The 72,089-nt window shown below is 33.9% G+C and overlaps 2 protein-coding genes and 1 long non-coding RNA gene across 3 annotated transcripts; all 3 read right to left on the bottom strand.

Moving 5' to 3' along the window:
• Positions 1-18,662: 18,662 nt before the first annotated feature.
• On the bottom strand, positions 18,663-19,259 carry LOC141666239 (secreted RxLR effector protein 161-like). The gene has a single exon (XM_074472233.1). The coding sequence runs from the start codon at positions 19,257-19,259 to the stop codon at positions 18,663-18,665; it is 597 nt and encodes a 198-aa protein (XP_074328334.1).
• Positions 19,260-50,034: 30,775 nt separating this feature from the next.
• On the bottom strand, positions 50,035-51,297 carry LOC141665696 (uncharacterized). The gene is made up of 5 exons (XR_012552107.1): positions 51,142-51,297; positions 50,784-50,835; positions 50,623-50,700; positions 50,447-50,515; positions 50,035-50,145 (listed from the first exon to the last, which is right to left on the bottom strand). It is a non-coding gene; the product is annotated as an uncharacterized LOC141665696 (long non-coding RNA).
• An 8,118-nt stretch (positions 51,298-59,415) lies between these two features.
• On the bottom strand, positions 59,416-60,003 carry LOC141666238 (secreted RxLR effector protein 161-like). The gene has a single exon (XM_074472231.1). It carries the CDS (start codon positions 60,001-60,003, stop codon positions 59,416-59,418), a length of 588 nt encoding a protein of 195 aa, XP_074328332.1.
• Positions 60,004-72,089: the final 12,086 nt, after the last annotated feature.

Below are 72,089 nucleotides of genomic sequence, written 5' to 3'. Positions count from 1 at the left end.
TGAAGAATCTAATGATGGTAAAGAAACTCATATATCTAATGCTATGTTAGATCTTGAGAATGATCTTTTCTTTCCTGAAGATATGCCTATGCATGTTCGACAACAGAAAATGAGAGAGTTAGATGCCATGAAGAAGTAGGATTATTCTGATAATCTCTGGAATGCTTTTTGGAAAGGTTCTACATATCCTATTTCCAGAACTCGAACAGTTGAACATCTAGAAACAACAGAACAGACGATTACATATCTTGATGTGCTGAATCACTTGAAAGCATCTACTTTGGTTGTCAGATCCTTACACACAGCTCATGAAACAACAACTCAATACTAGAAAATGTAGAATAAACATCGCCTATTAGACATCGGTTGCTTCTGGAGCCGATATAAAAGGTATTTTCTACATCAGTTTTAACCAACCGATGTCTTTTGTTAATATACACAACGGTGTTTTAGCCCAACCGATGTTGTAAGTATATTTTAAAATTACCGGAGCGCCCCTTCCCCATTTTCCCCCTTAACCAAAATTTCGATTCCCTCTTTCAACTTCTCGATTTTTGCCTTAGACTTTTTTTTCATTTCTCCCTCTTTTCAACTTTATGCTTAAAAACATAAATTAAAAATATAATAACATACTGTATCAATTACTACATGCGGATCCAATAAAACATTAATCATAGAATCAAAGAAACAATTTTCTTTCTACTCTCTCTCGAGACGGAACACTGATGAACAAGAACAGTGTACTCATTGCTGATGAAGATCTACAATCTTCGATTTCAACAAGCATATCTCTCCTAACTCTGCCTTCTACAAGCTTCGATGTCAAATACCAAACCTTCAAGGTCAAAGCTTCGATTTCAATTTGGGGGTTTCCTGTCAAGAGGTTGAAATTTGGCGTTGGAGGTTTAAAGAGGCGAGAACCTCAAGAATGAGGCTAACTTGAACTAGGTAAGCTTTTAGCACCATGTTTCAAATTTTCAAATTGGGTGTTTCAATTTAAAATCCTAATTTTTGTAATTAGTTGAGGATATGTTAATAACTCTGTAATAAACTAAGTTTCGACATTTGTCCATAAATTTTTAGTCTCAATAACAATATAGTTTCAATATATAGTCTCATTATCGATTTATGTTTGTGCGGAGTGGAATTACGGGTAATCATATATCATATATTCTTGGTTAATTAGAGCTCGATGCATAGTGTTTATCTCAACCAAACAAGTTATGAAATGATAATAGTAAAGTAGTCAAGGTATGATTGAGAATGAGATTGTGCAGTGTGCTATATTGATTTTATATATTTTTGTGAACAACACCAAATTTATCTCAACCGCATATTTATATACATATATATACCAGCATGCACAATACACGGTGGCCTCAAAGATACTCTGTCTAAATTTAGGCTTCCTAGATTTGGGGTGGTCATCTCAGGCTCCCTTTTGATCAATCTATAAGTAACATTACATTATCCTATTTAAAAAATCTAATCCCAATCTGCTTGCTGAAAACATATGGAGATGATTACATTAAAGCCTATTCAAGCATTTTTATGTTTCCTAATCTGGATGTCAATAATTTCAAAAAGCCAAGGTCAATCAGTTTTTGATGCAAAACAGAATCGAGCAAAAGGTGATGGTGTCACAGATAATATTAAGGTGACATTTTTATTATTGTATTGAAAATTTTAGTTTGTGAAATTAAATTTTGTTGCATATTTGATTTTTCTGCAGGCTCTTACAAGTGCTTGGCAAAAAGCATGTTCATCGCCAACTCCGAGTAAGCTAGTGGTTCCACAAGGAGAATATGCTTCTGGGTCGATGATATTCCTCGGCCCCTCTAATGCTCCCATTACAGTTGAATTTCAAGGAAATGTGAAGGCTCCTACAAACCTCAACTAGCTCAAATCACAAGACGGATGGATCGTTTTCCATCAAATCGATGCCTTGACGGTGAATGGTGGTGTCGTTGATGGTCGAGGCCAAGTTGCTTGGTCTGATAATAATTGTGCCCAAACTGGCAAATGCAGCAATTTACCCATAGTATGTATATAGTAATTGTTAATCCTTGTTAGATTATTTAGGTTGTCAGATTAGAAACTCGAAAATTGACTATATGCATGCTTTTTTATCAGTTATTCTTAGAAAATATGGTTCAACAAGGTGACCAATTCATTGGTGCAAGGCATAACTTCAGTGGACAGCAAATTGCTCCACATTAACATACTACAATTCCAGAACATGACTCTTAGCCATATAATCATACATACGCCAGTAGAGAGCCTCAACACTGATGGCATTCATATTGGTCGATCAACAGGGATAAAAATCTCGGATTCCGACATTAAAAAAGGAAATTATTGTTCTTATTTTATGTTCTGATGTATATTTGTTTGTGTGCGTAGTCTGATCTAGGCCATTTGTGTCGTGTTATTATATTCATACCAAGTGCTATTTGTCGTTGCCGTTGTCGAATACATCGATGACCTTCATGCCCACTACAAGAAAGCTGAGGTATCAAACCTTTTCAAGAATTGTGGGTAATGAGATAATAATGAAGATTTTGGGTAATAGATATCGACTTGTTTAGTTATAGTGATTGGGGGTGCTTTTATGCCATTGGAATCTTAAATGTAGCTTAGAAATTTTTTTTATTTTTTAAGATTATATGATATTTGCTGTGTTTATATTGAATGCTTTAGAAAGTCCTACAATGGGCTCATTTTTCGTGATACTTACCGCTGCTAACTTAAGGCATTATAGTTCTTGAAATGGCTAGTGTATGTTGTTGTCATGACCATAGAAACATAGACCCCGCTTCCTGTTGTATTTGTAGTTAGTTTGTCATGTGAATAAGTTTTCAGATGTGAACTAATGGTAGGGAGTAGTTCTGGGGATATTGTAGAAGAGAAGGTTGTAAAACATCTGTTATGTTGGGCAATAGGAAAGTCTTCAGCTCTGATTATTGTAAAATTCCTCAATAGTCCAGTTTGTTTAAACATTTGTAATCTGTGATTGTTGTCTTGCCTTTGTTGGTTCATAAGACTGAAAATTTAAGCATCGAATAATAAGTGTAAATATTATAAAGTAGAAAGTAATAGAAAGTCTTTTATAATGCAGGCGTGATGGATCAATTTGATGCTGCAAGTAAAATAATGGGTATTCGTAAAGAAAACTCTTTAGAGGTACAGGGTATAGAATTTGAGGAAGCAGCGAATCACAACCCTGATTCAGTACATTCTCCTCAATATTCTCAGAAGTATTTTGATAGTGACAATGATGAACCTGAAATGGATTCAGAGGATGAACCCGAAGAAGATATAGAGGAAGAGCCTGAAGACGATCTTGAGGAGGAGGAGCTTGAGTGTGTGTTTGAGCCAGATTTTAAGAGTGATGCGGATAAAGTTTATCAAAATTTGTCAGATGGTAAACAGAGGATAGTAGTTAGCGCACCAGTCAGGCCTTTTCTACCATAAAATTTTTTTCTGGAAAAGAATTGCGAGCATGATGAAGCTTCTAAACAAGAACTTAAGATCAAGTATGCTGCTGTAGATCAACATTGTGTCCCAGGAGAGGTTGAGGGGGCTGTTGTTTATAATGAAAATTCTGTAAAAGAGGGGAGTCCTGGGAAAAGGAGGTGTAGTAAACGGGACCAAAATTCTGGAGGGTATAAACAAGCAGTTATAGAAGATAGAAAATGAAAAAAAGGTAAAATAATGTGTGATCCAGATTTAAGGTTGAGCAGTCATGAGAAAGAAGGATATGGATTGTCATGGAGCCCATTTCAAGAGGTGTTCCTCTTCAGTGGTTCTAACGACTGTAAAATTTGTATGTGGGATATTTCTGCAATACCTCAAGACAAAGTGCTAAATGCATGCATTTTTTCTAAGGTATATTCGATACTTATCATCTTTCCTAAACTTTTGATGATGTAAAGTGTTTCTCACTGTGGATATTTACCTTAACTAATAATTTACTCTCTAATATCACATAGGATCATAAAAGTTTGGTTAATGATGTGTCATGACACTCAAAGAATAAAAGTTTGTTCGGCTCTGTTGGAGATGACAGCTAGTTAATGATTTGGGATCTGCGAGCAACCACACTACAACAATCTGTTGCTGTTCATGAGAAAGAGGTTTGACAAATTTCAAGAGTTTTCCGTATGTGTGTAATAATCTTTTTATGCTACTTGCTTAACCACATGTTATTTGTAGTTAATCCTTAGGTCTGTCAAAAACTTATTATCATCATACAGGACCAGAGGCTACAGGAGCTTTACTAAGAAGTGGGAAGATGCAGAAGAAACAACTTGAGTACAATTTAGTTTAACTCCATAGTTAACCCTAAAATTATATCATGTTTGAAACAAATGTCATTTATATTTTGATTATTGATCAAGAATTTTAATGATGCGGATTATATAATATATTGTGTGCTTCGATGTGATAATGTTACAGAGTATACTGTGTGCATCTTTAACAATTTATAAATATGTTGTGTAGCCTTATATCATAGATGTTATGTGTCACATTGCTAAAGTATAAATTTGAAAAAGATAAAATAATATTTTGAGCTGTTTTGAGCGGTTGTATGGTAGTTGCTTATTGATCTTCGCAACTTATTCTTTCAAACTATCAGGTTTTATGTAAGATGAAGTAATTAGAATGGAGTTCGGAGATCTTAAGTTTAGAGTAGAGTGATTTTGGATCATCAATTTTAGATGCGTTTTTGTAACGCCCTTCTGTAATATTTATCTTTGTAACAGACTTTTGACTTGATAAATTTATTAGATAAAGAAGATTTTGAAATCAAAATCGCCAACAAAAATTTCCTTGTTCGTGCTAGTGATGGTATATATTCCTCTTTATCCAAGAGATAAATACTAGCTTTAACGTGAAATGGGAATTAGATCAATCTATATCTTGAAAAGCCTGACCAAAATTGGAAGAAGATTAGCTAGATGTGTTTCGGTCGAAAAAACATGCAAAGTTAGCCAACTATTATGTTATTCTCTCATTGGATTGCCAAAATTGTTCATGGGTAAACAGTCAAGATCTCTCCAGTTTCAACATACAACAATGATATTTAGAAAAAAAACATAGAGAAATGAGGTTATGCATGTTATTTTTGTTTTATACTAATGGTTTAGAAAATAATTTCAAAACTGAAATCAATAGTCTTTTTTAATTTGGTTTAGTTTATTATTACTTAAAATAGCTTAGTGTAAGAAATAAATCAAAATCACGACATCAATTTCAGCTTTGGTATATAAAAAATGGGAGCGTGTACACCGATAAAAACTTACCGAGATGCGTGTCTAAAAAATATATTCACAAAATGTCACTAAGTGCTATGAACTTTGTAACAAAGAGTTTAAGATTTACATAGAGGCGACTCTTATTTTCTTCTAATGAAAGTTGACACTTTTTGAATTTAAAATTTAAGTTTAAAAATAATCTATTTATATTTGGCGTACCTTTATAAATTCTCAAACTTCACATGAGTGATGATTATGAGAGTATTGATTTTCTTCATATATGTTGCATGAATTTTATACATTACACAATGCAAATTTAAACTGTACTATTTTAAAATATGCTAAATTTGTAGAACATCATTTTGCATGTAAAGGAGAAGAAGTTCAAAGGTCATATTAAGACCACCATTATAACAAGTCAAGCAATGATAGAAAGATTTTGTTAATGAAATAATATGTATGAAACAAAAACATGTATTAAAGCTTACAAAGTAAGAAAAAAATGATCATTAACAAAATTATAGTAAATTAAAGTAAATTACAAATAGGACTACTTAATTGCATAGATACGAATTCAGTCGATCAAATGTTCCATTAACCAATAAATTCAATTCCATTTATAACTATTAACCCTATAAGAGAATTCACCAATAAAAAAGTTTAGAAAAATTATTGTAACAAATATAGTAATTTTTTATTTGAATATAGTAAGTCAATTATCAATCACTTTTACAGCTTGAATATGACGATACCGTTAAGTTATTGACAAGGTTTTTCGAAGGACAGTTGGAGATGCAAGCATTATGCCACACTTCTATACATTTTGGTTTCCAACCGGGAGAAAGCGTTTACCGCGATATTGTGAAAATTTATTGGTAAAGTTTGTTGAAGAACAGTTGGAGATGTAAAAGTAGTGTACCAAAGATTCTCAAGACATCAACAAGGTACAAAAGCAAGTTGGAGATGTAGTTATGAAGATAAACAAAAGCATGAGTTTGCTTAAATTTAAAAAACTATAGAATCACAACAAAAAGTTCTAGTATGTGACTAATTGATTAGGTGAAGATATTATGTATTATAATTTAAAGACATACTTGATGTTTTAAGAGAAGAATCTGATTGTCTCTATGAAAACATATCCTTAATTTGATTAAACTTGTAGATTCAGTACCAGTTCTTGGATCCTTAAACTTGAATACACCAAACTTGCAGCTACAATCATTATCAAAAATACCCTTTCTTACATGCATGAGGATTTTTAAGAATTTGGAGATAGAGCTCCTAATATTATAACTCAAAATATATGGTGAATAAAAAAACTATTTCTTTTTATATACTTACTCCAATCTGAAAGAAAGTAAACTGTTCCACCATCATTCTTCTGTAAGCTGGAGATCCAAAATCAATTACCCTTGAACTAACATTCATTTCCACATAACCTGGTATTGGTATTCCAAAAAGAACTTAATCTAACATACATCAATCATAATTGAATAGTAGACAACATAACATAGATGATTCTAAATGAGCTTTAGTGAAAACTGTTTGGTCAGATTTTCCCCAAGTAGCCTAATGAATGGAACTTATCCAAGTAAAATGTACCTACCATAAATGCCAAAATTTTCCATTAATTTTTTCAACACTATAGAATGCAATTATTGAGCCTTTGGTTGATAAGTACTCAAGGGAGACCGAAGGAAAACCACAAAATAATTAGAAGTCTCGCACAGGGAAAACTGGTAGTAGTGAAGGAGAATTTTCAACAAATGTCATATTTGAAAGCAGTGGTGTTAGAGAGTCTATGAGTTCACCCGCCAGGACACTTTGTGTTGCCACATTCTATGACTTAAGAATTAAATTGAATGGGTATGTAATACCCAAGGGTGTGATAATTAATTTTATGGTGGCGGAGATGGGCAGGGATCAGAATGTGTGGGATGATCTAATAGAATTTATACCTGAGAGATTCTTGAATGAAAATGGAGATGCTTTTTTATATACGTGGGAGTAGGGAAATCAGGATGATGCCTTTTGGTGTCGGGAGAAGGATATGCTCTGTCTTGAACTTGGCATTGCTCCATTTGAAGTATTTTGTGGCTAATTTGGTTTGGTCTTTAAAATGGAATGCTCCTGATGATATCCGAGTGGATATATCCGAGAAGGTAGATTTCACCGTTGTCATGGAAAATCTCTACTTGCTCATATTTCTCCTAGGGCATAATTTGAAAGGCTGGTTATTATACCTTGATAAATAATGCATCTTAGTGTTTGGAATATGTTTAGTTATGGTTGTTGTTGTTTGTATCAAGGCATGTTCTATATGTTCGCCTCTTCCCTTTTCTTCTTCTAGTGACTCTGAATTTCAAAAAAAAATAAGTTTTTAAAGGGAAAAAAATCACATCTCCATTTATTCCAAACGGGGAAGGTTGTTTAGGGTTGAAACTCAGCCATATAAGTACAAATGCTCATTTGAATCTGAACTAAGATTTTTAATCATTTGCTCAAATTCAGCTCACGACTGTACGCCAATACTTTTATTCGGTTTACCTCTACTGAGATGAGTATCGACTAGCGAGCTATTCAATTTGAGCTTTTTTAGAGTACTTTATGTAACCGAGACTGCTAAGTTTTATTATATAAAATTTAAATTTGCTAATTATGTATGCGGTGTATTGCTCTAATGTAATTGAGCCTAGATTAATCCAATCAATCTTTCCGTGAAAAGAATACAACTGGGATTGTTATGAACCAGGTTGCTGGAGTTGCTCAAACAATCTTTCAATGAAAAGAATGTTGATAGCATCTCTAATAACATACAAACTTAATTTTTTTATCCATCTTATTCTTGGGTGGTCATCCTCTGAATTGTCTTTTTCCTGCATCTGTTTTTCGGTTATGATATTCAGAGATCTAATGAATCACTCATTAGAGATCAATATTTATAACTTTTCTCAAATTCACCTGGCGCCCTAATTCAATACACCTCTTTGGTTTACTTCTACTCATATGAGTCACAAGCTATTAATTTTGAGCTTATTTAGAGTACTTTATGTAATTGAGAGTGCTAGATAATTATAATTATAATTGAAATTTTCTCATTACATATACGATGTATTGTTCTAATACAATTGAGCCTAGATTAATGCGAACAAATTCTAGTTATTTGCATCTTATGGACTGTATGGAGGGAAAAATAATTTTCAGCAGTTTTACGGTAAATGTAATACTTTACCAAAACGGACAGGTGCTCTCTATGAAATTCTCTCTCAGCTTATTTTGTAGTAGGTATGTGGAATCAATCTTTTCGTGAAAGGAATGTTATAAGGATCTCTAGTAGTAGACACAGTTATACGTACATAACAATAAATTTATTGATCCATCTTATTTTTTGGTAGCCATCCTCAGAATTCTCTCTTTTCTGCATCTGCATTGTCTAGTACAATATTATCAAATGTTATAAACTTAACTTTAAAGATCAATCTTAATATGTTTTACCAGGAACAAAATGATTTCTCGGTGTGTTTTATCAGTGGTTGAACAGGTCACTAAGACGTACACACATTTGTTAGAATCACACATCAAAAGTCTCTGAATGATTCAAAAACCTTTTAAAAATCTATTTTGATTCAACCTGGTAAGTAATCGGGTCGTCTAAAACCTTAAAGTTGTAGATTAAGGTCATAACATGATCTTATACTCTTCAACATCCCCCCTCAATCGTACGATACTTTTCATACCGGTTGACCCGATAACATACATAACCATTACCAATACAAATAATTAAATAAAATAAATAGGGATTGGAGGACTCGAACCGAAGTCCCTCCTAAACCGAGCTCTGATATCATGTTAAGTAATCAGTCCATCTAAAACATTAAGATTGTAGAAGAAGGCACCAACAGGATCTTATACTCTTCAGTATCACCAACCATATTAACAATAATTATGTTTTAATGAAGAGATCAATCACACTAAAAAATCTAATTACAGTACATTCTTATGTGGATTCTTTCCCTCAGTAGGCGATCTTACAAGATTAAAATATATAAAAAACAAGAAATGGAGAACTAATTGAAATTGAAAACAAACACCATTAGAAAACTTGCAATAGGTCTACTTTGTACTGGCATAGAGATATTAATAGTCAAAATAAATCGCTTGTCAACAGCAAGCTAAAGCAAATAAATTTCTTCCATGTTGCACCCAGAACCAGAATTAAACATTACACATAACGAAATCAAGAAGATAGATCTCTTGCAAATAGTTGAACTTATAATGCATGATCTAATTTATAGAATTGATACTTAAACTAAATTTGCATCATATAGCGCACCTTAATATGTGTAAATAGCCTGTGCGCTCAAATATCTCATTTGTCTTTTTCTAGAAGGGTACATGACAAGGGCAAGTTTTTTGGTGATCATCCGAGTAAAGTTATTACATATGAGTTTTTATAATGTTCCGTGTTTGTTAAAAATGTTGAAGCCCTACCTTGATTCTTTCTCCTCATCCTTTATACTAACTTAAAGTCCAAAATTTAACAAGTTTGTATCATCAGAAGAACCTTTCTGTAGTCAGGTAGCCTATATTATCATTTTCAAAAGTTGAAAATATAATGTCTCCAGTAATTTTATAATTTCTCTATTTCTATTTTCTTGATATTATTGCAGTTTTAGAGGCATTTCTAGTATAATATTATAGCAAAACAACCTGGTAAACACTGAAATCTTAAAAGAAGAAATAATCTAAACACATATATATTACAACAAATCTTTTTATTGAAAATTAAATACTTTCAAAAGTCACTGGAGAGCATCTCAAATTAGTAGTAATAAGTGATTTGTAAATTATATCGCTATTTAGCCACTCTTGTGAATTTATCTTCTTCAAGTAAGATTTTCTATATAATTGTAATACCAAATTGAAATTTAGGTTTTGTCATATTTTTATATTTTATATTTTAAGCAAATAGTGATTACGTCGATAAAGTCAGGAGAAAAATGTCATAACACATAAAATACGATGACATAACATAACCCTTAAGCCTTTAGTATGTCAAATTCATACCCAAATTACATACATATATAACTTAACATAAACATTTTAGAACCAAATCACAAACTTGCCTAATATATTTAACATTCCCCTCAAATTATGTCCTCGATCAGCTTTTTTCAAATTATAAGAATTACTTTTTTTTCAAAAGTCACTTCTCATTTCTAAATTTTAATTCTTCTAAAAAAAGTTTATACTAAAAATTTTTCGTTTTAATAAAAGAATGAGTTGTTTTATATGACAATTGTAAAGCAAGTAGTAAACATAGTGTTGAAAAAAATATTTTTTTAGTTTTTGATCAATTTTAAAAATATGTAATATAAATATTTTTAATATCAACTTTTGCCATTATATTATTTCTGGTGTAATTATTTTTTTATACGATTTTCGGAAAGAGATAATTAAAAAAGAACGAGTTAATGTTGTGGAGATGGTTATAAAGTTTTTATTAACAAGAAAAACAATGTATCTTTTAGGCTTATTGTGTTGTGCAAGACATGTTTGTATTATAACAAGACTAAGTCACATTGACAACTAAAAGTCTTAATATGTATTTTGTATTATATTACTTGAGTCTGTAAAAATGTCAAAGATCAGACTGGCTTATAGAGAAGTCCCATAGATATCGACTAGTCAAATGAAGATATGAAGATTAGAGATATCGACAAGTCAATTTCTCATTAGAGATTTCAGACATCGACAAGTCAAAATGCTTATAGAGATCTCAGAGATATTGACAAGTCATTTATGCATATCGAGAACTCAGAGATATCTACAAGTCAACACGAAGATATGAAGATTGGAGATATCAACAAGTCATTTATACATGCAGAGTTTTGGAGACCTCGACAAGCCAAGTTCACTTATAGAGAACTCAGAGATCTCGACAAGCCAAATTCACTTGTAGAGAACTCAGAGACCTCCACAAGTCAAACCACTTATAGAGAACTCAGATATCTCGATAAGCTATTATAGTTATCGAGATGTCAGTTTTCTATACAAAAAACTGGAGATCTCGATATGAATCTCAAGTACAGAATGCAGACAAGTTAAAGATTCAAGATTATCAATCAACAAATGATCTAATCACTTAGATTGAAAAGTCTACAAAAGCAGCTTAAAGAGTGCAAGATCAAGGGTCAAGATTAACTGACAAAGGGAGGTCACAGACCCACAAGATTTACAAGGATTCACTAAGCCAGAAATGGAAAGCTATATAGATAACTTAAAGTAGGATTAAGTACATCTTATTGCATGCTGTGTAAACCCGTGTTTACTAATCTATAAAGCACTGGTCCTTTGTTTTAGTTGGTAAAAAACAGATCTAGATTTTCTTGTACTCTCTCAAGAAAGAATCTAAGTTCTTTACTTACAAGGAACCCAGAAATTTGTAGCAAGACATACTTAATTTTAATACAAGTTAAGTGAGTTTTGAAAATATTGTGTTTGTTGTGTATGCTTTATTAATTCTGTTAAATACAATATCTCTACGAATTAGATTGCTTTGTTCACTATATCCAAATAGTTCGAAAAAGCCTAAAAATAAAGAAAATAAATTCACCCCCCCCTTGTGTTGTACTCAATATCTAACAAGTGGTATCAAAGAAAAATCTGAAAGAAAACAGATAAATATCTTGGAAGTATGAGTGCACAGAAGATTAACAGTATTAAGACACCACCCTTTGACAAAATCAACTATACACTCTGAAAAAAAATGATGTTGTTCATAAGGATAGCCAATCCATTATATATCCAGATTCTCAGGAATGGTCCTTTCACCCCTCTCCCCCCCAATGGAAAGGGTAGATGAATCTACAGATGGAGATACGGTGATCCCATCTCATTTTGCATCTAAGGATCCTTCAAAATACACTGAATCTGAGAAGGAGAAAGTCTCTCCAGATAATGGCCTGCAATTAATTCTGATACAGTCATTTAACAATGTCATGTACAACAGCATTGTCAATTATGACACAGCTCAACAGATCTGGGAGAAAATAGAGATTCTGTATGAAGGTACAGAGGAAGTTAGATCCAACCAAAGACACTTTGGAAAAAAATGATGTTGATCATAAGGATGGTCAATCCATTATATATCCAGATTCTCAAGAATGGTCCTTCCCCCCCACCCATGGAAAGGATAGATGAATCTACAGATGGAGATATGGTCATCCTAATTTATTTTGCACCTAAGGATCCTTCAAAATACACTAAATCTGAGAAGGAAAAGGTCTCTCTAGATAATGGCCTGCAATTAATTCTGATAGAATCACTTGACAATGTCATGTACCACAACATTTTCAATTGTGACAAAGCTAAATAGATCTGGGAGAAAATAGACATTTTGTGTGAAGGTACAGAGGAAGTTAGATCCAACCAAAGGAGAATACTGGTGTCTCGGTATGAGGGATTCATAGAAAAGCCCAAAGAAGGAATTACTGAAATTTTTGAAAGGTTCAATAAATTAATAAATGACTTGCAGCTACATGATAAATATTAGGAAGCTGAAGAGGTTAACCGGAAGTTCCTGCTAGCTCTTTCTGATCATCTTGAACAGAAGATATGAGCCATTAGAGAAGGAAGAGATCTAAGCAGAATGACACTGGAAGTTATGTATGGAATCTTGAAAACTTATTAACTTGAGATGCTGCAAAGAAAGTCATTAAAGGCAAACCATGGACATGTGGTTGATGGTTCCAGTGCCTTGGTGATACATGACAGTGAAGAAAGTGAAGATGAGCAAGATGATCAAGTTCCAGTTATTCAAGATATGGAACAAAAGAACAAAGGACCTCAGAAGCAAGTTTTTTGGAAGTGGAGGAAGATGAATACTACACTTTGGATGAGCTAGATAAAATGGACCAATCCCTGGCTTACTTGGCTAAAACGTTTTCCAACATATGAGTCAAGAAGCCAAGGTTCTTCAGGAACAAGGGACAGTCTTCCAACATCAACAATTGGAAACCAAAAACTCAGTATAACTCAGCTAGCAAAGGTGGCTACCAAACTGGATCTGTAGACAGATCAAAAATAAGGTGTTTCAATTGTGATGGGTTGGGTCACTTTGCTAATGAATGTAGGAAGCCCAAGAAGGTGGAAAAGGATAAGACATATTTGGAGTTAGAGGCATATTATGAAGATCTCCTGAAGAAACAGTCTGGAAAAGCCTATATTGCAGAAGGAAAAAGTTGGGATGATACTAATAATGATGAGGAGGATGAAGAAGTTGGAAACTATGCACTAATGGCTCTTGAGCATGGAGAATCATCCACTTCAATATCAGTGGTACCAACTCTAACCACTATTGATTTAAATGCTAGTCAATATAAGGAAACTGTTGAAAAGATGAGTGTAGTGATGTTTCATATACACACAAGCATGGTGGCAGCTACTGAGGAAGTGAGTAGGCTGTCAAAGATAAATGAAGAGCTTGAGATTGAGAAACAAAATTTAGAACTGCCGCTTGTTGAGCTTGAAACTGTCAAGCAGGAAAATGAATATCCGAAGAACAAGTTGAAGTGTGCTAGTGAAATAGAAGCTGTGTTGAGTGAAAAAGTAGAAAAGAATGAAGTGAAGTTGAAGTCTTTCAGAAATGTTTATCAGTTAGTTGGTCAGTACCATGAGAAGAACAAGCCTTGTGCTAATATAACCATTGGCCTTGACTATGATGCCTTGAACAATAACAAGAAGAATGAAGGTGACAAGGGAAAAACAACTGTAAATGAAAATGTCCCAGAAACCCTGCGTGGCCGCCCCCAAAACCAGCGCGCCCGCGCCGACTTTCTGCCAAAAACCAGTGCGCCCGCGCTGATTTTGGCGCGGCCTCCCCGCCCTTTTTGCCCCATAATCCTATTTTGAGTGGAATTTGATGATTTTAAGAGCCCAGGTCCACTAGGGCCTTACATATAGTGATAAAAAGATGTTTTTAACAACAAGGAAACCCAAGAGAGCAATACGAAGACTTAGAAGAGCACAAGACCGCTACGGAGAAGAAGACTTTTGTATTCTTCATTATAGTTGTATTTAGGATGCTTGTTTTCAATTTGTCTTTGAACCCTAGTACTCTTATATTGTTTATTATCATGTTTTCATTAGAACCCAATTGACGATGAGTTTGGTTATGAACTAATCATTGTCATGGAGTTCTAATGGATTTACTTATGGATTTTAAGAGTTAATTTGTTTCAAAATCTTGGTGTGTCGTGATTGATTGATATCCTAGTATTAGTTGTGCTTATTCATCTTATGTATGTAGCTCACATATAAGATAGTGTGTTAATCTCTGTTGAAGCGAAAGTGAATGTAGAGGTTTAAAACTTGCCATTCTAGCATAGGTTCATGTATAATTGTTATGCATGATTCGTAGGTAATTTTAACCATCTTACTTGCCCTATGTAATCACGATAGATAATTTCCTCATTAAACCTTCATGTTGTCAAATTCTATAAATATATAGGGTCCCAACATAATTGGTGTCTATTCAGCTTTTATCTCTTTTGTGGATGTCTGGTAGTAGGGTATTCGTACAACGAAAGTTGGCGTTTACTAGTTTCGTGTTATATGATTAGTTGTCATCACCATTGCATGCTAAGGTTAAGAATAATAACTTTGAATGAAGTATTTAATGAAGTTAGAATTTCATGTTTGTCTCATATAGTTAATTCAATCACTTTTATTTTTAGTTAATTGCATATTAGTTTAATCTTAGTTATAAACATCTCAACTTGTTATTGTCTTGGCATTGAGCGATAGCCATACCATTGTTGCATAGGTGCATAATCTTAAGTTAACTAAAAAGAGTATTTGTGGGTACGAATCTCATTTGGATCTTATACTACTTGTGATCACGTATACTTCGTGTAATTTTTAGTGTGTGTTTTCGCCCTAACAAGTTTTTGACGCCGTTGTCGGGGACTCGGTGTTAATTTTTAGTTTATATGTTTGACATCAGTGATCGTTAAAGTTCTCTGACTCGGATTCTTTTACTTTCACAGTTTACTTTAGTCCTATGTTTTAGGTACTTTAGTTATCATTGTAATGGGAGAACATGTAGCAAATCTGAAAGCTTTGATGGATTATTCACAACCGAAGATCAACGACATTCAGTCTAGCATTGTCAGACCAGCCATCGCGGCTAATATTTTTAAAATCAAGTCTAGCATGATTCATATGGTATAGAATTCAGTCCTTTTTGGGATTCTCCAACGAAAGATCCCAATATGCACATTAGGGATTTCATCGATATCTGTGACACCTTCAAGTTCAATAATGTTTTTGAAGATGCTGTGAAACTGAGACCATTTCCATTCTTTCTGAGGGACAAGGCAAAGAGCTGGTGATACTCTCTACCGGCTGGTTCTATCACTACATGGGAGGATATTGGTAAGAAGTTTCTTACTAAATTATTCCCTATGAAGATTCAGATGCACAAAACTACATATTATTCAAGTCCCTTTTTCTATTAGCCTGCTGAACATATTGCTTAGCTTTTAATGAACTAATGAGCCCATTGGGTTTTTACAACTTTCAGTTCCCTTTTTGTAAAGCTGTGTAGCACTTTTGTTGAATTTTTCTAGGCAAATAACTAGTGGTGTTTTGAACGTCTAGCACTGATGATGGTATTAACACTTATGTTGACAATGCTAGCAGAATAGACATAACAGAAGGGCTTTTGGTATTGTAAACCAAGTACTGGTTTTTAATTATGTTTGCTCAAGTGTTCTAGTTTATTATTTTGTCAAGTGTATGTTTTGCTCGTATACATATTTTGATATTTTTTCCTTTTCGGTTGTTAAATTTGATTATAATCATGCAAAATATGGTTAAATTTAGCAAAAACAGTTGAATTTACTATTCGACAAAAAGCAGGCAAAATTAGCATTCATCTGAAATAGGTCATACTAATCTTTCAACTAAAAGTGATTGAATTCAAAAGCGGTCACATATGTTTGAATTTTTTTTAGGCGGGACTTTCAAGTTTTTCGAGGAATTTTAAATTTTTAGGCAGGATTTTCAAATTTTAGCTAAAAATTCAAATTTTCTACAGAAAAAGGCAGTTCGAAATTCAATCGATTTCGCTCGAATTTATTCGATCATTTTTTGACGGTTAAATTTATTTGGTCGCATTTAGTTGGTCGAATTTAGTTAAAAATAACTGATTTAATAAATTAGACTCGCTTAATAATGACCGCGTAAAATTCGGTCGAATTTAGCTAAATTCGACCAAAAATTTTTGGTCAGATTTAACCGTTTTGCTTATAGTGAATATACTTGATCAAGGTATAAATTATTAATGATAATTTGTTTTTGAATTAAAATAGGAATCTTATAAATGTTGATTCTTAATTTCTGAAATTAATATAGACCATGGATAAAAGATAATTTATTAGTAATATGTATATTATATATATTTATCTTTATAAGTTCAAAACTAAAATATCACAAGTTCTTATATTTATATTTTTTTTTATTATGGGTTCTAACAAACATATTGATAAGTTAATTTCAAGATTACCTAGAGAATATGTTGAATATGTAAATTATGATTGCCTAGTTATTTTCAAAAGTACACAATCAGTTTATTCGGTACTTATTCGTTAATGTTCTATTAAGAAGAGTAAAAGAAAAGACTAAAGTGTAAAAAAAAATATAATACACATGCATATTATTTTGTTAGACTAATATGTGAGAAATCAAAACATGAATTAGAGCATACAAAATAAGCAAAAATATATAATCTTTGACCATCATAGAAAATAACACAACTAAGACAATTTAATTGCACTTATGCAAATTAAGTTTATCACCAAAAACTTTTATTTCATTTGTAACTAAAAATACACATATAGTATATGCATTTATATTTATAAAATTTAATAATAATATTATTTAGATTTATATGTATAAGAAAAAAGTAAATATAGGCCTATATTTGAATAATAAAACACTCTACATACTATATTTTAAGTTACAAAAAGTATTGAAAAGAGAATTTAAATTTCAAACAATATTGTATTTCTATTCAAATTTTAAAGGCCAAAATTCAGGTTTACTACAATGTAAAAACTTAAAGAAAAATGATGAATACATAAAAGATATTTTTGTTTGTTTACGTTATTATAAGAAAAAAGATCAAAAATAATCATAAATTATTTTTAATAACCACAGCTATGTTAGAAATGATCCATGATCCAAAATATCATCTAGCCAACATTGAGGAAGTATTTCAGAGAATTGTGTATGCAGGGTTCAATGGGTTCAATGTATAAGCTGCTCACGTACACTAATAGACCTTTTAGAAAGGAAAAAATTTTAAAGTTGTAAAGAAGGAAAATTATGGTTGGGGCGTAGAGGCATGTATACCTATCAATAAAGGTGATTTCATCGTGGAGTATGTAGGAGTAGATAATCAGTCAACGACATTTACCTATGTGAAGTTGAGAAAGACTTGACAATAGATGCGTCTTTCGAGGGGAACTCCTCCAGATTATGCAATATCACATTGTCTACTGCTGTGGGAATGGGACTGCACCATCTCCGCATGGTCGAAGAGTGTTGGAATATGAATAAAAACATAAATCGTCCATTCCATATTGATGACAACCAATTATTTAAGCTCTTTTCACTTTACAACTCATTATTCGATCACCGGTCAAAGGATATCTGTAAAGCTGATTGTCGCCTGTTGCAATCACCAACAAATTTCCATTCATAACTGAAAACCCTGATATGGTTGGCTTCAAATCGTCATGCAATCCCATAGCCTCTGACCTAGATTTCAAAATGATCTTCCATTTGTTCGAATGGACATCTGTTAAAATACATATGCTAAACACAAGTTTCATTAATTTGATTAAACATATAGATTCGTTATCAGTTATTGGATCCTTAAACTTGAATACACCAAACTTGCAACTACAATCAATATCGAAAATACCCTTTCTTGCAGGCCTAGGATTTTTTAGAAATTTGGAGATAGAGCTCTGAATATTATAACTCACAATATATAGCCAATGAATAGTGTAGAAATATAGCCTGACTTATGATAAAAATAAGTATGTATGCTTTAAACTGGAAAAAAAGATGCACGCTAACTTGATAACCTTTATTCTGCTGCTGCAAATACATAATATAGAGCCACAATAATAGAAGGTGGCAAGAAAATAAGAACAACTAAATTGAAAGTCCTACAACAACTATATCGTTAACGTTTATTTCCTAGAGCTCCTAAAAATACTCTGCAAAGCAAAGACCAAGTTATAATCTGATTTCTTTTCCAGCAAAACAAAATAAACGAAATAAAACATCAATCAATAAACAAGTTTAGAATAAAAGCCAAAAAATTCTCCCTTAGTCTAAACTTGTTTTGTCTACGTTTCTGACTCCCAGCAGATGCCTCATCCTTTCAAATTTAACTGTCACCAAATCCTTCGTAAGTACGTTTGCTCTCTGCAATTCCGAACGAATGTGTTTCACAATCACTTCACCCCTTTCAACACACTCTCTTATAAAATGATAGCGGACATCAATATGCTTGCTGCGTCCGTGAAACACCAGGTTTTTGGCCAAATCTATAGTAGATTTATTGTCGATGTAGAGCATGACTGGACCAAACTCTTCACCTGTTATTCGAGTCAGCAGATTTCTCAACCATATGGCTTGGCATGCCGCTGCAGTTGCCGCGATAAATTCAGCTTCGCACGATGAGAGAGCTACACATCTCTGTTTTTGTGACACCCAAGTAACGAGACTCTCATTCAGATAAAAAACCATGCCTCCGGTACTCTTCCTATCTTCAACATGACCCGCCAAATCACTATCTGAATAACCTGTTATCATAATATTCTTGTTGTCCCTTGTGTAAATCAGCCCAAAGTCTAGAGTACCCTTTATATAACGAAGAATACACTTCGCTGCATTCTGGTGCAAAATTGTAGGTTTCTCCATAAACCTACTCACAATTCCCACCACGTATGTAATATCCGGCCTTGTGTGCACTAAGTAACGAAGCCCCCAACTAAACTCTTTAACGATGTAGTGTCAATTACAACACCCTTTTTATCTTTGTGCAAACACTCCTTCGGATCCATAGGGTATTTACTAGAGCTGCATTCTGCCATTCCTGACTTTTTAAGTATCTTTTTGGTGTAACCCATTTGCTTCAACTTAATAAACCCAGGACCCTGATTAACTTCAATACCTAGATAGTATTTCAGTTTTCCCAGGTTTGACATGTCGAAGTTTCCATTCATCTTTTCTTTAAATTCTTTAATCATCGAAAGACTCGAGCCTGTTACCAGAATGTCATTTACGTAAACAGCGATAATCAGAACCTCATTTCCCACCTTTTTGGAGTAGACTGCTGTTTCGTATGGGCACCTTTCAAATCCAAGTTCATGTAGACAGTTATTCAGTTTTGAATACCAGGCCTGAGGTGCCTGACGAAGCCCGTAGAGTGCCTTCAAAAGTCTGTACACCAGATATTCTTTACCATGTTTAACATATCCCTCGGGCTGTGTAAGATAGATTTCCTCTTCATTTTCTCTGTTCAGAAAAGTCGTTTTGACGTCAAGGTGATAAACCTCCCAGCCTTTCTTTGCAACAAGTGCGGGTAGCACGCATACTGTTTCGATCCTGGTAACTTGTGCGAAAATTTAATCGAAATCAACTCCATATCTCTGAACATAACCTTTCGCCATAATTCTTGCTTTATGTTTTACAACTTCACCACTCGCGTCTCTCTTCAACTTGTAAACCCATTTTAAATCTATAGCTTTTCTCCCTTATGGCAACTTGGTTAAATACCATGTCTTATTTTTTTCAACAGACTCCATGTCTTGATTCGTTGCCTTTCTCCAGTTCGCATCCTTGGCTGCTTGTCCATAATTAGTTGGCTCGTCTACTCCTATATATCAACAACAATTCTTCGTCCTCAATTTCTACCTCCCCAGTATTAGCATATACATCTCTTAGTGATCTGCACTTCCTTGGTTCGCTGTTGATGTCTGAATCAGTACTCCCTGAGTCGCTACCTTCACTTATATGTTCATTATCTGCAGATATATCACTGTCTGCTTCTGGAAGAACATCCGTTGATTCGTTTACGTCATACTTCAGCATAGAAAAAATTTTGAGGGGACCACAAGTTTCACTTGTCTCTCCAGACCAGGGCCGGGCCACGACTTCTCTTCATCGAAACACACATCCCTGCTAACGAGCACTTTCTTGGTTGTTGGATCGTACAACCTACACACTTTAGTTCCAGGTTCCTTTCCAAGATTTACAACAACTCTAATTCGATCATCAAGTTTTTTCAGATTCACATTTGGCACTTTCATGAATGCAACACAGCCAAAAACCTTTATGTGCCCAATTTGTGCTTTTCCCCCAGACCATGCCTCATAAGGCGTAACATTAGATACAGCTCGTGCGGAAATCGATTGAGTACATATATTGAATGCCTTATAGCCTCTCCCCAGAACAAACTAGGCATTTTCATTGTTTTGAGAAACTCCATGCCAATTCAATTATAGTCTTGTACAGGTAGGTATACTGCCTTTTTAATTGAGTACTCGTATTTTGGGGACATGTTTCTATGAATCATGACCTTGTGCTATCACACAGACTGATCAGCATGTGATAGTACGTCCGTTGGAGTTAGATTCCAATCTAAAAATTATCATTTATTGTTGATAGCTTGTGAAGCTTTATTATTGATCAAATATTACTGCTTTTATCCTTTTGTTCAGTCATTATCAGAATGTGGTTTATCATTTCAAGTACATTTTATACTGCTTGCTGAGCATTTTTTTCGCTCATACTAGTTTATCAATCTAATCTTTTAGCTAAGCCAGAGCAGGCTTGAGATCCAGGTTTGATCAGAGGTCTAGTGCTTGTAAATAGTTTGGTGTGTTTCCAGGTAGATAGTTTGGGACGCTTGAATAGTTTAAAGGTTTGTAATAAAATTTGAATAAGTTGTAAAACTAATTAGACTATGGTTTGTAATAACGGTTGGTTTGTATCAGTGCCTGTTCCATACTATAACCTGTGATCGATCCAGTTGCATGCAAGGGGTCGTATTTATTTTATTATTCCGCTGTGATTATTTTATTATAGTTTATTGGCTAGTGACCCCCAAATCTAGACCCCGGGTTTGGAGGGCGTCACAGGTTGGTATCAGAGCTACAGGTTATGGTCACTGAAACAGGCGTAGGATTGTCATAGATGAGTCATAGGAAGATCACATAAGATAGGCGCGTGTAGTTTAGCTTTTATGGGATTAAATTTAGGTTATTGGGTTAGGTTATAGTTAAGTTAATTAAGTTCCCTGTTTTGCGTTAAGCTTTAGGCCTTGTGTCATTGCCCTGCTATTTTGATTGGTTTAGTTAAGATTTAAACAAGGATTTAAAAGGGTTGGATAATTCGGAGTAAATTTTCTTTTTGTTATTATTCTTGAGATAATAAGCAGGATTATGTGATAATCATGTCGCTTGTGTTAATATGGTAGCAAGTTTATGATATTCTGGGAAAAGATACTGTTTGCGAATTTTGATATGCTAAGGAATTGCTACATATTTGACACAATGCTTGACAAATTATTATATATGTTGCTTGTTCTCTTACCAGAATAATGGCACCAAAGAGAAGGAATAATTCAGAAGAGGGTAGTACCGAGAGCCGTACAGATCCAGCGATTATCCAGATGTTGGGACTGATGCAGCAACAAATGTTACATCTTACGCAGCAGCAACAATAGCAGCAGCAAGCAGCAGCACCACCTGTAGTGACTTTTAAGCAGTTTCAAGCCGTGAAGCCACCTGAGTTCAAGGGAAGTGCTGATCCTGTGGAAGCCAATGCATGGCTCAAGGAGATGGAAAAGGCTTTTGAATTAGTCGGAGCAGGAACTGAACAGAAGACCAAGTTTGCAAGCTACTTTCTGAAGGGCGAAGTGAACTATTGGTGGGAATCCACGCGAGCATTGGAAGGAGGTGAGTTTATAACTTGGGAGATATTCACAGAGTTATTCTTGGAGAAGTATTTCCCGAGGTATATGAAGAACCAAATGGAGATCAAATTCTTGAATCTGACCCAGGGTGATCTTACTGTGGCTGAGTACGAGGCTAAGTTTACTGAATTGGCAAGGTTCGTGCCAGACCAGGTTGATACAGATGAAAAGAAAGCAAGAAGATTTGAGCAGGGATTGAAATTTTGGATTCAGAATAGAGTGGCCATGTTTGAGTTGACTTCATATGTGGCAGTGGTTCAGAAAGCAATGGTGATCGAAAGTAAGAGTGACATGTCTCAGAAAGGAAAAGATGGGAAGAAAAGGAAGATAGAAACCTCAGAAGGAGGTCAGCAGCTAAGTAATTTCCAGAGCCATTTCAACAGAAGGCCAGAGTTTCAGGGTAATAGAAATATGGGATTCAGAAGACCACAATCAGAAAATGGAGGACAAGGCAACCGTTTTCAGAATTCAAATCAGCAGAGGCCCAATCGTCCACCAATACCAGATTGTCAGTTTTGTGGTAGGAAGCACTTTGGGAATTGTAATGCTAATGTGACGTGTTTCAAGTGTGGCAGGAAGGGACACTTTGCTAATGTGTGTCAGAATCAGACTCAAGGTCAGAATATGGGAACTGGATGTTATAAGTATGGAAAGCCAGGGCATATTTCCAGGAATTGCCCAACACAAGGTATAACAAGTAACACACCAAGGCTTACAGGTGCTCCATCTCAGAGTGTGCCAAGGATTGAAGGACCACCAGCTCAACCCAAAGCCAGAACATTCAATATGACTATGAAGGATGCTGTTCAGAGTTCAGATGTGGTTGCAGGTACGCTTCCAGTCAACTCCGTAGATGCTAAAGTTTTATTTGATTCTGGAGCTACAAGATCGTTTATTTCTCAAGATTTTGTCGATAAACTGCATTGCGAAGTTAAGTTGTTAGAACAAGCATTAATGATAGAATTAGCTAATAAGGATCAAGTTTCCGTCGACCGAGTGTGCTCGAGGTGCGATGTTGAGATAGGAGGACATCATTTCTATGCCAACTTAATACCTTTAATGTTGGGAGAATTTGATGTTATTTTAGGAATGGATTGGTTGTCAGAAAATAACGCCCAGATTGATTGTAAGAATAGGAAAGTAAGACTTCAGACCTTGGATAGTAAGAAGAAGGTGATATTTCGAGGAAATAAGCAAGAGAAGAAGTTCTTAGCGATCGCTCAAGTAAAGAAGTTATTACATCAGAATCGCGAAGTATATTTGGCCCATGTGGTAGATACTGTTGAGAAAAAAAAACCAGAGTAGATACACACACAATACACAATACTGCAAGGGAAAAACAAACTAATTGTATTGCTTAAAAAACTAACTTACAGAATGGAAATATTAATACTATTCTAAACAAGATACGAGCAAATTATTCTCCTACAAATTAGCCACTAATTCCACTTCTCCTAATAAATAGAAACATACCACCGACCAAGTCATAACTCCTACAAATCAGGAAGCTGACCATTTATTTAAATAAATAAACATGTTGTAATTAAATACCAACATGCTCCCCCTAATCTAAGCATGTTTCTGCATATTCTGAATCCCAAGCAAAGCTCTCATTTGTTCGAACTTCACAGTCGCCATGGCCTTTGTAAGAACATCAGCACGCTGCTCATTCGTACACACATACTTAACTTCAATCTCCCCACGCTCAACACACTCACAAATGAAATGATATCGAATATCGATATGCTTACTCCTACCATGGAAGACCGGATTCTTTGCAAGATCAATAGCTGATTTATTATCCACATAGATGACCACCGGACCATGTTTCACTCCTGTAATCTGAACCAACAAATTCCGCAACCAGACTGCTTGACACGCAGCAGCTGTAGCTGCCATGAATTCAGCTTCGCACGAAGATAGAGCCACGCATCGCTGCTTCTGAGAAACCCACGTAATTAAATTTTCATTCAAATAAAATACCATAGCACCTGTGCTCTTCCTATCCTCTGTATTTCCAGCAAGATCACTATCCGAGTATCCTTCCAACAAATGATTACCAGTTCCTTTTGAGTAGATTAAACCATAATTTGTCGTCCCTTTAATGTAGCGCAGAATCCTCTTAACAGCTGCTTGGTGAAGAACCGTGGGTCGTTCCATGTATCGACTCACAACTCCCACTGCATAGGCGATGTCTGGTCGAGTATGGACCAGATATCGTAACCCACCCACGATGCTCTTGAATTGAGTAGTATCCACAGCTGTACCCTTTTCATCTTTATCCAACTGTATCGACGTATCCATTGGATACTTAGTCGGCCTGCACTCAGCCATCCCAGCTCGAACTAGTAACTTCTTAGCATATGGCTCTTGTTTAAGTTCAATGTACCCTTGCTTTTGATTGACCTCCATGCCTAAATAATGAGACAATTTACCGAGGTCTGTCATGTCAAATTCCTCCCCCATTTGCCTTTTAAATCTTTGTATACTCGAGATATCGGTGCCTGTAACCAACAAATCATCAATGTAAACACCGATGATTAACACTACCGAACCTTCTCTCTTTGTGTATACAGCCTGTTCATATGGACACCTGCAAAAACCAAGCTTCTCCAAAAATTTGCTGAGACGGGCATACCATGCTCTTGGTGCCTGATGAAGGCCGTATAAAGCTTTCACTAACTGGTAGACTAGATGTTCCTTATTCTTCACTTCAAAACCTGGTGGCTGAGACACAAACACCAATTCTTGCAGTTCACCATTGAAAAAGGCTGATTTCACGTCAAGATGGTGAACCTCCCACTCGTTTCGAGCCGCCAAAGCTAGTAAAAGTCGTACCGTCTCAAGTCGAGTAACAGGAGCAAACACCTCGTCATAATCAACACCCTGTTTTTGGACATACCCTTTCGCTACAAGACGCGCCTTATGTTTGATAATATTTCCACTGGTGTCTTTCTTTAGTTTATACACCCATTTTAGTCCGACTGGTGTGTGTCCTGGTGGTAATTCGACCAGATTCCAAGTGTAGTTATGTTCAATAGCCTCAATCTCTGCTTTCATAGCCGCTGTCCATGCCGGGTCAGCTAGTGCTTGCTTGTAATTGGCTAGTTCCTCCATTCCCAACAGTAACATGTCCTAATCGAGGAACACTTCCTCACTATCAGCATAAACATCATTCAAAGATCGAAACTTTCGTGGAGCACTTTCATCGCTCGTGAGGTTTTCAGTTACATGTGACTGGCCAGAGATTGCAGATGACACTGGAGTCTGAACATCATTATTTGCACTGTACCGTGGAGACGCAATTTCTTGTACATTAGTGTTATCACGTGGGATGTTCATCATATGAGATTCTGAAACTCGAATATTGATTGCAGGAGACTCCAAATCTGTTCCTTGAGTAGTCCATTGCCAAGCTTTACCTTCTTCGAAAATTACGTCACGGCTTACATGAATTGTGCCATGAACAGGATCAAGTAACCGGTAGGCTTTGGTTCCCTCTTCCTTACCCAGATTGACCACGATCTTGCTTCTATCATCCAATTTGGCCGTGTGCACAATAGCCACTTTCATGTGTGCCACACAACCAAACACTCGAATATGTGCAACATTTGGTTTATCACCACTCCAAGCTTCGTACGGAGTCATGTTTGACAAGGACCGTGTGGGCAACCTGTTCAATATATATAACGAATGACGCACAGCTTCACCTCAAAGATTTGAAGGCAAATTCATCTCCTTTAAAAAACTACGAGTCATGGCAACAACAGTTCGATTTCGTCGCTCCACAACCCCATTTTGTTGAGGGGAGTATGGAGCGGTGAAATGTCGTGTGATGCCTGCCTCATGACAGAAATCAACAAAATTCTTAGACATGAATTCTCCTCCCCTATCAGTGCGAAAAGTTTTAATCTTATCTCCAGATTCTTTTTCCACAAACGTTTTGAATTTCTTAAATGCACCAAATGCTTCATCCTTGCTTTTTAACATATATGTCCACATTACTCTACTAAAATCATCTACCAGGAGAAGAAAGTACCTATTTCCGCCAGCCGTTGATGGTGAAATCGGTCCACAAAGGTCTCCGTGTATAAGCTCCAGTCTTTTCTTCGCCCGAAACTCTGTTTGTCGAGGAAAGCTCGTCCTTGTCTGCTTCGCCATTAAGCATCCAACACACACCTTCTTTGGCTGTATCAATTCTGGTAATCCCTCCGCCATTTTTTTCGATGACATCAACGCCATTGCCTGAAAGTTCACATGTCCAAAGCGTGTATGCCATAGCCAAGTAGATTCCTCCGCCTTTGACATCAAACATACTGAGTGAGCTGTTTCGAGAAGAATTTTATACAATCGATTGCCAGATCTCTTTACTTTCATGAGAAGGCGCCTCTGATCATCATAAATCCACATATATTCCCCTTTCATTACAACCTCATTACCCGATTCAGAGAGTTGGCCCAGTGATATGATGTTGTTTCGCAATTCAGGGATATAATACACATCATGAAATAATTTTTCAGTCCCGTCTTTTGTTTTGAAAACTACTGAACCTTTGCCTCTTATATCGACCGTGGACCCATCTCCAAACTTAACCTTTCCCGTTACCCCTTCGTTCAAATCCTTGAATTTTGTACGATACCCAGTCATATGTTGACTTGCTCCATTGTCTAGATACCAGACATTGGACTCCGTAGTTTGATCACCACTTTGACTGAGCCTGGGCATCACATTTTTCTCATTCAATAGCAACTGTTTTGATTCTTCTTTAGTGCATTCTGTAAAGAGTAATGCGGGTTCATCGTCTTGTGAAAATGTTAAATTTGCCTCCTGTTTGGATTTGTCTCTGTCCTTGTTTTGTTGATCACGACGAGGCCTTCTGCATTCACGCTCGAAGTGACCTACAATACCACAATTGAAGCACCTGAGTGTCCGTCTGTCACGACCTCCACGACCCCCATCCCGATTGTAATAATTACCACCTCCTTGGTTCCTTGATGTTTCCATTCCTCCCTTGCCATATTTCTTAGCCCATTCTTCTTTAGTCATCAGCAGTTTCTCATCGCCAGTCTCTCTTTTCTTCCACTCCGCTTCTGTCAACAGTAACTGATTACTTGTGTTTTCAGTCGAGCCTTTCAATCTCTCCTCATGTGCTTTAAGTGACCCAATAGTTTCCTCAACTGTCATGACTTCAAAGTTCCCAAATTGCTCGATTGTCGACGTAATTTGGAGAAACTTTGGAGGCATGGCTCTCAACATTTTCTTAACTACATATGACTCTGCCATATTTTCTCCCAGTTCGCGTATCTTAGTGACCAACCCATTTAACTTCATACAAAAATCATCCAGACCTTCAGTATCAGTCATCTTTAGGGATTCAAACTCGGCCTTCATCGTCTGAACCTTGGCTTGCTTGACCCGATCTGCACCCAAACAAAGAGTTTTGAGTGCCTCCCAAGCCCCTTTGGCTGTCTTTTTCTCCGCAATTGTAAGCAACATATCATCTGGAATACATTGATATATTGCAGCCAACGCGAGCTTGTCTTTATTTTCCTCGACCACGACCTTCTCGTCCTTCGATTCAATCGCCTCCCAAACACCATGTGCTTGCATAAACACTTTCACTTTCAATGACCACGCTGTGTAGTTGGTCTTTGTCAACATCGGGTAGTTTAGTCCCACCGTACTCTCCTTGCTCTTTTCCGTTTCCATAGCCATTAGTCTGGGCATATACTTTGGCATACACCTTGTTCAGGCTCTGATACCAAGTGTTGAGAAAAAAAAACCAGAGTAGATACACACACAATACATAATACTGCAAGGGAAAAACAAACTGATTGTATTGCTTGAAAAACTAACTTACAGAATGGAAATATTAATACTATTCTAAACAAGATACGAGCAAATTATTCTCCTACAAATTAGCCACTAATTCCACTTCTCCTAATAAATAGAAACATACCACCGACCAAGTCATAACTCCTACAAATCAGGAAGCTGACCATTTATTTAAATAAATAAACATGCTGTAATTAAATACCAACAGATACCAGCAAAAAAGTTCCAACACTAGAAGCGATTCCAGTTGTCAATGAATTTTCAGATGTCTTTCCAGATGATCTACCAAGATTACCTCCCGATAGAGAAATTGAATTTGCGATTGATCTAGCACCTGGAACAGAACCAGTTTCTAAAGCTCCGTATCGGATGGCACCAGTGGAGATGAAAGAATTGGCAACTCAGTTGCAAGATCTTTTGGAGAAAGGAGTTATAAGACCCAGTGTATCCCCATGGGGCGCACCAGTACTGTTTGTCAAGAAGAAGGACGGGAGTATGCGACTGTGTATTGACTATCGAGAGTTAAATAAGCTGACTATTAAGAACAAATACCCGTTACCAAGGATCGATGATTTGTTTGACCAATTGCGAGGCGCTGTATGGTTCTCTAAAATTGATTTAAGATCCGGATATCATCAACTGAAGATCAAGCCGGAAGATATTCCAAAGACCGCATTTAGAACCAGATATGGGCATTATGAGTTTCTAGTGATGGCATTTGGATTAACCAATGCACCAGCAGCTTTCATTGATCTAATGAATCGAGTATTCAAGAAGTATTTGGATAAATTCGTGATCGTGTTCATAGACGATATCTTGATCTATTCTAAAACAGAAGAGGAGCATATAGAGCATTTAAGAATAGTTTTGGAGGTACTGCGACAGGAGAAATTGTACGCAAAGTTTTCTATGTGTGAATTTTGGTTAAAAGAAGTACGATTTCTTGGGCACGTGATTAGCAATAAAGGAGTGGAAGTGGATCCAGCGAAGATTGAAGCCATAATCAACTGGGAGAGGCCAAAAACACCAACAGAAGTAAGAAGTTTCATGGGACTGGCAGGTTACTATAGAAGATTCGTGCAAGATTTTGCGAAGATAGCTACGCCATTGACAAAGCTCACCAGGAAGAATCATAAATTTGAATGGGATGAGAAGTGTAAAGAAAGTTTTCAGGAATTAAAGAATAGATTAGTATCTTCTCCAGTACTAGTCTTGCCAGATGAACAAGGAAATTTTGTGATTTATAGTGACGCATCATACAAAGGATTGGGATGTGTTTTGATGCAGCATGAGAAGGTCATAGCCTACGCTTCAAGACAGTTGAAACCACACGAAGAAAAGTATCCAACTCATGATCTGGAATTGGCAGCTATAGTGTTTGCATTGAAGATTTGGAGGCATTATCTTTATGGGGAAAAGTGCGAGATCTACACGGACCACAAGAGTTTGAAATATATCTTCACCCAAAAGGAGTTGAACATGAGGCAGAGAAGATGGCTAGAACTAATCAAGGACTACGACTGTACTATTAACTATCATCCAGGCAAAGCAAATGTGGTGGCCGACACTCTGAGCAGAAAAGAAAGGTTAAACATGATAACTTCATCCGAAGAATTAATCAGGGAATTTGAGAAGCTAGAAATAGAGGTTAATATTCCAAGTATGTCTATAGAGGTATTGTGTGAAATGTCTTTTCAACCAGAATTATTAGAGAAAATAAGAAGATGTCAGGAAGAAGTAATGAGCCATGAACGAGACAGTTTGACAGGAGAAGAGATAGGGAGTCAAAAGGATGATAAAGGGATATTAAGATTTTCTTCCAGAATATGGATACCCAATGTAGCTGAGCTGAAAGATGAAATTCTTCGAGATGCTCACAACTCTAGATATTCAATTCATCCCGGGAGTACGAAGATGTACCGAGATTTAAGAGAAAACTTTTGGTTGCCAAGCATCAAGAAGGAAATTGCAGAATGGGTAAGTAAATGTTACACTTGCCAGCGAGTCAAAGCGGAACATCAAAGGCCCAGTGGACTGATACAACCATCGGACATTCCAGAATGGAAATGGGAGCATATAGCGATGGATTTCGTAGTTGGATTACCGAGGACCAGGGCAAATCATGATGCTATTTGGGTTATTATCGACAGATTGACGAAGTCGGCGCATTTTCTTCCTATCAACGAAAGATTATCAATGGATAAATTGGTACGGTTATATCTTAAGGAAATTGTGACACGACATGGAGTTCCAGTATCCATAGTTTCAGACAGAGATCCTCGATTCAACTCAAGATTTTAGAGAAGTTTTCAAGATTGTCTCGGAACGAAGCTGAACATGAGTACCGCGTATCATCCGCAGACAGACGGCCAAAGTGAAAGGATGATTTAGACTATTGAAGATATGCTGAGGGTATGTGCACTAGATTTTGAAGGGAGTTGGGACGAGCATTTGCCATTAGTTGAATTCTCCTACAACAACAGCTATCATGCCAGCCTTGGGATGCCGCCTTACGAAGCTTTGTACGGTAGAAGATGCAGATCTCCAATATGTTGGGAAGAAGTTGGTGAAAGAAAGATTTTGGGTCCAGAATTGATCCAACAGACGAAGGAGAAAATAGAACTCATTCGGAAAAGATTAACAGCAGCTCAAGATCGTCAACGCAAATATGCTGATCCTAACAGAAAAGATATGGAATTTGAAGTTGGAGAGGCAGTGTTAATAAAAGTTTCTCCTTGGAAAGGTTTATCAAGATTTGGAAAGAAAGGAAAGATGAGTCCGCGTTATGTTGGCCCTTTTGAGATTTTGAAGCGTGTGGGAAAGGTTGCTTACGAATTAGCGTTACCACCTCACATGCAGCATATTCACAATGTGTTCCACGTGTCAATGTTGAAGCGTTATTTTCTTGATTCGAATCATGTAATAGAATATGATCCAATCGAGATCCAGCCAGATTTGTCTTTTGTGGAGCAACCAGTGCAGATTTTAGATAAGAAAGAAATAGTACTTAGGAATAAGTCTGTATCTTTAGTGCGAGTCTTGTGGAGGAATCTCAAGGTTGAAGAGTCGACTTGGGAGTTGGAAAGCGAAATGCAATCCAAGTATCCTCATTTATTTTCCTAGGCTGATTCTGAGGACAGAATCCTGTCAAGGGGGGAAGGATGTAATAACCGGGAAAATTATGTGAATATTATGTGCTAAATAAATACATATTATGTGTTTTATAAATTTAAAGTAATTGTTACTATGATATGAGATGTTATAACTGTTATGTGTGCTTCTGTGCGGGCCAGAAAATTTTCGGTTGATTAATATATGTTTAAACTACAATTATATGAACCTATCTGCAATCAGGACGCGTATTTATCAGCGTCTTTATTAAGATATCTGTTTTATTTGATTTTATGCATGTTTGAATATACTTTACATGTTTTCGGGATTTTCTAGTAATTTAGGGATCGTTTCCGTTTTTCAAAAATCAACGAACCGGGACCCCACCGGGACGACAAACCCCACAAAATCGATGTTTTTATTTTTATAAAATTATTCATATTTTAAATACCTTTTATTTTTACATTTTTAAATTATTCGCAATTTTCGGGTAATTTTGATATTAATTTTGTATTTTATCGTTTTTAAAATTATTCCCCGTAATTATTATTTTGGGGCTTAATTATTGTAATTTAGGGATAAAAACACCCTTAATTTATTTTGGGGATATAATTTCAGATTAAATATAAATAGCTGGATATATTATTTTATGTATTTTTTTTATATAAAAATTCAGAAAATAGAAATTGATTTGGGGGTATAATTGTGTTCATCACGAAGAATCGATGATATTGGGAGTTCTAGGAATCCTCTGCTGATGCTCTTGTAACCAAAATCATCCTTGTTTCGAGCCCGTTCTATTGATATCAAAACCATGATTTGAGGGTGAGTATTTTGTAAAATCGATTTTTCTAGTTTTGTTCTTGAAATCGTTGTTGAGTTGTGTTGATTTTTGATCGATTCTGATGTTACAGATAGCTTTAGATGATGTTTTCCAGTCGTTTTGATTATAAATTTGTATTATTTGATGCCCGGAATGCCAAAGTCGAATTCTAAGCTTTTGTTGATTTTTCAAATTGATTTTCTTGATTATTGGGATGTTCTTGATGGTTATGGATGATGTAGATAGATTATGATTATTCTAAGCTTCATTTTGGTACCAAGAACGTAAGTTTTGGTGCATAAATAAAGCTTTTCAAAGTTCACCGGTGGACCGCCGAATTTTGCTTCGTTTTTGGCCGGGGAATGATTTCCCGGGATTGATTGAAGATGGGGACGGTTGAATCAAGTTCCTGATGGTTCAAGGAATGATTTGGTGTTGAAAAAGAGAAATTTTGATAAGAGTTTGGGGCTGTTATGGGCTTGCCGGACCGATTAACGGCGCCGGCCGTTTTCTGGGCAACCCAGAATTCGGCGGCCTGTTCTTCAGGTCCCGGCCACCCACCGCCCTCCTGTGCCGCCTGTTGATTCAGTAGAAGAAAAGACAGAAATACAAAACCTGTTTTTGTATTATTGTTTTCCTTTTTCTTTTTCTTTCAAAATTCATTTTATTATTTTTTTTTAAATTCACTTCTTTTAATTTCAAAATTATTTATTTATTATTTGTAAATTTTAAAAATCATTTAACTATTTATTTCAAATCCTAAAAATTATTTTCTTTTATTATTTTCAAAAATCTAATTTGACTTAATTATTTATAATTTATTTTGGGTTAATTATTTATGAATTCAATTAATTGATTAAAAATCGTTTGAGCAGTTAATTTTATTTATAAATAGTTAAATAAATGTAAATTATTTATAATTAATTCAAATAATTCCTAAAAATTATTTTTAGGTTTTAAAAATTATATTTTGGTATTCAAAAATCAATTAATATTATTATTAATTGATTTAAATCTATTTATTTCTCATTTTATTCATAATAATTAAACCGTTCATCCGTTTAATACGAAACGAACGCGTACAGACTCAGAAAAATATTGTGCTTCCAATAAAAATACTTTTAAGACCTAATTTCTTTTGTATTGCAATGTCATTTGATTTGTGTATCAGTTTGAGTCGGTATTTGATCGATAAATGTTAATATTGAATTGATTTTCATTCTGAACGCACTGAGACGTATCTTGTAATGATCTAACTTATGTGTTATATGAAATATAAGATTACGTGTTATACAAATGCTATGATTATGTGTTACATGATATGTATGCTATTTGTTTACAGTTTAAAATGCCATGCTTAGTTATATACGATCGGGTAGATGTCAAGACGTATAGTTACGTCGATTGAGTTTAGTTCTGTCAATTAAGATAGTCCTTTTGTTTATAGAATCAAGTAGCAAGGAGTGCAGTCAAGTGTTAGACGGAGATAGTAGCCAGCATCTATAAGCAGAGTTATAGTAAGAAGTTATTGGGCATACCAGGCAAGTACCCCTTACTTCACTTATTGTTCAAGTGACGTTTATTTTGAATCATATTATGCAAGTACCTCTATCTTCATTTATCATTCAATTGATATTGACCCTGAACTTTATTCTTTCGATTTCCATACTATTCTAAGTTCAGAATAGTTAAACGTTTTATATTTTGCTATACATTACTCTATACAGTGGGACATTGAATTGAGATTAGCGAATAACTAATTGTTCTAGTTATTTCGCCATCGATTGTTGAGATAACTCTGGACCATGAGAAATGGGGAGTTATATGGTTAAGGATATCCTTTGATTCGGCTCCTTTGATCAAAATGTTTTATGGATTGGATGAATGCGTAAGTGACCGGGACGGACGGTCCAGCGGAGGGCTATTTCTATGTGTTAGATGAAATATTATGACACCATTTTTGCCACAGGCAGGTATATTGCCTTTTTAATTGAGTACTCGTATTTTGGGGACATGTTTCTATTAATCATGACCTTGTGCTATCACACGGGCTGATCAGCATGTGATAGTACGTCCGTCAGAGTTAGATTCCAATCTAAAAATTATCGTTTATTGTTGATAGCTTGTGAAGCTTTATTATTGATCAAATATTACTGCTTTTTTCCTTTTGTTCAGTCATTATCAGAATGTGGTTTATCATTTCAAGTACATTTTATACTGCTTGCTGAGCATTTCTTTCGCTCATACTTGTTTATCAATCTAATCTTTCAGTTAAGCCAGAGCAGGCTTGAGATCCAGGTTTGATCAGAGGTCTAGTGCTTGTAAATAGTTTGGTGTGTTTCCAGGTAGATAGTTTGGGACGCTTGAATAGTTTAAAGGTTTGTAATAAAATTTGAATAAGTTGTAAAACTAATTAGACTATGGTTTGTAACAACGGTTGGTTTGTATCAGTGCCTGTTCCATACTATAACCTGTGATCGATCCAGTTGCATGCAAGGGGTCGTATTTATTTTATTAGTCCGCTGTGATTATTTTATTATAGTTTATTGGCTAGTGACCCCCAAATCTAGACCCCGGGTTTGGAGGGCATCACATCCGGATTGAAATAATTAGGTCATATGTTATGCAATTGTCTCAGTGAATATCTTTTGAAAGATGGATATACTAATAATATAATATGTCCATTTGTTTTTATTAAAAGGACAAAATTGGGGCTTACTATCAATGCAGTATATGTTGATGATTTAAACATCACTAGAACTCCAGATGAACTCCATGAGACGATTGAATATTTGAAAAGAGAGTTTGAAATGAAGGATTTGGGTAAAAGAAATCTCTGCCTTGGTTTTCAAGTTAAACATATATCGAAGGAATCTTTGTCCACTAGTCTTTATATATTGAAAAGATTCTTAAACGGTTTATTATGGATAAGGCATATCCTGTGTGTACACCTATGATTGTACGATCATTAGAAAAGAAGAAAGATCCATTCTGCCCAAGAGAAAAGGGAGAAGAAATTCTCGGTCCTGAAGTACTATATTTAAGTAAACTAAAACATGTTTTATTATACATGTTTTGATATAAGTATAAATTAAGAGCGTGTTAATCTTGAATTTTCAAAATGATAATTTTATTCAATCTCCATTAACCTATTATATAAAGTTGTAACTAATTTTGCAGGAGAAAAGTGATAGGGAATCAAAAATTGAATAAATTAAGTGGAGATTTTCTTTTTGCTATGAATTTAATTATTGTAGGCAATTTTTAATGAGGTAACATCACGTGCAAGGAATGATGATTAAAGGAATCTGGCAGATTTCTTTACAAAGGAATTTCCTACCACTCCATTCGAGAAATTAGTACACATAATCGGGATATGCAGACTTCGAGATCTATGTTGATATTTATAGTCATCTCAAAATGAGGGGGAGATATAATATGCTCATTATTACACGTTCTTAACACATTTACTCTTTTTCCTTCACTAGGGTTTTTTCCACAGGGTTTTTCCTAGTAAGGTTTTAACGAGGCATGGTGTTCTTATGAGTCATTTAAGGGGGAGTGTTATATATTAATAAATCACTCTTAGCCTTTATATGATTATCTTAATTACTAGCAACCTTTGGCTCTTCATTTTCCGTGTAACATCCATTATACTAGCCTATATAAGACTTGCTTGTACTTTGTTTATGATATAGAATAACAAGATGATCTCTTTCATTATTATCACGTTCTCTCTCAATCTCTCTTATATATTATATATAATAGAATCTAAGTTAAAAAGTAAATTATAACAAATATAATGTAATAAGGTAGTAAAACTATAAAGAAAAAACTACACGGTTTTAAAAATTTTTTTTACATATTAATAGAGAGTTAAAATCCTAGTTCCAAAAGCTACAAGTATTTGACTAAGTAATGATTCCAAATTCAAATTTTTGGTAAACAATATTGAAATATAGGCGGTGTGTTGAATCATTTTCTCCATTATTTTTAATAAAATCCTACATAGACATGTAACAAAAGAAATAAATTTAGGTGACTTTGAAGTAGTGAACAAATCATTTCAACTTGAGTCATAATAAAATATTTCTAATGTACATTTTAGAAATTCGTATCTAACAAAATTTGAAGTGTGCCTTAGAGATCTAATGGTGATAAATTTATATATTTATAGAAATAAATATAGTTTTATTTTTATAACATCATAGTCGCCAGTGGTCACTACTAACTAAATTTAACATATAAAGACCCAATTATACATATTTTTTAGTTTTTTACATTTAAGATTGTTTATCGGAAATTGTAAAGGATATTTTAGATATGAACAATCTTTAAGATATAAATTTGATAGTTTATATGAATAGTCTTTAAGATATAAATTTGACAGTTTATATCTTTAAGATATAAATTTGATATGAACAATCTTTAAGATAAATGATCTATATGTGCAATGACTTCATGATGCAAACAAAAACGGTGAGAAGAGGAATTGCCACTTAGAGTCTCTTTCTTTTAGTATTATGGGCTTGCTTTATGTTATAATTATTATTAATTTTTATAGAATTTAACATGGATCAAACAGTTTTTGATAAAAATGTTGACAAATTGTACAAAGCTAGTGAAAATAGAGGTTAGAAACTTGTGATCACCCAAAATGATAAATGTATCATATTCTTATAATTTTGATGTGGGTTATAAATTGGATTTTGTTCAGACACTACTAACAAGGGGCTGATTTTGTTATATATTAATTATGTTATGTCCTAAATCATTGTTCCAGATATTGGTGATTAAGATATATTATATATGCAATAGCTGGCATTTATTATAAATATGAATATATAAATTTTAATGATGATTTTATTATTAATGGAAAAGGAAATCAGGATGGCGAGGAAAATCAGTATGGACAGTGATATTAAAATGGCAATTGGAATTAGAATCAGAACGGTCAGGGCCGTCATTTGGAACCGTTTCCATGGTTGGAGAGGTTTGTGAAGCAGAATCCAGACTATTCTAGTTCAGCAACGACTCCTATTGATGCTGAAAATTGGATTGTTCATCTCAAGAAGATTTTTGATGCACTGGGTTGTGATGACATTCAGAAGGTCAGGTTATCTGTGTATAAGTTGGAGGGGGATTCTCAGAGGTGGTGGAGAGGAGTAAAAGGTATTAAAGGGATCAGTATGTAGAGGCTTTGGAATATGAGCGATTCAAAGAGGTTTTCTATGAGCAGTACTTCTCAAATGCTGATAGGGAGGCTTATTTGAGGGAGTTTCATTCTATTATGCAGAACCATGATGAGAGCATTACTGATTATATCGCGAGGTTTATAAGGTTGGATGGATATGCTGGGACAGGTGCAGGGACTGTTACACAGTAGGCTGATAAATTCAAATGGGGGTTAAGTCTTATACGAGGAGTTCCGTAATTTCTATTAAATTTGATAATGTGGCAGAGGTGGCTGATGCAGCAAAAGACGTTGAGAAGGAGCGCATAGATTTCAGGACTTCCAGGTGTAATAATGGTTGTAAGAAAGCTAACGACGGCCAGATTTTTATACAGGGTAAAGAGTGGTACGGAGGTCAGAGTGGTTAGCAAGCATAGTGGCGCGAACAGTATCAAAACATGTGTGGTCATTCATTCCATAGCCGGAATAAGTATATTGGTTAGAATCAGAATCAGCAGTTTCAATGACAAAAGCAGCCTAGGAAGTGGCAGAATCGTGAGCAAGGCAGAACCGTTACACAGTGTATGGGAGAAAACCGAATATGATTCCAGTGGCTCCTTGTGCTACAAGTGGTGGACATCATCCAGGTAGAGCTTGTTAAAGATAGACTGAGGCTTATTTCTTGTGTGGTAGCATATCCCACAGGGCAAAGGATTTTATAGTGTCGCGCAACACTGGTGGAGGAATAGGTGGCGATGGTAGTGGTAGTCAACAGAATCTTACAGCCACAGTGTTTTCATTGACGGTAAATCAGTCAGCAACTAATTCAAGTACCATTTTCGGAACACTTCTTGTTTATAGACGTGATGCTTATGTATTATTTGATAATGGTTCAACCCATTATGTTGGGTCATTATCATTTGTTCATCATCTTGGTGTTCCACCTTCATTATTCACTACGTCATAGATTGGATAGTGCAACCCCAAGAAACCGTAACTAAAGGCCAAAAAAGCGTTGCTAAAGGCCAAAAAAAAGGCTATGGCGACTCTTTTTCGGGGGTTGTAGTTTTAGGCATTGCAATAGAGTTTTTGCAACCCCGGTGACACCCTATTGCAACCCTTGGTTATCCGTTACAGAAACGTGCTATTGCAACACCAATGGGGTTGTAATAGGTCTTGAAAAGTGTTACAGTAGGGTTTGGGCTATCAGTACAGTATTTCTGGGCCCCACAATGGGGCCCACATGTGGGGTATTGATGCAACGCTTTTTAGTGTTTTTTGCAACGTATTTAGTATTTTTTGCAATATTTTACACTGATTATTAGCAACACTATAAAGGCATATTGCAACGCTTTTACAAAAAAAATATGCTATGAACTGTTTGTAAATTAGAATGCCAATAAATAAGACATTGTCTTAAAACCAACAAAATCTACCAACCATAACACCAGTTACCCCATCAGAACCTTCATTGTATTGAAAGATAAACAGAAGCTATATATCATACACTAAAACCTATACTAGACTATGAAATCTATGTTCTAGTAGAATAATAGATTGAAGCTTTGTCCTGATTTACAAAATAAAACCAAAATCGATATTATGGTTAAAATTAGACGGAAGCTGAAACTTCATTTGCTAATATTGTTTTCTTCTTTAGTGATTCCAGAGGATTATGTACAGTAACAACTTTATTTGGTATCATTAATAGAGTCATGCTTCTTTCTCTGAAGCTTTTGCTCTCTTCAACTGTAAGCTGCAAAGGAGGCTGATAAAAATGCAAACAATTCAGTAATGAGATAAAGGGAAGGTCTTAAATATGATGATAAGTTAATATATAACTTGATAGATTTATAGCTTTGAAAATTGAGAATTCATATTAAAACACTATCTGCAGAAAGAAAGTCACGAGTTGCTTCCGCTAAAAGATGCTCTGCTTAGAATAAATATTAATGAAATAATTTTTGTTTCAGGTGCAGTGGTGAGCAAAGAGAGCAAGCTACCCATATTCTTTGGCTTTGCGCAAAAATCAAGAGAAACGTGAAAGAGAAGTGGCTTTTGTAACTGATTTGGTGTTTTAATACTTTTGTTTACAAAAAATGATATTAATGATTAAAATAAGCATAATTCAGGGTTAGAATCAACTGATCGAAATTACTCTCACCTTTTCACTTACCACCAATTCAAAAAGATGATAGATCTGGAATGATATTCAGAATTTTCTGTTTCATTACCCTTTTCATCTAATTGTTGGTACAAAGCTGCAGTCAAGGAAAAAAGTATGAACTAGTAAAGTGAAAAGATAGTAGAGTAGCAATAGGGAACATGTAAAAAGAAAAATAAAAACCCAACACCTGGTTGTCAACCATGCTGTAAACTGGTCCAATCAAATCAAGTGCCTGTGCTTGTAACACTAGCCAGAAACAACATGCACACGGAGATGCGACCACTGAGTATTTTAACAGAACATGGAAGAAAATTAGTGTACCTGGTTATTCCTGACACTGTTATTCCCTCTTTGACTATTGCAGGGAGGAGAAATCCAGAGGCCGAGGTCCAGATTATGGTGTGCGTCTACATGCTCTGCCCAAATAACATAGGCACATATTGTATCAACTGGGATAGCATCAGAAGCATTCTATTTTAAAGACCAAACCAAATTAGCCACAAAATACTTCAAATGGAGCGTTCAAGCCAGGGCATATCCTTCTCCCAGCACCAAAAGGCATCATCCTGATTTCCTTAGTCCCACCTATATAAAAGCATCTCCATTTTCCATCAATAATCTCCCGGGTATAAATTTATTAGATCATCCCACACCTTCTGATCCCTCCCATTCTCCGCCACCATAAAATTAATTCTCACATCCTTGGGTATTACATAGCTATTCAATTTTATTCTTGAGTCACAGAATATGGCAACACAAAGTGTCTTGGAGGGTGAACTCATAGACTCTTTAACACCACTGCTTTCAAATATGACATTTGCTAAAAATCCTCCTCCAATACTACCAATTTTTTCAAGTGCGAGACTTCTAGTCATTTTTTGGTTTTTCTTCGGTCTCCCTTGAGTACTTATCTACCAAAGGCTCAATAATTGTATTCTATAGTGTTGAAAAAATTGATGGGAAATTTTAGCATTTATGGTTGATACATTTGACTTGGATAATTTCCATTCGTTAGGCTACTTGGGGAAAACCTGATCAAACAGTTTTCACCAAAGCTCATTTGGAATCATCTATGTTATGTTGTCTACTATTCAATTACGATTGTCGTATGTTGGATTGAGTTCTTTTTGGAATACTAAAACCAAGTTCTGTGGAAATGGATGTTTGTTCAAGGATGATTGATTTTGGATCTCCAGCTTACCGAAAGAATGATGGTGGAAAAATTTACTTTCTTTCAAATTAAAGTAAGTATATAGAAAGAAATAGTTTTTTATTCACCATATATTATGAGTTATAGTATTAGGAGCTCTACCTCCAAATTCTTAAAAATTCCCATGCTTTTAAGAAATGGTATTTTTGATAATGATTGTAGCTGCAAGTTTGGTATATTCAAATTTAAGGAATCAAGAAGTGGTACCGAATCTACAAGTTTAATCAATTAATTAAGGTTGTGTTTTCATGTAGACAATCAGATTTTTCTCTTAAAAAATCAAGTATGTATTTAAATTATGAATACATATCTTCACCAAATCAATTAGTCACATGCTAGAACTTTTTGTTATGATTATATAGTTTTTGAAATTTAAGCAAACTCTTGCTTTTAATTTATCTTCATAACTAAATCTCCAACTTGCTTTTGTACCTAGTTGATGTCTTGAAAATCTTTGGTACATTACTTTTGCATCTCCAACTGTCCTTCGACAAACTTTGCCAATAAATTTTCACAATATCTTGATGGACGCTTTCTCCTTGTTGGAAACCAATATGTATAGAAGTGTGGCATAACACTTGCATCTCCAACTATCCTCTGACAAACCTTACCAACAACTTTACGGTATCGTCATGTTCGAGCTGCAAAAATGATTGATAATTGACTTGAGTCACATCCGGAAAATATTGAAATAAAAAATTTCTATATATTTGTTACTATAATTTTTCAAAACTTTTTATTGGTGAATTCTCTTATAGGGTTAGTAGTTATAAATGGAATGGAATTTATTGGTTGATGCAATATTTGATCGACTGAATTTGTATTTATGTAGTTAAGTAGCCCTATTTGTAATTTACTTAAATTGGTAATGATAATTTTTTTCTTATTTTGTATGCTTTAATACATGTTTTTGTTTCATACATATTATTACATAAACAAAATCTTTCGATCATTGTTTGGCTTGTTCTAATGGTGGACTTCATACGACTTTTGAACTTCTTCTCCTTTACTTGCAAAATTATGTTCTACAAATTTAGCATATTTTAAAATACTACAGTTTGAATTTATACTGTGTATTGTATAAAATCCATGCAACATACATGAAGAAAATCGACCCTCTCATAATCATGACTCATATGAAGTTTGAGAATTTACAAAAGTACGTCCAATACAAATACCTTCTTTTCAAACTTAAATTCTATATTCAAAAAGTGTTAACTTTCATTAAAAGAAAATAAGAGCCACCCCTATGTAAATCTTAAACTCTTTGTTGCAAAGCTGATAGCTGTTAGTGTCATTTTGTGTATATATTTTTTAGATACATTTTACCATCTCAGTAAGTCTTTTTTAATATACAGGCTACCATTTTTTATATATCAAAACCGAAATTGAAGTCGTGAGTTTGATTTATTTCTTAAGCTAAACTTTTTTAAGTAAGATTAAACTAAACCAAATTAAAAAAGACTATTGATTTCATTTTTGATTTTTTTTCTAAACCATTAGTATAAAACCAAAAATAACATGCATAACCTCATTTATCTATGTTTTTTTTGCTAAATATCATTTTTGTATGTTGAAACTTGAGAGACCTTGACTGTTTACCCATGAACCATTTTGGCAATCCAATCAGAGATTAACATCATAGTTGGATAATTTTGCAAGTTTTTTCTCGTCCTAGCAAACATATCTATCTAATTTTTAGGCTTTTAAAGATTTTTTTTGATCTAGTTCCCATTTCACATTAAAAATAGTCTTTCTCTCTTGGCTAAATAGAAATATATACCATCACTAGCACCAAGGAAATCTTCATCGGGCCATTTTGATTAACAACATTGTATTGAAACTGTTTTGTAGCCTGGTTTGTGAGTACAAACATCAAGATAATTGTTTGATATAAGTATGTATGATAAGTCAAACATCCTGCTTGGCCTGTGAGTCCAAACATCAAGATATTCGGTTAATATAAGTATGAATGATAATCCAAACATCCTCCTTAAAGTAGTGTAAAATGCGGATCATGCCCTACCCTTAGACTATTGAGGCAATTTCCGTGAAATACCTCTGACTTAGTGAACAATTAATAAAATAGTTTTTGATAAAAAAACACCATAAAATCAAGTATTAATTTCAAGGAAGTACAAATTTGATCAGTTTTCTCACAAGTCGTAAGGCAAGTGGTCTGGATTTTGTCGTGATCCAGGTGTGCAGTTTGTCTTGAAGCAGTTTGTCATAAAAGATCTGGCCAACCAAAGAATCAAAGCTGAATTATTGCTAAGCAAGCTAGTTGTGACGTTCTGTTTCCCTTTCAACCCCAGTAGCATAGCTCCTCCACCTTGTGTGTCTTTTTTTCCCCTAGTTAGCCTCTACAGTTTGGTGCCCACATTGACACCTTATAATGTTTAATCATATGTTAACGGTCCCTAGCTTGAATAGACCCAACACCAAAAACACCAATGCAAGTTTCCCTATCCAGTCGCCCTATTTCCAGGTTACAGTTGGGATCACAACTGTTATTCAAAAATCTAGAGGAGTTCTCTTTAAGTCGCATCCATTTGTCATGTCTTTCCTAACTTCACATATATACCTAAAAGTTCTCAGTTGCCATATTCTCCAACAAACTGGATGACGAAATCACCTTTAATGATAGATTAGGCGGCCTCCATGACCCAACCACAATTTTCGTCTTTACAACTTTAAGATTTGGTGTGTTAGTGCATGGACCGAGCAACGACAAGATTTTGAGCTGCTTATACATTGAACCCTGTAGACACAATTTTAGAAGCAATCAGAAGGTATGCAAGTTGTACATCCAATACTGCTTTTGATGGGAACGTCCATTTCTTGGACAATAGTGTGTTTCCATGTTTTGCCAATATCAAACTCCTCCTAACATATGGTAGTGGTAAGTACCACAATACTTCCTAAATACTGTTCATTGACAGTGCAACGTTATAAATGATAGTCCCTCGGTCCTCCCAATTGTTATGGTTTCCGAGAGAGTGTCCTATAGGTATTTTCAGATGAATATAAAGTATAGTATTATAATAATTTAAAAAAAATATTTTTGAATAAAAATAGAATGTTTAAACCTTTTATTCACAAAATGAATTTTTTTTAATAAAATTATAGTATAATACTTTTTATCCATCTTGAAATGCCTGCGGGAGACTGTCTTACAAATGATAACAATTGGCTGGAATAAAGGAAGTATTCATTTGCATTGTTATGTAAAAATGATATATTTAAACAATTGATTAAATAGATGTCCTAGATAAATGATATCATTTCCACTTGGAAAATATTAATACAAGAATTTACTCATATTTTTATTTAAAAACTTATGGAGATAATTATAATTGTTATACATATTAATTGTATTTGGGATATTTTTTATGGCTTTTCCGGTTGGTTTTATTAATTCATATATTTGATTTTTCACTTCCAAAATACCAGATGTTAAGTAAAATTTAATAAAATTGATTTCGGTTTGGAAAATAAATTTCATATTTAATATTTTTTGCAAAAAAATAGATTGTTAAATTATGTAAATTTTAGTCAATGTCAGTGACATATCAGTGGTCAAAGATGAGTTATGAATTTTAAATATATTTCACCCATTTTAACTCTAATTTAAATGATTAAAAATATTTGATTAAAAAAAATTAAGTGTGTTTGAAACAATGCCAAAACCTAGAGGGTAAAGAAAATTCCTGTTTCTTTATCCAACCAAAATCTTCACCAACTAGTCTGCAACTTAATTATCTGTGCGAGACTTCTAAATCTTTTTGTGGTTTTCCTTCCGCCTCCCTTGAGTTCCTATCTACCAAAGGCTCAATGATTGCATCCTACAACGGACTACTATGTTGCAAAAATTTAGAGGATGCTGAATATCCACTTTTCTTATGTAATCCTGTCACAAAAACATGGTTGCCAATAATCAAACCAACCAGTGATTTCAAAATTGATTATCCTTTCAGTTTTATTCTTGTATGCAACATTGATGATTACAACCATGAGGATGATTATAAGTTGATGTATGTCGGATCATTTTCCCAAGATGTTTGGAATACCAATACCAAGTTATGTAGAATTTACAGGGCACAAAAAAAAGTTTGGGAAGAGTACGGAGAAATGGTGATTGGTTCAAGGGGTATTGATTTTGGATCGACAGCTTATTTGAAAAATGACTGTGGAACAATTCATTTTATGTCGGATTGGGGTAAGTATATAGCAAAAAAAAAATCCTTTTTGTTGGGTTTTATTCTAAACTTGTTTATTGATTGATGTTTTATTTCGTTTATTTTGTTTTGCTGGCAAAGAAATCAGAGTATAACTTGTCTTTGCTTTGCAGAGTATTTTTAGGAGCTCTAGGAAATAAACGTTAGCAGTAGAGTTGTTGTAGGACTTTCAGTTTAGTTGTTCATATTTTCTTGCCACGTTCTATTGTTGTGGCTCTATATTATGTATTTACAGCAGCAGAATAAAGGTTATCAAGTTAGCGTGCATTTTTTTCCCGTTTAAAGCATAAATACTTATTATTATCATAAGGCAGACTATATTTCTACAATCTGGTATCAGAGCACAGGGGACATTGGTGGATGCCAAAGTTCATGCTTAGGATGTCAATGGTAGAACCAGGGAAAATTAAAGACGGAGCAATTAGCTTGAGGAGTCCTATGCTGACTAAGGGAAATTACACAGCATGCGCTATAAAGATGAAGGTCAACATGCAAGCTCACGGAGTTTGGAGAGCTGTAGAGAGAAACAAAAAGAATCTGGAGGACAGAATTGAAAAAATCATTTTGGCGTTGATTTACCAGGGAATTCTTGAGGACATACTTCTTTCAGTCGCTGAGAAACGGAGTGCAAAAGAGGAATGGGGGCCATTAAGATTACATGTCAAGGTGCTAAATGCGTAAAGACTGCTAGAATTTAAACATTGAAAGCCGAATTCGAAGCAATGAGCATGAAGGAGTCTGAATCACTCGATGATTTTTATCTAAAACTCAGTGGTTCGGTGAAAAATATACGGGCTTTGGGAGAAACCATACCTGAGTCGTGTATAGTCAAGAAATTTCTATGAGCTGTGCCTACGAATTTTTTTCAAATTGCCTCAACCATTGAGCAGTTTGGAGTCCTGGATATGATGTATGTGGAGGAAATAATAGGGTCATTGAAGGCACATGAAGAAAGGTTACGAGGGACAAGTGAAGGCAGTGGGAGTCAACTATTGCTCACGGAGGAGGAGTGGGCAAAACGTGAAAGAGGAGATGGCAAGTTCTTGTTAACTCGAGACGAATGGCTAAAACATGGAAAAAAGGAAGGAACACACTTCAAGACAGAGGCCTCGAGGTAACTTTGAATTTCGTGGAAAATATATAGTGTGTAGTGTTCGTGACAAAAGCAAAATCAGGTGTTTCAACTATAGCAGCTATGGACACTTTTTCATAGAATGTCGAAAACCAAAACGTGAGAGGGACACCAGGGAAGAGGTGAATATTGCACATATATCAGACGATGAACCGTCTTTATTGTTGGCTGAGAAGGAAGAAAAGAAAGAAATTGTGTCGCTGATCAACGAAGAAACAACACCAAAACTGAGTAACGAAGTATTGATGAATAAGGTGGAATCTAATTTATGGTATCTTGACAACGGAGCTAGCAATCACATGACAAGACAAAAATCCAAATTTTGTGTGCTTGATGAAAGTGTGGGTGGACAAGTGAAATTTTGAGATGGATCATTGGTCAACATAAAGGGAAAAGGCTTAATAATTCTTAAGTGCAAGAATGGGGAAGAGAAGACCTTTAGAGATGTTTACTATATGCCATCGTTATGTAGTAACATTCAGCCTCGGTCAATTGTCAAAAGAAGGTAATCAGGTGCTTATGAGAGGTGACTTCTTGTAGGTATGGGACAGTCAAGGAAATCTTGTGATGAAGGTAAAGAAATCGATGAATAGACTTTATAAAATTATTTGCAACACAAGTAAATTAAGTGTTTCTTGTCAAGTTGTGAGAAAGAAAGCTGGTTATGGCATATGCGGTTTGGACATGTTAACTACAAAACGATGAAGTTAATGTCGGAAACAAAAATGGTACAAGGCCTGCCCAAAATTAGTCAACCGAAAGAGATATGTGAGGGGTGTTTGATGTCAAAGAAAGCAAGAAATTCATTCCCCTCAAAATTGAATTTCTCTGCCAAGCAAGCTTTGGAACTTGTGCACGACGATCGTTGTGACCCTATATCACCAAGCACAACTACAGGCAACATGTACGTGTTCCTCTTAGTAGATGACTACACTCGTGTAACGTGGGCTTATTTATTGAGTCATAAAGATGAAGCATATGGAGCCTTTAAAAGATTTCATGCTTTGGTTGAGAAAAATGATCGAAATATCAGAACTTTTAGAACGGATCGCAGAGGTGACACTACAAGAAAAATGCCCATAGACATCGGTTTTTGGCCGATGTCTATGTTGTTTGGTAACAAATGTTGATGTCGGTGATGTCTATTCTACACATCGGCCATAACCCGATGTCTTTAATTAATTAGACATCATTTCTGGGAAAAAAAGTGATGTCAATGCATTATTTTTTACAAAAAAATGTTAGAAATAAATAATCTAATAAATAAATTACACCTATTACAACAAATTAAACATATAATGGGCTATGTTTTTTTCAACATAGACATCGAATATTTTCATATAGGTGATGTAAAATCTGATATTAAACATCGATTTATTTAGTAAAAGGTGATGTCTATGTTGGCACTTAGACATCAGTTGTATCCCAAACAAAGTGATGTCTATGTTCCTTTTAGAGTTGAACATGTTAGTCTTTGACATCGGTTTTTTAGGAAAAAGCAATGTATATCAACTTTTTTGACATCAGTTTTTCTTCACTAAAACTGATGTACAATTGCATTTGAGACATCAATATTTATATATTAAAAGTGATGTACAATTATTTTTTTGACATCAGTATTTATTCATTGAAAGTATTTAAATAATGAACTAACTAAACACTTATATTCAGCAACATAAATATCAAGTATCTAGTTTTATTACAGAATCGTTCAAAACCAAACTATTGTTATATGTTTGCTAAGTCATCTCTGCTAACATAAATATCGAGAATAATTTCTTCAACCTCCCTCTGTACTGAGTTGATGCCTATCTTATCAAAAGGTGGAAAGGGAGATTCAACCTGCACGATAACAAAAGGGTAAGAGGAAACATAAATTTATAAACTTTACAACACTACAATTTAATTTTCCTAAAAGCAGTAAGTTTAAAAGACGTGAGTTGGGTGACAGTTAAGAGTTACTTTCCAAACAAAAAGTACCACTGAAATTTTATGCAGCTTGAGATTTCAGTATTATGATTATTGAATATCAAGTAAACCCTTCTAATGTACTGTTATGTAGTGAGCTCTAATATAGTTCTGAAGTACATTACTTTATGATCTTTTATAATCATGTATAGTACACTACATTAAGAAAAAAATCACAAACTTACAAGTTCAAAAAATGGAACATGATTTGAATCCTCACAATATTCACTCTTTTCGTATCAACTAATAAACATTCCTATAAACTTGTCTATTGACATGTTATCATTGTTATACCCAATTTACACTCACGAAGAAGATACAACCACCTACTTGGGAATAAAAAATCTAAAAATTATATGTTTTTAAAATCTATTAATGTTCTTTATATGTATAAAGATAGAAAATAACCGACTTTTATCAAAAAAATATTGCAACAGTTAGTCATGAATGATAAATAAGGGATAAGATCAATTTTTTTCCCAATACTGTGAATATATGATCCATTCAGAAGAGACTCATTACCTCAGTGTCATCTATCCTGAACCAACTGCCTTGCATATCTTCAGCATATTCTTTATGCTTCAAATGTAGAATTTCAATCACCTCATGTAGATTATTAGCCTCCTCTTTCATCATATTGTCAATCTTAGGCAACTGCACAACAGTATCTGCATACTCCAGATTATAACAGAGCACATTGTCAATGTTAAATGGTTATAAAGAACAACAATATCTAAGATTGTAATAGAGCAGATAGCCGGAAAGCAACAAGAGGAGTTCCATAATCTAGCGAATAATAATAATAATAAGCGATGTTTATATATAGTATTACTTAATAATAGGCAAGTTTCCCGACCTTCTCCGGATGGCTTCCCATGCAAAACCTGCCTTATGCTTTCAGCTTTGTCTCTTTCCACAACTCAATTCTAATATTCTACAAAGAAACATCTCCTCTGCAGGACATGATGGAACTGAACCTAAATTACAGATAAGATACAATTAATCAATGCATTTATGGGGATCACCAGTATTATGCAAAGTAAACTAATATCGTTAAAAACCTCTCACACGTTATGCACGATCCAACATCTGTATTGTACTTTTTCCAGCCCCAACACGTGCGCCATGAAAAATAAAATCATCAACCAACTACATTAGAAGAGCAAGGAAAATAGTTAAAATAATAATAACATAAATTATATAGTGACAGCAGAATATTGAGACGTGCAAAAGATGAAGCAACCTGATTCCATTGTTGGTTCACTGTGATTAATATCTCATCATATGTGGACTGTTTGTCCTTAAGTTCTCTTATTCTGCCTTCAAGATTGTGCAACTCATGCTTTTGCACGTCTAACTGCTGAACAAGTTTCTGATTCTGATACTGAAGAACTGTTGCGTCAAAAATTCACAGTATTGGAAAAAAATTGACCTTACATTAAGTAGGTAATGTAATGCCCGGAGAAAGATGCATTAAGCATATCTATAGGTAATGTAATATCATCTGCTATAGTCATAAATGAAATCAAATCCAACATCTCTGGGAAAGTAATACACTTGTTTATCTTTCCATAATTTCCTTCCTGAGAAAGCAAAATCATGATTCTGAATAGACTATTAAAGAATAGAGAAACTCAACAAATTTAAACAGAAAGAAGCAATAGCTCTGCAACTAGACCAGTTAGTAGGGAATTTAAATAGAATGTTAGCCTTAATGGCTTCACAATATATTTAGGCTACCATGTTGATTAAACAATGGATAAAGATAATAACTAAAATGTTGAATTGCTCTTATTCAAAAAAAATTGCCAATGGGTATCACTAAGGACACCTTAAATAGTAAGTTGCTTATATTACACGCTAAACCTACCAAACTGCTTTTTTTGGTGGACAAAAATCTGGATCTTTATGGCTAAACCTCAAACTCAACGTGTAGAACAAGGGATTTAAGGATCAGTACATGAGTATTTTAACGCTTGTTGCTTAGACAACAATTACCTGAAATCTCTTTAGGACTATCGTCAAGATATTTGGAGCTTCTTATATTCAAATCTTGTAAACAAACCCAAGTTTTTTACTGGAAGAGACAATATTAGTTGTCATTTACACACCATCTTCAATCGCTTAGCAGAGTGCACAAACCCCGGTATGACTTGCAACTCGTCCAATTGCTTCACCAACAACATATAAATTGTTTAAAGTCAATACATATATGTAGTATATTACTAGAACTTTAAAAGGCAGAAAGCCAAAACTAATATACTAAGAGTAGCAGTAACTAACAAGTTATTATTTGGTTAGAAAAATCAAGCATACACTATATATCAGTTGCCGGAACAATCTTATGACTGGTCTAAATCTCAACACTCTTAAACATGAGGAGAGTATTGGGACAATATTTATATTATTTATATAATGACAGTTAACAAGTTCGCAATTTAAAAAGATTATTACAGAAAATGCATAAATTACCATCATCATGAAATGTCTCTGAACTACATCAACCAGTTGCTCTTTGGTTGGGTTGGAGACTGCATCCGCCTAAAATACAAACCGCGTTATTACATATAAGTATACAATCAAAGGATATTCGACCAAGTTCAATAATCAAGTTCTTTATAAAAGCACAAGTTGGATAAAGTAAACACCTTAAGCAGCTGTAGAGTTTTTGGAATGATTCCAAACCCTTTCCATGAATAACGATTTTTGGTCTTCTTGGTAAGAAGCTGCATATCAATATCAAAATCAGAAAATTCCCCTAAACCAAATAATATAAATGGAAGAAAAGGCAAGGAACTATATATCTTACACCAATGCTTTCAAGAACATTAATAATACCATAGACCTTCGCTTCTCAACACCTAAAACTAAACCAATTACAAAAAAAATCAACACGATATTCATTATAATTCACATATAAACAAGAATTACACAATTCAACACACAAGACCTCTCCTATTAAAGTAACAAAATCAAAAAAATTATTCTAAATTAATTTAATAAAAATTATATCGAGAAATAAAATAAAGAAAGGGAGTATCAGGAAGAATACCTAGACGGGCAACATCATCATCAAGAAACTATAATAAAATTTAAAAAAAAAACAGATGCATATAGAATTAAATTAAGGATGTTGTGTATACAAAGGGAGGTGGGAGAGAGATTACTTTGAGCATAAGAGACCAAGAGATTTCTGTTTGCGGTAGTAATTGGATTCTCTGGATCCAGAAGGAAGTGAAGATGAATCTTTTGAATTCGATGAAACCAGCGCCATTTCACCACCTATATATCTATTCAAATTCATGAGAGAGAGAAGGGGGAGAGAGAGATGGGAGAGGGTTAGAATTTTGGGATTGGGGGGAATATAGAAGGGGGAGAATTTTGGGATTGGGGGGAATGTAGAACTAAAAACTGAATGAAAATTTCACTAACGGGGGAAAGAAAAGGTGGGCGCGAATTTTTTTTTTTTGGTGAATTTTAGACATCGGTTTAATTATAATCGATGTCTACAAAGAACAAAGACATCACAAAAACACGGGGTGATGTCAATACTTTTTTTAACATCAGTGGCAAAGTTAACCGATGTCTAATGTGTGATGTCTATTGACATTATTCTTGTAGTGTGTGGCAAAAATGGTGTCATAAAATTTCATATAACACATAGAAATAGCCCTCCGCTGGACCGTCCGTCCCGGTCACTTACGCATTCATCCAATCCATAAAATATTTTGATCAAAGGAGCCGAATCAAAGGACATCCTTACCATATAACTCCCCATTTCTCATGGTCCAGAGTTATCTCAACAATCGATGGCGAAATAACTAGAACAATTAGTTATTCGCTAATCTCAATTTAATGTCCCACTGTATAGAGTAATGTATAGCAAAATATAAAACGTTTAACTATTCTGAACTTAGAATAGTATGGAAATCGAAAGAATAAAGTTCAGGGTCAATATCAATTGAATGATAAATGAAGATAGAGGTACTTGCATAATATGATTCAAAATAAACGTCACTTGAACAATAAGTGAAGTTAGGGGTACTTGCCTGGTATGCCCAATAACTTCTTACTATAACTCTGCTTATAGATACTGGCTACTATCTCCGTCTAACACTTAACTGCACTCATTGCTACTTGATTCTATAAACAAAAGGACTATCTTAATTGACAGAACTAAACTCAATCGACGTAACTATATGTCTTGACATCTACCCGATCGTATATAACTAAGCATGGCATTTTAAACTGTAAACAAATAGCATACATATCATGTAACATATAATCATAGCATTTGTATAACACATAATCATATATTTCATATAACACATAAGTTAGATCATTACAAGATACGTCTCAGTGCGTTCAGAATGAAAATCAATTCAATATTAACATTTATCGATCAAATACCGACTCAAACTGATACACAAATCAAATGACATTGCAATACAAAAGAAATTAGGTCTTAAAAGTATTTTTATTGGAAGCACAATATTTTATGTACGCGTTCGTTTCGTTTCGTATTAAACGGATGAACGGTTTAATTATTATGAATAAAATCAGAAATAAACAGATTTAAATCAATTAATAATAATATTAATTGATTTTTGAATACCAAAATATAATTTTTAAAACCTAAAAATAATTTTTAGGAATTATTTGAATTAATTATAAATAATTTACATTTATTTAACTATTTATAAATTAAATTAACTGATTAAACGATTTTTAATCAATTAATTGAATTCATAAATAATTAACCAAAATAAATTATAAATAATTAAGTCAAATTAGATTTTTGAAAATAATAAAAGAAAATAATTTTTAGGATTTAAAATAAATAATTAAATGATTTTTAAAATTTACAAATAATAAATAAATAATTTTGAAATTAAAAGAAATGAATTTAAAAAAAATAATAAAATGAATTTTGAAAGAAAAAGAAAAAGGAAAACAAAAATACAAAAACAGGTTTTGTATTTCTGTCTTTTCTTCTACTGAATCAACAGGCGGCACAGGAGGGCGGTGGGTGGCCGGGACCTGAAGAACAGGCCGCCGGATTCTGGGTTGCCCAGAAAACGGCCGGCGCCGTTCATCGGTCCGGCGAGCCCATAACAGCCCCAAACTCTTATCGAAATTTCTCTTTTTCAACACCAAATCATTCCTTGAACCATCAGGAACGTGATTCAACCGTCCCCATCTTCAATCAATCCCGGGAAATCATTCCTCGGCCAAAAACGAAGCAAAATTCGGCGGTCCACCGGTGAACTTCGAAAAGCTTTATTTATGCACCAAAACTTACGTTCTTAGTACCAAAATGAAGCTTAGAATAATCATAATCTATCTACATCATCCATAACCATCAAGAACATCCCAATAATCAAGAAAATCAATTTGAAAAATCAACAAAAGCTTAGAATTCGACTTTGGCATTCCGGGCATCAAATAATACAAATTTATAATCAAAACGACTGGAAAACATCATCTAAAGCTATCTGTAACATCAGAATCAATCAAAAATCAACACAACTCAACAACGATTTCAAGCACAAAACTAGAAAAATCGATTTTACAAAATACTCACCCTCAAATCGTGGTTTTGATATCAATAGAACGGGCTCGAAACAAGGATGATTTTGGTTACAAGAGCATCAGCAGAGGATTCCTAGAACTCCCAATATCATCGATTCTTCGTGATGAACACAATTATACCCCCAAATCAATTTCTATTTTCTGAATTTTTATATAAAAAAATATATAAAATAATCTCCAGATATTTATATTTAATCTGAAATTATATCCCCAAAATAAATTAAGGGTGTTTTTATCCCTAAATTACAATAATTAAGCCCCAAATAATAATTACGGGGAATAATTTTAAAAACGATAAAATACAAAATTAATATCAAAATTCCCCGAAAATTGCGAATAATTTAAAAATGTAAAAATAAAAGGTATTTAAAATACAAATAATTTTATAAAAATAAAAACATCGATTTTGTGGGGTTTGTCGTCCCGGTGGGGTCCCGGTTCGTTGATTTTTGAAAAACGGAAACGATCCCTAAATTACTAGAAAATCCCGAAAACATGTAAAGTATATTCAAACATGCATAAAATCAAATAAAACAGATATCTTAATAAAGACGCTGATAAATACGCGTCCCGATTGCAGATAGGTTCATATAATTGTAGTTTAAACATATATTAATCAACCGAAAATTTTCTGGCCCGCACAGAAGCACACATAACAGTTATAACATCTCATATCATAGTAACAATTACTTTAAATTTATAAAACACATAATATGTATTTATTTAGCACATAATATTCACATGATTTTCCCGGTTATTACACCGGATAATGATCTTTTTAATTTAATTGAGTAAATCTCTCGGGGTCTTGAATTATATGCTTCAGACATTATTAATCCATCACAGAACTTCATGTAAATATCACTATCAAGTTGTCCATATAAGTAGGCAGTCACAACATCCATTAAATTCATTCGGAGCACTTCTAAACTTATAAGAAATTTGAATGTTATCGCATCCATTACCGGGTAATAAGTTTCTTCGTAATCGATTCCCAGTCTTTGTGAGAAGATTTGAGCAACAGAAATTAAATCCATGCTACTGAAGGAAGATACAATTATTCCAAACTTGAGAAGAGAAAATGAAGGTCAAAGGGAATCACAAGTATGGTACTTGGACAATGGCGCCAACAATCACATTACTGGGTTACGTGGGAAATTCAGGGAGTTGAATGAGTAGGTGACAAGGAAGGTAAAGTTCGAGGATGGATCTACCGTAAACATTAAGGGTAAGGGATCAGTGACGTTTTAATGCAAGAATGGTGAGGAGCAGACATTGACAGGTCTACTATATTCCAAGCATACGTAATAATATAATAAGCTTGGGCTAATTATCGGAAGCTGGTAATAAGGTGGTCTTGGAAGATGAGTACTTATGGGTTTATGAAGGCAGTGGGAGACTTTTAATGAAGGTAAAGAAGAGCGAAAATTGACTATACAAAATCAGTCTTGAAGAAAGTAAGCACGCGTGTTTACTCACAAAGATGGAGGAAGACACGTGGTTGTGGCATGCCCATCTTGGGCACGTGAACTTTCAAGCCTTAGAGCTTATGTCGAGGGAGAATATGGCACATGGAGATCCCAAGTTCACTCAACCACTGAGGCGCTGTGAAGGTTGCCTAATGACCAAACAAGTCAGGAAACCTTTTCCTCATCAAACATACTTTAAATCAAGGAAGCTATTGGAACTCGTACATGCGGACATCTGTGGACCAATCTCGCCAGTGACTCCCAGAGGTAATCGCTAGTTTCTGTTATTTGTAGATGATTTTATTAAAAAATGTGGGTATATATGATGAAGGAGAAAAGTGGCACATTTGAGGCGTTCAAGAACTTCAAGATTTTGGTTGAAAACGGAGCCAAAAAAAGTATGAAGATACTACGGACTGACCGGGGTGGGGAATTTTGTTCGAAAGATTTCACTTTATACTGTGAAAAGGCTGGTATTCAACCATATTATAGAGCCCCATACACCCCGCAATAAAACGGGGTGGTGGAACGAAGAAATCGAATCGTGGCTGCTATGACAAGAAGTTTTTTAAAAGAAGCTAAACTACCAGCATTTATGTGGGGCGAAGCTGTGCGACATGCGATTTATATCTTGAATCAACTAGCAACCCATATTATAACAAGCCAAATAATGATCGAAATATTTTGTTAATATATATATAATAAAAACATGTATTAAATCATATAAAATAAGTAAAAAAATGATCATTAACCATTAAAGTACTCCCTCTGTCCCACTGGATTCTTTACATACTTTTGCCTCATGCTTGACATGCATTTTAAGGCTATTATAAAATACAGTTCTATATTTTATAGTTGTCCTAATAACTTGCTTGTTCTTGGAAAATTCTGCACTTTGTATCTAGAGAGATTAAGTTACATGATGTGTTCCTTGAGTTTTTAGTCATATTTGTATTTAGGGTGTATAAAATCCATCATTTTTAGATAACTAATTTATGTGCAAGAAAGAGTTGGTACTTCTCTCCCTGTTAACTTGAATTTTGTTTATTTCCTTTTATTATCGGTTGTGGGCTGATAACTCAAGTAGGTGTTTCATTTCATTATGCGCTAAAGTTTTAGTGTTAATACATTTATGATTTTGAGCAACTTGTTGTTCCTTGAGTGCTCATCTGTATATCGGAAATTGTTATTGAGAACATTTAGGTTGATTATTTATTTTAAGTCTGCTCTCAGCATGGTATCTTCTCGTATTTGTGTTGAATATGTTACAAATTTTCGACAAGCAACATATAATATATTAACTATATCCTACTATGTTTTATAATATTTAATTGGTTGGTACTTCTTTATATATCAATATAGAAGACTATGGTAGCTAAGAAGATTTTGGTGGACAAGATCAATAACAAGAAAGATGAAGTTGGAGTTGGATGCGGCAATGAAGATGAAGATTTAGACGCACACAACTACCCATTATTCTAGTCCCTTTTTCTATTAGCCTGGTGAACATATTGCATAGCTTTTAATGAACTGATGAGCCCATTGTGTTTTAAAACTTTCAGTTCCCTTTTTGTAAAACTGTGTAGGACATTTGTTAAATTTTTCAAGGTATGTAACTAATGGTGTTTTGAACTTCTAGCACTGATGATGGTATTAACACTTATGCTAACAATGCTAGCAGAATAGACATAACTGATGGGCTTTTGGTATTGTAAACCAAGTACTGGTTTTTAATTATGTTTGCTCAAGTGTTCTAGTTTATTATTTTGTCAAATGTATGTTTTGCTCGTATACATATTTTGATTTTTTTTCCTTTTCGGTTGTTAAATTTAATTATAATCATGCAAAATATGGTTGAATTTAGCAAAAGTAGTTGAATTTATTATTCGACAAAAAGCAGGCAAAATTAGCATTCATCTGAAATAGGTCATACTAATCTTTCAACTAAAAGTGGTTGAATTCAAAAGCGGTCACATATGTTCGAATTTTTTTTAGGCGGGACTTTCAAGTTTTTCGAGGAATTATAAATTTTTAGGCAGGATTTTCAAATTTTAGATAAAAATTCAAATTTTCAACAGAAAAAAGGCAGTTCGAAATTCAATCGATTTCGCTCGAATTTATTCGATCATTTTTTGACGGTTAAATTTATTCGGTCGCATTTAGTTGGTCAAATTTAGTTAAAAATAACTGATTTAATAAATTAGACTCGCTTTATAATGACCGCGTAAAAGTCGGTCGAATTTAGCTAAATTCGACCAAAAATTTTTGGTCAGATTTAGCCGTTTTGCTTATAGTGAATATACTTGATCAAGGTATAAATTATTAATGATAATTTGTTTTTGAATTAAAATAGGAATCTTATAAATGGTGATTCTTAATTTCTGAAATTAATATAGACCATGGATAAAAGATAATTTATTAATAATATGTATATTATATATATTTATCTTTATAAGTTCAAAACTAAAATATCGCAAGTTCTTATATTTATACTTTTTTATTATGGGTTCTAACAAACATATTGATAAATTGATTTCAAGATTACCTAGAGAATATGTTGAATATGTAAATTATGATTGCCTAGTTATTTTCAAAAGTACACAATCAGTTTATTCGGTACTTATTCGTTAATGTTATATTAAGAAGAGTAAAAGAAAAGACTAAAGTGTAAAAAAAATATAATACACATGCATATTATTTTGTTAGACTAATATGTGAGAAATCAAAACATGAATTAGAGCATACAAAATAAGCAAAAATATATAATCTTTGACCATCAAAGAAAATAACACAACTAAGACAATTTAATTGCACTTATGCAAATTAAGTTTATCACCAAAAACTTTTATTTCATTTGTAACTAAAAATACACATATACTATATGAATTTATATTTATAAAATTTAATAATAATATTATTTAGATTTATATGTATAAGAAAACAGTAAATATAGGCCTATATTTCAATAATAAAACACTCTATATACTATATTTTAAGTTACAAAAAGTATTGAAAAGAGAATTTAAATTTCAAACAATATTGTATTTCTAATCAAATTTTAAAGGACAAAATTCAGGTTTACTACAATGTAAAAACTTAAAGAAAAATGATGAATACATAAAAGATATTTTTGTTTGTTTAAGTTATTATAAGAAAAAAGATCAAACATAATCATAAATTATTTTTAATAACCACAGCTATGTTAGAAATGATCCATGATCCAAAATATCATCTAGCCAACATTGAGGAAGTATTTCAGAGAATTGTGTATGCAGGGTTCAATGGGTTCAATGTATAAGCTGCTCACGTACACTAATAGACCGTTTAGAAAGGAAAAAATTTTAAAGTTGTAAAGAAGGAAAATTGTGGTTGGGGCGTAGAGGCATGTATTCCTATTAATAAAGGTGATTTCATCGTGGAGTATGTAGGAGTAGATAATCAGTCAACGATATTTACCTATGTGAAGTTGAGAAAGACTTGACAACAGATGCGACTTTTGAGGGGAACTCCTCCAGATTATACAATATCACATTGTCTACTGCCATGGGAATGGGACTGCACCTTCTCCGCATGGTCGAAGAGTGTTGGAATATGAATAAAAACATAAATCGTCCATTCCATATTGATGACAACCAATTATTTCAGCTCTTTTCACTTTACAAATCATTATTCGATCACGGGTCAAAGGATATCTATAAAGCTGATTGTCGCCTGTTGCAATCACCAACAAATTTCCATTCATAACTGAAAACCCTGATATGGTTGTCTTCAAATCGTCATACAATCCCATAGCCTTTGACCTAGATTTCAAAATGATCTTCCATTTGTTTGAATGGACATCTGTTAAAATACATATGCTAAACACAAGTTTCATTAATTTGATTAAACATATAGATTCGTTATCAGTTATTGGATCCTTAAACTTGAATACACCAAACTTGCAGCTACAATCAATATCGAAAATACCCTTTCTTGCAGGCCTAGGAATTTTTAGAAATTTGGAGATAGAGCTCTGAATATTATAACTCACAATATATGGCCAATGAAAAGTGTAGAAATATAGCCTGACTTATGATAATAATAAGTATGTATGCTTTAAACTGGAAAAAAAAGATGCACGCTAACTTGATAACCTTTATTCTACTGCTGCAAATACATAATATAGAGCCACAATAATAGAAGGTGGCAAGAAAATAAGAACAACTAAATTGAAAGTCCTACAACAACTATATTGTTAACGTTTATTTCCTAGAGCTCCTAAAAATACTCTGCAAAGCAAAGACCAAGTTATAATCTGATTTCTTTGCCAACAAAACAAAATAAACGAAATAAAACATCAATCAATAAACAAGTTTAGAATAAAAGCCAAAAAATTCTCCCTTAGTCTAAACTTGTTTTGTCTACGTTTCTGACTCCCAGCAGATGCCTCATCCTTTCAAATTTAACTGTCACCAAATCCTTCGTAAGTACGTTTGCTCTCTGCAATTCCGAACGAATGTGTTTCACAATCACTTCTCCCCTTTCAACACACTCTCTTATAAAATGATAGCGAACATGAATGCGTTCGTGAAACACCGGGTTTTCGGCCAAATCTATAGTAGATTTATTGTCGATGTAGAGCATGACTGGACCCAACTCTTCACCTGTTATTCGAGTCAGCAGATTTCTCAACCATATGGCTTGGCATGCCGCTGCAGTTTCCGCGATAAATTCAGCTTCGCACGATGAGAGAGCTACACATCTCTGTTTTTGTGACACCCAAGTAACGAGACTCTCATTCAGATAAAAAACCATGCCTCCGGTACTCTTTCTATCTTCAACATGACCGGCCAAATCACTATCCAAATAACCTGTTATCATATTATTCTTGTTGTCCCTTGTGTAAATCAGCCCAAAGTCTAGAGTACCCTTTATATAACGAAGAATACGCTTCGCTGCATTCTGGTACAAAATTGTAGGTTTCTCCATAAACCTACTCACAATTCCCACCACGTATGTAATATTCGGCCTTCTGTGCACTAAGTAACGAAGCCCCCAACTAAACTCTTAAACTATGTAATGTCAATTGCAACACCCTTTTTATCTTTGTGCAAACACTCCTTCGGATCCATAGAGTATTTACTAGAGTTACATTCTGCCATTCCTGACTTTTTAAGTATCATTTTGGTGTAACCCATTTGCTTCAACTTAATAAACCCAGGACCCTGATTAACTTCAATACCTAGATAGTATTTCAGTTTTCCCAGGTTTGACATGTCGAAGTTTCCATTCATCTTTTCTTTAAATTCTTTAACCATCGAAAGACTCGAGCCTGTTACCAGAATGTCGTTTACGTAAACAGCGATAATCAGAACCTTATTTCCCACCTTTTTGGAGTAGACTGCTGTTTCGTATGGGCACCTTTCAAATCCAAGTTCAAGTAGACACTTATTTAGTTTTGAATACCAAGCCTGAGGTGCCTGACGAAGCCCGTAGAGTGCCTTCAAAAGTCTGTACACCAGATATTCTTTACCATGTTTAACATATCCCTCGGGCTGTGTAACATAGATTTCCTCTTCATTTTCTCTGTTCAGAAAAGTCGTTTTGACGACAAGGTGATAAACCTCCCAGCCTTTCTTTGCAACAAGTGCGGGTAGCACGCATACTGTTTCGATCCTGGTAACTTGTGCGAAAATTTAATTGAAATCAACTCCAAATCTCTGAACATAACCTTTCTCCAAATCTATAAGCAGCTCAAAATCTTGTCGTTGCTCGGTCCATGCACTAACACACCAAATCTTAAAGTTGTAAAGACGAAAATTGTGGTTGGGTCATGGAGGCCGCCTAATCTATCATTAAAGGTGATTTCGTCATCCAGTTTGTTGGAGAATATGGCAACTGAGAACTTTTAGGTATATATGTGAAGTTAGGTAAGACATGACAAATGGATGCGACTTAAAGAGAACTCCTCTAGATTTTTGAATAACAGTTGTGATCCCAACTGTAACCTGGAAATAGGGCGACTGGATAGGGAAACTTGCATTGGTGTTTTTGGTGTTGGGTCTATTCAAGCTAGGGACCGTTAACATATGATTAAACATTATAAGGTGTCAATGTGGGCACCAAACTGTAGAGGCTAACTAGGGGAAAAAAAGACACACAAGGTGGAGGAGCTATGCTACTGGGGTTGAAAGGGAAACAGAACGTCACAACTAGCTTGCTTAGCAATAATTCAGCTTTGATTCTTTGGTTGGCCAGATCTTTTATGACAAACTGCTTCAAGACAAACTGCACACCTGGATCACGACAAAATCCAGACCACTTGCCTTACGACTTGTGAGAAAACTGATCAAATTTGTACTTCCTTCAAATTAATACTTGATTTTATGGTGTTTTTTTATCAAAAACTATTTTATTAATTGTTCACTAAGTCAGAGGTATTTCACGGAAATTGCCTCAATAGTCTAAGGGTAGGGCATGATCTGCATTTTACACTACTTTATGGAGGATGTTTGGATTATCATTCATACTTATATTAACCGAATATCTTGATGTTTGGACTCACAGGCCAAGCAGGATGTTTGACTTATCATACATACTTATATCAAACAATTATCTTGATGTTTGTACTCACAAACCAGGCTACAAAACAGTTTCAATACAATGTTGATAATCAAAATGGCCCGATGAAGATTTCCTTGGTGCTAGTGATGGTATATATTTCTATTTAGCCAAGAGAGAAAGACTATTTTTAATGTGAAATGGGAACTAGATCAAAAAATATCTTGAAAAGCCTAAAAATTAGATAGATATGTTTGCTAGGACGAGAAAAAACTTGCAAAATTATCCAACTATGATGTTATTCTCTGATTGGATTGCCAAAATGGTTCATGGGTAAACAGTCAAGGTCTCTCAAGTTTCAAAATACAAAAATGATATTTAGAAAAAAAACATAGATAAATGAGGTTATGCATGTTATTTTTGGTTTTATACTAATGGTTTAGAAAAAAATTCAAAAATGAAATCAATAGTCTTTTTTAATTTGGTTTAGTTTAATCTTACTCAAAAAAGTTTAGCTTAAGAAATAAATCAAACTCACCACTTCAATTTCGGTTTTGATATATAAAAAATGGTAGCCTGTATATTAAAAAAGACTTACTGAGATGGTAAAATGTATCTAAAAATATATTCACAAAATGACACTAACAGCTATGAGCTTTGCAACAAAGAGTTTAAGATTTACATAGGGGTGGCTCTTATTTTCTTTTAATGAAAGTTAACACTTTTTGAATATAGAATTTAAGTTTGAAAAGAAGCTATTTGTATTGGACGTACTTTTGTAAATTCTCAAACTTCATATGAGTCATGATTATGAGAGGGTCGATTTTCTTCATGTATGTTGCATGGATTTTATACAATACACAGTATAAATTCAAACTGTAGTATTTTAAAATATGCTAAATTTGTAGAACATAATTTTGCAGGTAAAGGAGAAGAAGTTCAAAAGTCCTATGAAGTCCACCATTAGAACAAGCCAAACAATGATCGAAAGATTTTGTTCATGTAATAATACGTATGAAACTAAAACATGTATTAAAGCATACAAAATAAGAAAAAATTTATCATTACCAATTTAAGTAAATTACAAATAGGGCTACTTAACTACATAAATACAAATTTAGTCGATCAAATATTGCATCAACCAATAAATTCCATTTCATTTATAACTACTAACCCTATAAGAGAATTCACCAATAAAAAGTTTTGAAAAATTATAGTAACAAATATATAAAAAAAAATTATTTCAATATTTTCTGGATGTGACTCAAGTCAGTTATCAATCAGTTTTGCAGCTCGAACATGACGATACCGTAAAGTTATTGGCAAGGTTTGTCGGAGGATAGTTGGAGATGCAAGTGTTATGCCACACTTCTATACATATTGGTTTCCAACAAGGAGAAAGCGTACATCAAGATATTGTGAAAATTTATTGGCAAAGTTTATCGAAGGACAGTTGGAGATGCAAAAGTAATGTACCAATGATTTTCAAGACATCAACTAGGTAGAAAAGCAGGTTGGAGATTTAGTTATGAAGATAAATTAAAAGCAAGAGTTTGCTTAAATTTCAAAAACTATATAATCATAACAAAAAGTTCTAGTATGTGACTAATTGATTTAATGAAGATATGTATTCATAATTTAAATACATAGTTGATGTTTTAAGAGAAGAATCTGATTGTCTACATGAAAACACAACCTTAATTAATTGATTAAACTTGTAGATTCAGTACCAGTTCTTAGTTCCTTAAATTTGAATATACCAAACTTGCAGCTACAATCATTATAAAAAATACCCTTTCTTAAAAGCATGGAAATTTTTAAGAATTTGGTGGTAGAGCTCCTAATACTATAACTCATAATATATGGTGAATAAAAAACTATTTCTTTCTATATACTTACTTTAATCTGAAAGAAAGTAAATTTTTCCACCATCATTCTTTCGGTAAGCTGGAGATCCAAAATCAATCATCCTTGAACTAACATCCATTTCCACAGAACTTGGTATTAGTATTCCAAAAAGAACTCAATCCAACATATGACAATCATATTTGAATAGTAGATAACATAACATAGATGATTCCAAATGAGCTTTGGTGAAAACTGTTTGATCAGGTTTTCCCCAAGTAGCCTAACGAATGGAAATTATCCAAGTCAAATGTATCAACCATAAATGCCAAAATTTCCCATCAATTTTTTCAACAATATAGAATACAATTATTGAGCCTTTGGTAGATAAGTACTCAAGGGAGACCGAAGGAAAACCAAAAGATGATTTGAAGTCTCGCACTTGAAAAAATTTGTAGTAGTGGAGGAGGATTTTTAGCAAATGTCATATTTGAAAGCAGTGGTGTTGAAGAGTCTATGAGTTCACCCTCCAAGACATTTTGTGTTGCCATATTCTGTGACTCAAGAATAAAATTGAATAGGTATGTAATACCCAAGAATGTGAGAATTAATTTTATGGTGGCGGAAAATGGGAGGGATCAGAAGGTGTGGGATGATCTAATAAATTTATACCCGGGAGATTATAGATGGAAAATGGAGATGCTTTTATATAGGTGGGACTAAGGAAATCAGGATGATGTTTTTTGGTGCTGGGAGAAGGATATGTCATGGCTTGAACGCTCCATTTGAAGTATTTTGTGGCTAATTTGGTTTGGTCTTTAAAATGGAATGTTTTTGATGCTATCCCTGTTGATACAATATGTGCCTACATTATTTGGGCAGAGCCTGCAGACGCACACCATAATCTGGACCTCGGCCTCTGGATTTCTTGTCCCTGCAATAGTCAAAGAGGGAATAACTGTGCCAGGAATAACCAGGTACACTAATTTTCTTCCATGTTGTGTTAAAATTCTCAGTGGTCGCATCTCCGTGTGCATGTTGTTTCTGACTAGTGTTACAAGCGCAAGCACTTGATTTGATTGGACCAGTTTACAGCATGGTTGACAACCAGGTGTTGGGTTTTTATTTTTCTTTTTATATGTTCCCTATTGCTACTCTACTATCTTTTCACTTTACTAGTTCATACTTTTTTCCTTGACTGCAGCTTTGTACCAGCAATTAGAAGAAAAGGGTAATGAAACAGAAAATTCTGAATATCATTCCAGATCTATCATCTTTTTGAATTGGTGGTAAGTGAAAAGGTGAGAGTGTTTTCGATCAGTTGATTCTGGCCCTGAATTATGTTATTTTAATCATTAATATAATTTTTTGTAAACAAAAGTATTAAAATACCAAATCAGTTACAAAAGCCACTTCTGTTTCACGTTTCTCTTGATTTTTGCACAAAGCCAAAGAATATGGGTAGCATGCTCTCTTTGCTCACCACTGCACCTTAAACAAAAATCATTTCATTAATATTTATTCTAAGCAGAGCATCTTTTAGCGGAAGTAACTCGTGACTTTCTTTCCGCAGATAGTGTTTTAAAATGAATTCTTAATTTTCAAAGCTATAAATCTATCAAGTTATATATTAACTTATCATCATATTTAAGACCTTCCCTTTTTCTCATTGCTGAATTGTTTGCATTTTTTATCAACCTCCTTTGCCGCTTACAGTTGAAGAGAGCAAAAGCTTCAGAGAAAGAAGCTTGACTCTATTAATGGTACCAAATAAAGTTGTTACTGTACAGAATCCTCTAGAATCACTAAAGAAGAAAGCAATATTAGCAAATGAAGTTTCAGCTTCCGTCTAATTTTAACCATAATATCGATCTTGGTTTTATTTTGTAAAGCAGGACAAAGCTTCAATCTATTATTCTACTAGAACATAGTTTTCATAGTCTAGTATAGGTTTTAGTGTATGATATATAACTTCTGTTTATCATTCAATACAATGAAGGTTCTGATGGGGTAACTGCTGTTATGGTTGGTGGATTTTGTTGGTTTTAAGATAATGTCTTATTTATTGGCATTCTAATTTACAAACAGTTCCTAGCATATTTTTTTTGTAAAAGCGTTGCAATATGCCTTTATAGTGTTGCTAATAATCAGTGTAAAATATTGCAAAAAACACTAAAAACGTTGCAAAAAACACTAAAAAGTGTTGCAAAAATGTTGCATTAATACCCCACATGTGGGCCCGATTGTGGGCCCACAAATACTGTACTGATAGCCCAAACCCTACTGTAACACTTTTCAAGACCTATTGCAACCCCATTGGTGTTGCAATAGCACGTTTCTGTAACGGATAACCAAGGGTTGCAATAGGGTGTCAGCGGGGTTGCAAAAAACTCAATTGCAACGCCTAAAATTACAACCCCGAAAAAGAGTCACCATAGCTTTTATTTGGCCTTTAGCAACGCTTTTTTGGCCTTTAGTTACGGTTTCTTGGGGTTACACTATCCAATCTATGACGTAGTGAATAATGAATGTGGAACACCAAGATGATGAACAAATGATAAAGACCCAACATAATGGGTTGAACCATTATCCAATAATACATAAGCATCACGTCTATAAACAAGAAGTGTTCTGAAAACGGTACCTGAATTAGTTGCTGACTGATTTGCCGTCAATGCAAACACTGTGGCTGTAAGATTCTGTTAACTACCACTACCACCGCCAGCTATTCCTCCACCAGTGTTGCGCGACACTGTAAAATCCTTTGCCCTGTGGGATATGCTACCACACAAGAAATAAGCCACTGGAATGATATTCGGTTTTCTCCCATACACTGCATAACGGTTCTGCCTTGCTCACGATTCTGCTACTTCCTAGGCTGCTTTTGTCGTTAAAACTGCTGATTCTGATTCTAACCAATATATTTATTTCGGCTATGGAATGAATGACCACACATGTTCTGATATTGTTCGCGCCACTATGCTTGCTAACCACTCTGACCTCCATACCACTCTTTACCCTGTACAAAACTCTGGTCATCGCTAGCTTTCTTACAACCATTATTAAACCTGGAAGTCCTGAAATCTATGCGCTCCTTCTCAACGTCTTTTGCTGCATCAGCCACCTCTGCCACATTATCAAATTTAAAAGAAATTACGGAACCCCTCATATAAGACTTAACCCCCATTTGAATTTATCAGCCTACTGTGTAACAGTCCCTCCACCTGTCCCAGCATATCCATCCAACCTTATAAACCTCGCCATATAATCAGTAATGCTCTCATCATGGTTCTGCATAATAGAATGAAACTCCCTCAAATAAGCCTCCCTATCAGCATTAGAGAACTACTGCTCATAGAAAACCTCTTACAATCGCTCATATTCCAAAACCTCTGCATACTGATCCCTTTTATACCTTTTCCTCCTCTCCACCACCTCTGAGAATCCCCCTCCAACTTATACACAGATAACCTGACCTTCTGAATGTCATCACAACCCAGTTCATCAAAAATCTTCTCGAGATGAACAATCCAATTTTCAGCATCAATAGGAGTCGTTGTTGAACTAAAAGAGTCTGGTTTCTGCTTCACAAACCTCTCCAACCATAGAAACGGTTCCAAATGACGGCCCTGACCGTTCTGATTCTAGTTCCCATTGCCATTTTAATATCCCCGTCCATACTGATTTTCCTCGCCATCCTGATTTCCTTTTCCATTAATAATAAAATCATCATTAAAATTTATATATTCATATTTATAATAAATGCCAGCTATTGCATATATAATATATCTTAATCACCAATATCTAGAACAATGATATAGGAGATAACATAATTAATATATAATTAAATCAGCCCCTTGTTAGTTGTGTCTGAACAAAATCCAATTTATAACCCACATCGAAATTATAAGAATATGATACATTTATAATTTTGGGTGATCACAAGTTTCTAACCATTATTTTCACCAGCTTTGTACAATTTGTCAACATTTTTATCAAAAATTGTTTGATCCATGTTAAATTATATAAAAATTAATAATAAATATAACATAAAGCAAGCCCATAATACTAAAAGAAAGAGACTCTACGTGGCAATTCCTCTTTTCACCATTTTTGTTTGCATCATGAAGTCATTGCACATATAGATCATTTATCTTAAAGATTGTTCATATCAAATTTATATCTTAAAGACTATTCATATAAACTATCAAATTTATATCTTAAAGATTGTTCATATCTTAAAGATCCTTTACAATTTCCGATAAACAATGTTAAAAGAAAAAAACTAAAAAATATGTATAATTGGTTCTTTATATGTTAAATTTAGTTAGTAGTGACCACTGGCGACTATGATGTTATAAAAATAAAACTATATTTATATCTATAAATATATAAATTTATCACCATTAGATCTCTAAGGCACACTTCAAATTTTTTAGATACGAATTTCTAAAATGTACATTAGAAATATTTTATTATGACTCAAGTTGAAATGATTTGTTCACTACTTCAAAGTCACCTAAATTTATTTTCCTTTTGTTACATGTCTATGTAGGATTTTATTAAAAATAATGGAGAAAATGATTCAACACACCACCTATATTTCAATATTGTTTACCAAAAATTTGAATTTGGAATCATTAATTAGTCAAATACTTGTAGCTTTTGGAACTAGGTTTTTAACTCTCTATTAATACGTAAAAAAAAAATTTAAAACCGTGTAGTTTTTTCTTTATAGTTTTACTACCTTATTACATTATATTTGTTATAATTTACTTTTTAACTCAGATTCTGTTATATATAATATATAAGAGAGATTGAGAGAGAACGTGATAATAATGAAAGAGATCATCTTGTTATTCTATATCATAAACAAAGTACAAGCAAGTCTTATATAGGCTAGTATAATGGATGTTACAAGGAAAATGAAGAGCCGAAGGTTGCAAGTAATTAAGATAATCATATAAATGCTAAGAGTGATTTATTAATATATAACACTCCCCCTTAAATGACTCATAATAACACCATGCCTCGTTAAAACCTTACTAGGAAAAACCCTGTGGGAAAAACCCTAGTGAAGGAAAAAGAGTACATGTGTTAAGAACGTGTAATAATGAGCGTATTATATCTCCCCCTCATTTTGACATGACTATGAATATCAACATAGATCTCGAAGTCTGCATATCCCGATTATGTGTACTAATTTCTTGAATGGAGTGGTAGGAAATGCCTTTGTAAAGAAATCTGCCAGATTCCTTTAATCATCATTCCTTGCACGTGATGTTACCTCATTAAAAATTGCCTGCAATAATTAAATTCATAGCAAAACGAAAATCTCCACTTAATTTATTCAATTTTTGATTCCCTATCACTTTTCTCCTGCAAAATTAGTTACAACTTTATAGAATAGGTTAATGGAGATTGAATAAAATTATCATTTGAAAAATTCAAGATTAACACGCTCTTAATTTATACTTATGTCAAAACATGTATAATAAAACATGTTTTAGTTTACTTAGATATAGTACTTCAGGACTGATAATTTCTTCTCCCTTCTCTCTTGGGCAGAATGGATCTTTCTTCTTTTCTAATGATCGTACAATCATAGGTGTACACACAGGATATGCCTTATCCATAATAAACTGTTTAAGAATCTTTTCAATATATAAAGACTAGAGGACAAAGATTCCTTAGATAAATGCTTAACTTGAAAACCAAGGCAGAGATTTCTTTTACCCAAATCCTTCATTTCAAACTCTCTTTTCAAATATTCAATCGTCTCATGGAGTTCATCTGGAGTTCTAGTGATGTTTAAATCATCAACATATACTGCAATGATAGTAAACCTCAATTTTTTCCTTTTAATAAAAACAAATGGACATATTACATTATTAGTATATCCATCTTTCAAAAGATATTAACTGAGACAATTGCATAACATATGACCCGATTATTTCAATCCCGATAATGATCTTTTTAATTTAATTGAGTAAATCTCTCGGGGTCTTGAATTATATGCTTCAGGCATTATTAATCCATCAGGGAACCTCATGTAAATGTCACTATCAAGTGATCCATACAAGTAGGTAGTCACAACATCCATTAAATTCATTCGGAGCACTTCTAAACTTATAAGAAATCTGAATGTTATTGCATCCATTACCGGGTAATAAGTTTCTTCTTAATCGATTCCCGTTCTTTGTGATAAGATTTGAGCATACTAATCTTTCAACTAAAAGTGGTTAAATTCAAAAGTGGCCACATATGGTCGAATTTTTTTTAGGAGGGACTTTCAAATTTTTTGAGGAATTTTAAATTTTTAGGCAGTATTTTCAAATTTTAGGTAAAAATTCAAATTTTCAACAGAAAAAAGGCTGTTCGAAATTCAATCGTTTTCGGTAAAATTTATTCGATCGGATTTAGTTGGCCGAATTTAGTTAAAAATAAATGATTTGATAAATTCGACTCGCTTAAAATTGACCGCGTAAAAGTCGGTCGAATTTAGTTAAATTTGACCAAAAAATTTTGGTCGAATTTAGCCATTTTTCTTAGAGTGAATGATCATGTTTTAAATTATTAATGATAATTTGTTTTCTAATTAAAAAAGTAATCATATTGAAAGAACGCCCAAAATACACTACTTTACAACTCTAACTGTCCAAAATGCCTACTGGCGGTATATTCCTCCCAAAATACTCACTGAATACGCATTCGGGACATGCGTACTCAAGTTTTTAAAAAATTACAAAGAATACGCAGCACACACATGCGTGTTTTTAATTTTTTTTAAAGAGATACGCATTCCAAGAATGCGTATTCACTTAAAGAGAAAAGTGAATATTCATTCCTGTAATGCGTATCCTTTGTTTTGTTAAAAAGTGAATACGCGTGTGTAGAATGCGTGTTCAATGGGTATTTTGGGCGGATACTGCCGCCTATTGGTATCTTGGACATTTACCCCCCAAATGGTGGGTATTTTGGTTTTTCACACATAAATGGTGATTTATAATTTCTGAAATTAATATAGACCATGGATAAAATATAATTTATTAATAATATGTATATTATATATATTTATCTTTATAAGTTCAAAACTAAAATATCGTAAGCTCTTGTATTTATATTTTTTTTATGGGTTCTAACAAACTTATTGATAAATTGATTTCAAGATTACCTAGAGAATATGTTGAATATGTAAATTATGATTGGCTAGTTATTTTTAACATCACACAATCAGTTTATTCGGTGGTTATTGGTTAAAGTTTTATTAAGAAGACTAAAAGAAAAGACTAAAGTGTAAAAAGAAAAATATAATACACATGTATATTATTTTCTTACACTAATATGTGAGAAATCAAAAGATGAATTAAAGCATACAAAATAAGCAAAAACTAGCATAATAACTCGTGCGAGGCACATGTCATTTTCTAGATTTTTTTGTACATCATACAATTATAATAAAAAATTTAATCATTTTCTTATTGATAAATATTGTATAACGTCTAAAAATATCAAATACAAGTTGAGTATCTATCAATGTGTATGATTTCAAGTAAAACATTAATAACGTTCATAACGTTTTTAAATATATCTTATTAACTATGATACATATTTTCTTATTTGTGTCGTGTAATTTGTATTTATTAAATAAATACAAACAGGGTAGTCACTGTACTGTACGTGTAAAAGCAAAAAAAATTATAGTTAATTCATTAAATATTGTCAATATGTTTATAAAAAGAAACTAAAATTTAACATATATGTATATTACAGAGTCGAGTAAATTTTTTGAGTTTTGGTCAAATAAACACAGAGTAATGAGGTATTTTATTACTAAAGTCATTACTAATTTACAATTATCTTGCTTGATTTAAAAGGATCAGTAATGCATAATTAATGTGGTCAAGAGCTGCAATCGTAATATTCAACAAAGTAGAATTTACTGTTCAATTAATATAAGTTTATTTTTTAAGAAAAATATTATTTCTTTAATTCAACGTTTATGTTAATTTAATATCATTGCTAATTGCTAATGTCTTAATTGATTAACTAAAGTTGATCTCGACCATGTATTTAGCTTTAATCATCTCCATTATATAAAGTTAATTTTATAAGATGTCAGATTATTGTCAATTCATAAATTAAAATTGACATAATCTATTTAGTTTTTAACACATTGAAAAAAAAACTTAAATTTAATTGATTATTCTTATTTTCAGAACATAAAAGACTTTTGTTATTTTCTTATAGTACATATATCAATGACTCTAAAATACAACATCAAAATTGAATCTTTTAATATTGGTTAAGATAAAGTCCACATGTGTGTTTATGTATGTAAATTATTATTTATTATATTTTTGAGTAAATTTTGTTGGTCTCGTTTATTTATATTCTAGATATCTTGGTCATGTATATATCTATTTGTTATTCAGTAAATTACTCAAATAACATGTATTTATGATTATTCAAAAATTATAATTATCTAATAAATAAATTAGAATTATTTATATATCGTAATCGTGGTAGCACTGAAAATCAAACAATATTTATTTTTACTCAACAGAGCATTAGTCATGGATCTGACATAAAAATAATTCATATATCGTCAAGACTAACTACTAATATTCAAAAGTTTTTTTCCCAAGAATTTGAAGATAAATTTGTAC

Source organism: Apium graveolens, chromosome 6 (assembly GCF_009905375.1).
Source record: "Apium graveolens cultivar Ventura chromosome 6, ASM990537v1, whole genome shotgun sequence".
Lineage (NCBI taxonomy): Eukaryota > Viridiplantae > Streptophyta > Magnoliopsida > Apiales > Apiaceae > Apium > Apium graveolens.
The sequence above is the reverse complement of the archived record's forward strand: the minus strand, read 5'-3'. Positions and strand labels throughout refer to the sequence as shown.

Bases quoted from the DNA above. Each gene is read 5' to 3' on its own strand.
- LOC141666239 (XM_074472233.1), bottom strand. From the start codon at position 19,259: ATGGAGAAACCTACAATTTTGCACCAGAATGCAGCGAAGTGTATTCTT.
- LOC141666238 (XM_074472231.1), bottom strand. From the start codon at position 60,003: ATGGAGAAACCTACAATTTTGTACCAGAATGCAGCGAAGCGTATTCTT.